The following is a 72,089-nucleotide window of genomic DNA, read 5'->3' on the forward strand; positions in this document are numbered from 1 at the left end:
ACATCACTGTTTTCTCCAGTACGACTGTACAGCCAAATCTAATTTTGTCGCAATATTATCCTGTTTGACACTGTGAAGCTGCTTTGACACAATCGTGATTGTAAAAGCGCTATATAAATAAAGTTGATTGATTGATTGATTGATATTTCCCTCAATGTGCACACTTTTTGAATAAAAGCTAAAATGGTCCCTGTATGGCGCTCTTCTGTGATCACAAAATAAACTTTTTTTATTGCCTTTTTTCTCTGTATCCACAGGCTCTTGATGCCTGTTACCACTGAATGGCATAATATTTGGTTAAATTGCAATTGTGCTGGCCTTTTTAGAATTTGATTAGATTGAAGTCGCATTGTGTTTAAGTGTCAAAATAACAATACAAATTATTTCAAGGGTGATATTTGTGTGCTATCTATCCAATCAACCTTTGGAATTGACTGTGTTTGCACTTGTCTTGACTGTGAATGAATTAGACCACTGAGTTGCCCATTTTCAACCCATGTACTCATTTCCCATTAGTGAACCATCTAGGTCCCACATGGGGAGCCCAGCTGGGTTTGTGGGAAGAACTACATTTATTAATATACAAAAAATCTCAAAGTGCTACAGACTTAAAACAATCAACAAACATTTTTAAAAAATAAAATGGAAAAGTTAAGAAATTATATATAAACTTATGAAATACTTAAAATGCAATAAATGTAATCAGAGGTTAGGGTTACACTTGTACTATGATTTACTCATTTACTCTTTTTTTGGTGAAACATTTTTACACAAAAAATGTTTGTAAAATTTTAAAGCAGTGAAATCAATTATAGACACCATATGAACTGAGTATATCTGAGTAACTGCATTTGTTACATTAACAAATTCAATTGAGTAGAAAAAATTGGGTAAAAAGCATTTAAAAAACAATATTTATGACTAATATGAACTGTTTTTATTTATGAGTATTACTAACTTGTATAGTATAACTTTAATTTCCTCTAAACCTTTCTAAAATACTCCACAGTCCACACAAACACACTTATACATGACATGGCCTTTATTGTCGATGAGTACAGCAATAACGTTACAGCATATATTACTGTTTTGACATGTAAAGAATAACAGTTATTTTTCAACATTTAAACTCATGTAACAAACATTTTAGAAGTAAAAATTAAACATTTAAAAGTAATTCAACTGTAATCAACTGGTCTGTTATCCCCTTTCCACCGTATCAGCGCTGTTTCTCGAGCCTGAGATGGATTAACGTTAGCGGTCTGCGGGTGGACTTTGAACTCGAGACCGCTGTCCTGCATTTCATTCGTAGCTGAAAGATGCTGCGAGGCGCCAGACTCCATAACCTGACAATAAACAAACAGTTTTAATAAGATTTTATCATCCAAATTCATTATATTCATTATCTTTAGGAAATAAAGTTGTGTGTTTTGAGCAACACAGCAGGCGTTTCAAAGACCAACGCCACACGTTAACTTAAAGGAGTACTTCAGCGCTGGGAAGATGAATCTGTATTTAAACTGGGTCATCAATGTAGTAGAAATGTGAAATTATTTTTTAATTTGGTGCCTTCTAGACTCAGAAAAGACAAAAAATGTATTTTTGTCTCATGGGGATGAAAGACTACAATTCCCAGCTTCGCTGCCCCATGAGGCCATTCCCAAAGCCACCAACTTGATTACAGTGACTGAGTTAGAGAAGACACTACAATTAAAAACTGAACGTGTCTGTTCAATATAATGAGTGAGTCACAGGGAGTGGAAAAGGAAGAATGGAGCCGAGATCATGACAGTGCCCCTCCCTCAACGAGCGCCTCCTGGCGCTCGGAAGCAGGAGCCTGACGGGAGCGATAGAACTCATCGATGAGCGAGCGGTCCAGAACGTCCCGGGCAGGAATCCAACTTCTTTCCTCAGGACCATAACTCTCCCAGTGCACGAGGAACTGACGACCTCGCCCTCGTGGATGAACATCCAATATCTTGCGAATGGTATAGATGGGGGAACCCTCCACTAGAACAGGAGGGGTGTGCAGGGCATAAAGGGGCGCGGATGACCGGTTTAATACACGAGACATGAAAGACCGGGTGCACCCGTCGTAACCTTGCGGGAAGTTTAAGCCTTACCGACACAGGACTTAGAACCTTAATTATGCGAAATGGCCCAATGTATTTGGGAGTCCATTTATGCGACGTTGTCTGCGGAAGATTATGGGTGAAAAGCCAGACCCGTTGGCCACAGATATAGTGAGGGCTCTTAATACGATGTCGATTGGCCGCACGGCAGGTATGAGTACGGGTCTTTAGGAGTGCTGTTCTTACATTCCTCCAAGTGCGTCAACAATGGCAAATGAAAGCCTGTACGGACATTGGAATCACATTCTTGCGTAGGAAAGAGGGGAGGCTGGTAACCTAGGCAACTCTGAAACGGCGTGAGCCCGGTAGCGGACGAGGGTGCGGAGTTATAAGCATATTCTGCCCTGGGAAGCTGGTCAGACCATGACGTGGGATTACGGTAGACCGAGCTGCAGAGAATGCGACCTATGCTCTGGTCGGCACGTTCCGCCTACACATTAGTCTGGGGTGGTAAACCAGAGGGGAGGCTCGCCGACGCACCATTAAGACGGCAAAACTCCTTCCGGAATTGGGATGTAAATGGGTGTACAGAAAGCGAAAAAGACCAAAAGTGTTGGTGCTACTTCCAAATGTGACACAAACTGCAGCATAATAAAATTATTCTCTCACACACACTCCATTTATTCTGTGAATTTAATTTTGCATCATATATTGTAATTGGGGAGATGACCACACAACATTGTCACCTGAATTTCTATTCTTGCTGGCGGACTCCAACAATGGATCCAAAAATGTATGAGGAGATCATTAATTATAAAACTCAAGGCATATATCCGTTTGGCATAAAAAAGAGCATAAATATGTTATCCAGAGAGGTTGCTACAATTTTCAAGTTGATGGTAAGCAAAATTCTAAATACTCAAAATAAATGATAATTCCTCCACACATAGCAGAAGTATAGTGATACACCAAGACTTGGTACAATCAAAAAGTAAATAGTTGTCAATGAACTAAACTTATAATGGACTTGCTGGCAACTAAAACGTTTAAAAATAACGTGTAATTTCAGTTTAATTGAGCCTCATTCTTCCATTGGGCCTTCAAAACCTCTTTGAAGGCATACCTGTTTAGATTTTACTAACAATAAAGCTATTTCATTAGATGGCCAACTTTTCCACATTTCCTCCAAAAATGTAAGACGAAAAGTGGTCGCTGGACAAAAAGAGGCCAACCAAATATTCTCCGAATTCCACGCCAGCCCCTACGGAGCACACTGTGGAATGGAGAAGACAAAGCTTGCCATTTCAGCAAGGTTTTACTGGCCTGGAAGGGGGGTGGACATTGATAAATGGGTAAATACTAAATTGTTCCCTTTTAACTTTGCTATTTGACATACAAATGGATTATGTTTTGGAATTAAGTTCTTGCTTATTTCTGAACATTTTCAGTGTGCCCAGTGCCAGTTCAGCAGACTGACCATCAAGCAGGAGCCCAAGTACATCCCAAAATGTGTATGAAAACTTGTCCACATGTATATGGAGTTTGAGACAGGTCTTTCTTGAGGTCACCGAATTTAAATGTATTTATTGGGCTATTTTAATTTTAAGGTGGATAAACCTCTGGAACTGTTGGGCATGGATTTGGTGGGAAAAGTCAACAGGACCAACCAGGGAAATTAATACATTTGTGTCCTTTTTGACTATTATACAAAATGGTCCGAGGCCTATGCCATCCCCAACAAATCGGCAGCAGTTGTGTCACGCTGCATCGTCAACTTTTTCTACAGGTTTGGGGCACCAAAGAGGATACTTACAGACCAAGGCACTGGCTGCGTTCGGAACCGCATACTTCCCTACTATATAGTATGGAAAAAGCAGTAGGCGAGCGAAAAGTATGTCCGAATCCTTAGTATTCATAAAAGAGTAGGCGAGAACTACCGGGGGGTTGGACTATCTCTCGCGAGATTCGGACGTACGTGTACTCAAGTTGCGTTCGAATATGCCTACTAACCTACAATATAGTAGGCGAAAACAGTACGTGAAAGGAGTAGTATGTTCGAAACCTCAGTAATCATAAAAGAGTAGGCGAGAAATCCCCGGATGGCCTACTGCGCTCCGCCCAGATTGTGAAGCGCTCATCGTCGGATACTTTTCTATCCCTGCCTTCCCATAAGGCCACAGGAAAGGAAACGTCATTAGCGAATATGACGGAGAAAGGCGACGCAGGTGTTTTCAAATGTGAGTATTACAAAACAAAATCACGGTTCCCTTGTGTTAAAATGCCATTTGTTGAGCTCCTGTAGAGTAAACTGTTTAATTATTGAAGGTGTATAGACGACAGACAGTAGAGTATAGTTGTAATTGTGCTGTAAAAACACGTTTTATTGTGTATAGCTAACGGGAGCGCCAGTAAGGTTAAAGGGTAACTAAACCCCTGTTCACAGCCTAACTCCGCCCTCTGGCAATATTTGAAAAATGCTGCAAAAGTGGGCAGAGCCCAGCGGAGACAGAGGGGACGAGACGAGGGCGGCGCTGAGCGGGGGCGTGCACCTGAGACCCGTAGTGACAACTTGTTTGACAGTTGTCAGACTCGCAAAGATTGATAGTGACTGGAGTGAGGACAGTAGTTTTGCAACAGAGCGGTCATCTAAAGTAGAGGACTTCTCTCCACCACCTTCACCTGAAGTGGAGGAGGGTGAAATGTCTGTAGACACAGAGTTTGTTGGCTCAAACTGCTTTAACTCCCGATGCATACGATGCTTTCATTCATTCATTCATTCATGCTAGCGAAGCAGCAGCGCAAGAGAGAATGAGATCACTAACTAATCTATGAACACTGAACAGCCATATCCTTATACTGAATGCCACTAAAAAAAATCACAGGACCAATAAGTTCAAACCTAATAGCCTATTACAACAGATTTCCTCATATTAAATATTCCTCATGCATTAAATAAAAGTTAGACTACATACGCCCGCAGTCTAGCACGTTACGGATTTGTTGTTCGTTACCACGGCAACCATTTGCGTGTCAGGGTTTGTCTGAAAGCGTCTGAGGTATGAAAATTATCTGTAGACATGACAGGTGGCAAAACTATCAGAAGAAAAGCTTAACATGTACTTACAACTGCATTATATATCTGTATTTTCTTAATTAGGATGTTGAAAGCAAGTGAAGAGAAAGTTTCATTCATAATGTTTCTACTTCATTTAACATGAGCGCTCATACTGGACTGAAGCCGTTCTCATCATGTGATCACGGAAAACATTTCTCAGGGCGTGGTGAGCTCGTGCCAGGGGCGTGGATAGTGAGCCGTTGGAAGTACAAACCTACGTAACGAAGTACCATAACGTCCAATAGGAAAATTCAACTGCAGTAGCCACCGTTCAACCTTAAGAGGGCAGCACTAAGACGTTTTTACACCATATATTATAGAATTTAAACACTTTAAACCCAACTGTCAAAACATTTACTCGACTCAATGAACAATAATAATAAAGCTCCATTCTTGCAGATCATTAACTAAAAAAAGTTGTTCTAGGGTTTAGTTACCCTTTAACACTATTCATGCATTCACACTAGAATGTTTATTCTAAAACATATACAGCTTAAATATTCTTATTAAATGTGTGACAGGAAAATCTTCAATGAGTAGGCCTATTGCAGATGAGCAATCACGACATTAAATAGACACCTGAGTCATGTCCTATATGTGTGCTGTTAATTCAGTGTTGTCAACACTGCTCACATAGCTAAATGTAAATAATGTAAATAAACAATTTTGCATAAAGTTACTTAGCATTAGTTATTATATTTTATTTGTCCATTAGTACTGTTGATAATTTGAGGAACATTTGCAGTGGATTTAAAGCCAGTTGATATACCAGCAACTACCTCAATGTGTAAATGTAGTATTGAGCACATAATCACAGAGGTAACGTGAATGTTGTCTGATGTTACAGGGACAGATGAGCACACACGTGTGCTTATCCAGTGGAGAGTGGCTCATGAAGCCCTCTTCACTGGGAAGCGGAATGCTGCCATCAAAGGCTTTGAGTGAGTATAATACAGAAATAGATTAAAAATGTATTTACATCTTATATATATATTATTGTAACTTCAAACATTCCAGTTATTACAGCTTTTCTGATTCTTTATGTCTGCATTTGCTACAGGGTTTTTGTGGTGGAGCAGGGCCTGCAAGGCAGCGTGACTGCAACATTTGTAAAAAAAAAAAAAGGGAAAACCTCAAACAAAAATATAAAGTAAGATTACATTTTTTCTTCTAAAACAGAAATCAAACGTCATTGTGCTGTTCAAATCACTACATTTGTATTATGTTTGTGCAATTTTTATAGGATCTGAAATGCCCGCAGAGTGGTGTCAGCACTGAGGATGGAGAGCCCACAGCAGCATCCTGGAAGTGGTATAGTGCCATGGATGAGGCAATTGGGGGCAGACCCTCGATCACTCCACCTGCCCTTGTTGCCTCATCTGGCCCGGATGTTGCTGTGGCCTCTTCATCCTCTTCATCCTCTTCATCCTCTGCAACGCCACAGCCAGCAAGAGGAAGAAAGCGGGCAACCGAAATTATGGAGTTAATTAGAGAGATGGAGGAGAGGGAAGCAGCGAGAGAGCAGGAAGTGAATGAGAGGGAGGAGAGACGATGGAGAGAAATGGAGGAGAAGGAAGAACGGCGAGAACGGGAGAGACAAGAGAGAGAGGAGAGACAAGAACGCGAACGAAGAGAGAGAGAAGACAGATGGCACCAGGAAGCAAGTGTGAGAGAACGGGAAGCAAGAGAGAGAGAAGAGAGGTGGCACCAGGAAGCAAGTGTAAGAGAGGAACGGAGAGAGAGGGAGACTAAAGAAAGAGATGAGCGATTTCTTCATCTTCTAGAAATAATTTCAAAAAAATAAGATCACATTAAAAAAAACAATTTTGACACTGAAGAATCTTTTGATCATTTACAAATTTGGAGTGTAATTTTTTTTTAAATAAATATGATTGAATTTATTATAAATACAAAGTTTATATATATAAATAAATAAATGTATGTATATACAGTATTATCTGAAAGTATCACCTAATTTACTGTGAATGGCTAGAAATTATTTTATATAGAATTAAAAAAAATGTTTATATATATTATTTTATTATTTTTCTTGGCATTCACAGTACCTTATGTATATCTGGTGATACTTTGAAATAGGAATATAAAAAAAATAGTGTAAATATTTATAAAGTGATGAATATATATATATATATATATATATATATATATATATATATATATATATATATATATATATATATATATATAATGTGTGTGTGTGTTAATGACCGTTGTAATGTAAACACCTACACACAAATTTTAAAATAGATTTTATTGCATGTGATCTGGCTTCTAAATGCACAGTGATATTCAGACAGGTCATGGAGGGCTTCAGTTCCAGCACAGCTGTTTGTCATTTGAGTAATCAGTTATTAATTGGTTTGATGGGATTGTTCAGGTGTGTTGAATTAGGAAGGAACCTCTGCTGGACATTGGCCCTCCATTAGTTAAGTTCAGAATGTTTACACAAACTACCTTCAGTTTTGCATTAAGATCAAAATAGATTAACAGTGAATAATAGGTTAGTTCACCCAAATAAACCAATTCATTATTTACTCACTTTTATGTTTTTTAACAAACATGACCAAAATCACCTTTTATGTTCAGGAAAAAAGGGGGATAGAACAACATGAAGCTGTGTAAATAACTGAATGTTATATGTTTGGGTTAATTAGCCCATTGAGTCCCTAAATATAAATTTTCTGAAATGTGAGCATTTAGATTATAGTAGTACCTTCAAGAATTAAGCAGCTTTATTGAGCATTTGTGGCTGAGGCACTTTCTAAAAAGGATTACTGACAACTAGTGATGGGCAGACCGAGGCTTCGTGAAGCACTGAAACAGTTGAAGCAAATGTGCCGAAGCTTCGAAACAACACCCGACACCCGTCACCATGACGCCATCTAGTGGACACTGGCGTGTATTGATCTGAAATAATCTTGACAGTGATCTACTACTAGCAAAACAAAACAAAAAACACGTTTTTAACATCTGTCTGACAACTACTTGGCTTTGTAACCTGTAGCCTCCTCATTGTAAATAACTTTAGTCTTTTGTTTTTGTTTTTTGTCTTGAAAAATTAAGATTATTAAAAAAATAGAATGTGTCATTTGTTACATGTATACATTTTTATTCAAAAATATGAATTGCTCTGCTGGTGAAGGATTTAGTCAACTTGTGTGTGTGTGTGTGTATATATATATATTTTCAGCCTTTGAAAAAATTCTCTCACAAGACGGGACACTTGTTGCTGGCATGCACAATTTTTTTTTTTTTTTGCAAGTACATACAAATGAGGGAAAATTACTGAAAATTAAGTTAATGGATCATGCATTCTGGGCTAATAAAATACACACTACACACATCTCACTTTATGTTGTGTTTCCAAATGGAAACGCTCCCACACCAGATGTAGTGTCTGTGACATCTCTTATGTGGAGCCTCCATATCTAGACTATCTATATATATATATCACTTAAGAATATCTTCTAAATCTATATATTCTATATTATATATCTATAAGTCTAACGTAGCCTATATGAATGTGTCACTAGCCTTTATCTATCCTAACTATCTGTCGCGGTCTATACCTATCAGTCAATATATCTCATTTAAATCTAGCTTAAATATAACTAACCAAAGTGCACAAATCTCACTTATATCACAAAATGTATTTTCTCAAAACCCATGAGGTGAAGATGGATTATCTTCACTTTTAAACTGTGGGGAATGAGGTTCATTCAGATGTGTGACTGTGTGGTTTGTTCCCGCCCCTTTTAATCAAAACAGTTTCGACAGGCGCACCTGATGAAACACTTCAGTGCTTCGTTTAGCGGTTGTCAAGTGACATGGGTGTGTCGAATCACAGCTCGGAGCAGCAATTCGAAACATCTGCGCTTCGGGATCTCGACACAGTGTCGAAACGTCAGGTTCGCGTCAGCCATCCCTACTGACAACATGAACTGTAAAATGTTTTATTATGTGTTTCACAGGTAATCGTGCTCATGGAGAGCTGGCACATTGATGTTTGGAGCGGACACAGCAGCAGCCAGATTGTCCCGCACATGTTCTCCCACTCTTGCTTCAAGGATGTGGGGTTCAGGGGGTCCGTCATCAAGGTCTTCCTCATCCTCTGCCTCAATGATGTCCCCATTGAGTAGAGCGAGATTGTGAAGAACAACGCAGCACGTGATCACTTCAGGCACAAAGGCAGGGCTCACCTCTAAGGCCTTGAAGAAAATGGAGCGCCAACGGGTCTTCATCATGCCAAAAGCTCGCTCTACTATGCTTCGTGCACGGGAGTGCTTGCTGTTGAAACGAGCCTGCACGGGGTTCTGCACAGGCTCTCTGTATGGGGTGATGAGACAGACGGGTGCACCCAGGCAAGGATAGCCACCATCACCAAGTATGCACTTGCCTGCAGGTGGATACAGGCTTCCAGTATACACAGGGCTGTTCCTCAGCACCCTGGCATCATGAACAGACCCAGGATACCCCACAAAGACATCAAGGAATTTCCCACAGTGATCAGTGATGGCCTGGAGTTGGATGGAATGAAATAACTTCCTGTTGAAGTAACAGTGGGAGTTATTTGCTAGAGGCTTTATTCGGACATGACAGCCATCTATGGCACCAACTGCTCTGCTGAAAGCTGGTGACCCAGCCAGCTGTGCAAATCCTGCTCCCACTGCCTCCAGGTCATCTCCGGTTGGAAAATAAATCACTCTCCTCAAAATTCCCATGATGGCCTTGCTCACTCTGTGCACAATGTCATGCACAGAGGTCTTGGGGATATCGAAGGTCTGTGACACCACCCTGTATGATGCTGCATGGGCCAGCCAGAAGAGGAACACAAGCACCTCGATGTCCCGCTCCCATCCATGGTCAGTTTCCAGTCTGACTGCAGCAATGAGGGACATGATGGATGGCAAAGACAGGCGAAGGTGTTGACGGTGGTCAGCTGCTTCATCAAAATAAAGCTGCAGAATTGGTACAGCTCGGTTGAGATGGCAGTAGGATGTGGTGTTCAGCACCTGCAAATGTGATAGTTTGTTAGAAAAATACATTTTAATAAAGTTGTTTCATGTTTTGAGTTTTGTTTATTTGTGATAGTTACTATTGTTCATTTAATTTATTAATGTCCTATTTTTGTCAGTACATAAAACTAGAATACAATAAAAACTATTAATTCATGCTTGACTGAAAATATGAATTCATATCAGCTGTTTTTGTCTAGTGTGTATCCATTCATAACTACAAAATTTTACAAAACAAATTACATTTTCTTTGTTGTACTGAAATAGACATTTGCAGTAAGAAAATGTCATACAATTAAGTACTGGTCATTTTACATTATTATAAATGTTGGGGCTGGTTAATTTACAACGCAATTCAACCTGGGGTAATTGAAATGAAGTAGTGATACTTACATTTTCCGAGGATAAAATCAACAATCTTCTCCGAAGGCGATATCTTCGAGCAGCTGCCCGACGTCTTTGTGCAGATATTTGTCTCGTTTGTGCTGACATTCCAACCATTGCAAAGGGATAAAAATCGCAGTAGGTAGGCTTATGGAGTTACTGATGCAATCAGGTGTTAGTGCACCTGACACTCATTTCTTTTATAGTTTCATAATTAAATGGTTTTATCTTTAACAATAATAATATTTAAAAAATACCATGGGTTTGCATACATTATTCACAGAGAAAAAAAAAGCACAATAACAAGGTTAAATATCTGAATAATTCATAATGCAATATATATTTGTTGAAGTGATGAGAAGTTAAATTTAACTAAAAAAGGAAAATATAAAGATTTAGCGATTTAGGCCACTTTTGCTTGTGGAGGAAATCTTTGGCATATAAAATAAAGAAATTAAAATGTTCAAGAGATCACAATTTTGGGTTTTCGCAAGGATAAAAAAGGACAAAACTGTCAGATTAGTAGGGTAAATATTTATTGCTTTTACTAAAATCACAAAATAAATGGGCAGAAATGTTTTATACAAAAAGAAAAAGTTTAAACCAATATAGATAGATGAATTATACTTGTCAAACCAATTGGTGCGCTTGTGTTATCGTCATGGGTCACATGATAACGTCAATATGGCGCATTAAGTGCGGATCGCATTCGTACTTAACGAGATTTGGATATATAGTACCTACTTTTTTTGCGCTCGTTAATTAAGTACTTATTGAAATTGAGTACCTACTCAATGAGTATGCGGTTCCGAACGCAGCCACTGAGTTTGTGAACCAGGTTTGTAGTTTGTTGAATGAACCAAATTAAGTATGCATGAGAAATGTCATGTTCATAAGATTTGTTGGATTATGATTTGCGCACATTTATGATTCTAATCAATTTAAATTAATTTTTAATATATGTTTTGCAAACAGATCAATGAAGAACTATGCACCTTCCTCAGTGTGGAGAGAAGCCTCTGTGCCCCATGCCATCCACAAACAAATGGGCTTGTGGTAAAATTAAATGGAACCATTCAGAGGTAAATCTTCATTAACAGGTTGCTTTGTGGGTGTGCGATATTCAAGGAAATATTGTTGTTTTTGTAACTGGTTACTCATAACTTTCAACTTATTTTGGTTCTGACTCTAGAGCCCTATGTAAACTAGTGGATACGAGGCCTGAAAAATGGGACGAGTACCTAGATGCGGTAATGTTTGGTCTTAGAACCAAGACACAGCTGACAACTAGGTACTCACCGTTTTTCTTAATGTCTGGCATGGAGGCAAGATATCCCTGTGAGGTTCCTGAGACATATGGGGTATATGCTATAATTGACATGTTCCATATTTATCATATAGTATAAATTAAAAGTTAATGAAATTATTTCAATGTTCAATATTGTTTCTGAAAAGATCAACAGCACAGTGGAATCTGTCATTGCAGAGGACACAATATCTAAGGCCATTTCTCTTAATGAGAAAATGGACAACATTGTAAAAAAAACGTTTAAAAAAAAACAGGACAGGACACAGAAGGTGGTAAATCAGGCACCATTCTCTGTAGGCCAGAAGGTCCTAAGAAAAAACATAAGGTCCCAGCAAAGGAAAGGGGCACGCTTGAGCGCAGCTGGTTGGGAATATAATGAAATAACTCATGTTGGGAAAGAAAGTGCCAAATTAAGGGATGAAAAAGGGAAGATATTCCCCAATATCAACACCGATCACCTCAAACCATTTAAAGAAGACACCCCCCGGAAACCCCACAGGGTAACACTTTACTTGAAGGGGTGTGCATAAGACTGACATGACACCTTCATAATCATGACATGACACGTGTCATGAATATGAAGGAGTTTTTATGCATGTTTATGACAACTGTCATTAAGTGTCATTCGCTTAATTATGTCATTTTTAATGCAATGATGACATTTTGGAGTTGTCTTTGTTATGACAACTTGACATAAACCAATACATTATAACCTGTCAGTGTCTTTGTCATGACAACTTGACATTACCAAGACAACATAACCTGTCATAAACATGACATAACAGATTATCAAATTTAAGAAACTTACTTAGCTTATAGGGTTAACCTTAAACTGTCATGTGGTTGGTTTTGATGTTGACTGAGGCCATTATAATGTCATAAAAAAAATTCAGTGGCACAAGTTTAATTTGTCATTAAAATGTAATTAGGTGTTAATACGCTGTCAAATAATTTTATAATATCAGCATCATTAATATTTTTCAGTTCATGTTTTATTTTATTTTTTAAGTTTCCTCCGCCAGCTTCAACAGAAGGTTAGATAATAGACAATTTCAAATGTCTTAAAAATATGAAAAGGAGTTCGAGAAATAAAATCAATCATTTAATTTTTAAGACCTGCTCTCTCACAGAACTGACTCTTAAAAACACAAGGCAAGAATTTATACACAGGTGACCAGCACCAATTAACGCAAAAAGGGGAAAACACGTACACAAATAATGGCCATTACACAAAATAAACATATATATATATATATATATATATATATATATATATATATATATATATATATATATATATATATATATATATATATATATATATATATATATATATATATATACACACACATCAACAAACACAGAAAAATAACACTTTGTCAAATGACTTCACTTTATAAATTATCTTCCGATGTATAAAAATAAGAGGAATAGTCTTTAGAGCCCCACCCCGGGGCTGAACAATGAATGGTTGCGACGAGAGCCTAGGCCGGAACATTATATATAGGGCCAACGTTTCCGACCGAACCCCTTTTGACGGTGCACACGGGACTCCGCCATAACCAGACAAACAAAGAAATGGTAAGAATAAACTCAAACTATTCGTTAAAGAGTGAGCGAAAGTTTAAATAAAGTATATTAAACCCAAAATAACGTTGTTGTGAATTGTTTTTACTTACCGCAGACTAAATTGACATTAAACACCTAAACAAACTAACCTGACTGAGGCTCTGCCAACAACTGTTACAGCGTACAAATAACCAGTGGTGCCACCATAGACATCATCATATAGGTGTATATGTCTATGCCACTCTATCATTTTGAGTTATATTAATAGTTTTTAATGACTCTGTACGATTTCCTCTATGATGCCATATTTCAGGTCAAGCTAAATATTCATGACACTGTTATAAAATAATTTGACAGAGTATTGACACTTAATGACATGTTAATGACAAATTCAACTTGTACCACTGTAGTTTAGGTCAAGAAATATATTCATGACAATGTTATGAAATAATTTGACACAGTATTGACACTTAATGACATGTTAATGACAAATTCAACTTGTACCACTGTAGTTTAGGTCAAGAAATATATTCATGACAATGTTATAAAATAATTTGACAGAGTATTGACACTTAATGACATGTAAATGACAAATTAAATTTATAAAAAAATCATGACATTATAATAGCCTAATGACAGGCAACGTCAAAACCAACCACATGACAGTTTAATAATAATAATAATAATAATAATAATAATAGATTTTATTTATAACGCACTTTTCATTCCGAAGAATCTCAAAGTGCAACAAAGGGAAAAAATAACAATACATGAATAACAAGTAAAAATTACATCTCAACATCATGCCGGACGCTGATGACGCTAGCCTGGTGTAAACTTCAGCCACCACGCAGTTCAAACCTGAGGGAGACCACCAGTGAGTAGCCGACACCCAGAAGAGAGAGCAGCCGCAGCGAGCAACATCAAATGTCCTTCAAACCAGAACCAACCGCAAATTCAAACAAAAACAGAAGAACAACGTCCTCTCAGTGGCTGCCAGCAATCAGCAACAGTCCCAATTGTAGCTCTGACTGTTAGACTAGTCACAAACATAAGAAAATAAAATAAAATTTAATTTAATAGTAAAGTTAACATGATTTGTGGGTGGAGAAGTGGCGAACAGACAACGCCAGCGTCCTCTCCCCCACGTTGCCTAGCAACTAATGTAATGTAAACCCAAAAATCTAAGTAGTTTCTTACATTTTATAATTAATCAGCTATGTCATTTCATGACTGTTTATGACAGGTTATGTTGTCTTGGTAATGTCAAGTTGTCATGACAAAGACACTGACAGGTTATGATGTATTGGTTTATGTCAAGTTGTCATAATAAAGACAACTCTGAAATGTCATCATTGCATTAAAAATGACATAATTAAGCGAATGACACTTAATGACAGTTGTTATAAACATGCATAAAAACTCCTTCATATTCATGACACGTGTCATGTCATGATTATGAAGGTGTCATGTCAGTCTTATGCACACCCCTTCAAGTAAAGTGTTACCCCCCACAGAATTACCCAAGAATCACAACATAAAAGATCACACAAAGAAACTGGACCATGCCATTCACTCCCACCTGTAGACCTCACCATCACTAAGTCACAAGAAAACCAGCCCCCACGATCACCTACATCCACACAATCTACCATTTCCTCTCCCCTGTCTCCACTGGACTGGTAAAAAAACTCAACACTGGAAATGCCACGTTCCTCACCTGTGTCCCACACCACTTCAGTTGTACCAGCTGACAACACAGACACTGTGCATAGCTGTAAGTGATGTAAAGTCAGATCTTAGAAAAGCTCCATATTAGTCTGAATTCTAATATATTTGTATGGTGGTAGGTGCAATGCTCTTTTTGGTTAACATCTGTAGATATCAAAAGTGCCTGGGCTGGAAACAACAGCTATGTACTGCTGTCCAGAGTGAGACCGTATAAATTATTTTATAAAGACTTGCAGCCATGACCGACATGTGGAAGAAAAAGTATCGACGGCTCAAGTTTTTCTGTAAATTTTATTTTATTTTGCATTTTATTATTGGTGTTAATATCCATCTTTGTTTGGAACTGTGTGAACATTCATTTGTGTTATTGGTACATAACTCAAGGCTTAGGGAGCAAGGTATATGCATCACATTTTCTTTCAGGTGGACCCAGCAAACTATGAGATAATAGTTGGCAGTGTGAACAAGGGCCACCACTGGTTCCTAGTTTTAAGTATTTGTGGTAGTGAATAGTTTTCCTGTTGATATTCTCCAATATTCCTGTTGTCGTCGTGTCCTGTATCTGGATATTTTTTGCATTTTATTTAGGCTGTATACCCATCTAAAAAAATCCATTTTGCTTGACTCAATGGGAGAGTCCAACATCAAGAAGAAAAGGTGTTTGGAGACAACAAGGTATTTTTGCACCACAGTCAGATGTAGTGTTATTGTGAAATGATGTATTCTTGAAAAAAGCTTGTATCTTGTTTGTAGAGCCCTGATGACAGAAAATGGCATTTCAGCTTCACAATGGGTGTGTGAAAGCCTGCCTCACCCACTTCAGAGTGATGTTATGTCATGTGGTGTATTCGCTTTAAAGCTGTTTTGTTTTTTGTTTTGTATTTTGTTTTTTTTAAATAGCAGAAAATAATGTTCATTAAAATGGTATGATACCTTGCAGTGGTTTTATTTTTGTGGTTACTTCCTTAACACATTCTGCAAAACACTGCAGTTGACTTCTCCAACAGGTCACAAGATGTAACCCAATACAGAATGGAGATTGTTTTATTTTTGCTCCCCCAATCTGGTATGGCTTTATAAGCTCTTGACTGTTATTGACCTATTCTTTTTGATGTGCATCACTTTCATTAGTGTTGTACTGTACCTCATAGATGACCTAAGTGATCTGTGACACTTGTGGGGAGGAAGAAATCTTTGAAGATGCAGAAGATGATGCAAAAGGGGGTGCAGATGATGATGCAAAAGATGCAGATGGAGATATCCAATGGGTAACTATAGCTGCATTTTTAGTTGGTGTTGCATACACTAAATAATAATAACAATAATATTTTTTCTTATGTTTTTACAGATTTCCCGTGACTACTGTGGGCTCTGGTTCCACATGGTGTGTGGGCAATCCATCTACAGAAGACAAATACAAATGTGCTTCTTGCAGTAAATAACTATTATGAAGCAATTGTTTTTGGAGTTTGTGTTTATTTTTCACTTTGGGTAAACCATTACACCTGAAAATCAGTGTCTGAAAACAAGCAGTATTAGCCTAGAAATCTAGATGCACCCAAGCGGCAGCAAATGTAATCTGCCCGCGAGTGTCGTCTAGCAACTCTCAATACCCTTCTGAGCTGTATTAAGACAAGATCCATAAGACAAGATCCCCCACAACCTTCACTCTTTGTGGGGATAATCGCCCTTTGCGGTGGCTAATAAGCAGTTCAATCTTCTTAGGTCTTATCAGCTCTTCAAGCTTGACTTCTGGGAAGAATCTCTGCAATTGCTTAGGTTTAATGATTTTGTGCACTTTCGCAATTTCATCCAAGCCATAACAGAGTAGCTCATGTGCCCTTTCTTTATCCTCATCAGTCTTAACTCTGACTCTAAGAAGGTATCGCTTGGTTTTCACCTTGATGGCCATTCCAGCAACTCCATGCACTATCAGAGTGACATCTTCGCTCCTTAACCTCAACCTTTCTGCAGCCCTGTGGGTTATATAGTTGGTATGTGATGCATGGTCTACTAAAGTATCAATCTTCTGCCCCGCATTTGCTGTAACTTCCATGAGCATCATGATAACCGGTAGTTCTGTCAGAAAGACTCGGGAGAATAAATACTGTGACAATAATCCATTTATTAACAACCCAGCAAGCAATAAAGTACTTTGTCATAGGCCCCGTCCGTAGCTCGCAATCAGAGGGTATGGACTCTGCATATCCTGCCTGAAGACGAAGGCAGAGGCTGACCTGAATGTGATTGGATAGATAGAAGTTGAAGTGACGTAACAATTAAGTCTTCCCGGCAGAACTTATGGTAAAGCTTTCATTTCTAGTACTCCGCTTTTCTTTAAAAGTCCGACCTGGGTTTTTCCAGTGCAAGACACTGTTGCGGCTTTGTTGGTGAAGGCACTCCTGCATCGCTCAGCCAGCTCTGGGGAAAGTTCTGCCAAAAACTCCTCTTGCTCTGCTGTTAGCACATTCACCTTCCTACAGTCATTTAGAGACCCTTATTCACTGCCATTCATAGATTCTCTTTTTGGACAGAGGAAATAATGATGATCAGAGGCATTTTCTTTCTTATAGTCTCTATTTTTACACAAGAATGTCTCTCTGCAGTCAGCATTACTCTAATGATGTCCAAGGCACTTCCTGCATGCTCCAGTCTTTCTCAGAGCAGCTTTCTTTTCAGCTAACTTTAACTCCTTAAACTTTTTACAGAAGAGGATCTTGTCTTTATGACTTTCAGCTCCACACAAAGAGCATCCACCATCAGAATTTTTCTTTGTGGTTCTTGTAGATGCATACCTTCTTTCAAACCTATTTTCCGATTTATCTTGCCTTTCTACCTTATCTGTGATTCTGAGCTGTTCGAGTTTCTCAAGGACTTCTTCCTGTTTCCTTAAAAACTTCAACAGGAAGTCAAAGTGATTCTCTGGAGTTACACCATTATCAGGGTCAATCATGTAGATAAGCCAGTCTCTTTTTACAAATTCAGGCAGCTTGCTCTCAATAGACTTGATTACAAGAGGGTTCTTGATTGCACCAGTGTTCCCAAGGTCTGTCAGGTCAGATAGAGCTTTTTCAACAGTCTGGATCAGGTCTATCACTTTTCTGGGTTGATTGCCCTTTACAGCAGGAATTCGTTCAAGTTCTTCAATAATTTCCATGGCGATTGTTACTTTGTTGCCAAATCGATTTTCCAGCACTCTAAACACATCCTCAGCACTGCTATAACTTGACAGCCTCAGGTCCTTAGTCATTCTATCATCCAAACTGTCCAGGAGCTGGATTTTCTTGACCTCTACTGATCCAGTTGGTTCTCCTTGTTTCTGCAAACTTTCCAAATCCTTCTTCCAACGGAAGAAATCTCTCTTGAAACCACTACATTTAGGCAAACTAGTTGGTTTTATTCTCACAACTGGCATTATTGGCATAGTTTGGAGAGCTGTGCTTGAGCCTATAGGACTTGCAAATTGAGACCTTCTTTCAGCATTACGTGCAATAATAAACTCACTGTTTCTTGAAATAAGTCTATTATGTTGTACTTTTAACTGCTTTACTCTGCTCTCAAAATCCTTTTTCTCTGATGTAGGAATCCATCGCTCCCAGCTGGATAGAGTTTTGACTGCTTTACTCACAAGCTTTTCCAAGTGAATTAGATGAACTTCATATGCTTCACAATTGACCCCAGCAACCGGTATTGAATCAGAATGGTCACAAGCTCTCTCAGCTTCATGGACTGCACCAGTTAATTCTTCTTGGCCATACCTCTGCCACAGAATAATTTGGACAATTTTTCGCACCGCTTCAAGCTTTGTTTCACAATCACTAACAGTCTTCTCAATATCTGCTACCTGGTGCATTTCAAGCTCCACTTTCTCATCACTCTTTGCTTTAGCTTCCAGCTCTACCAGGAATCCCATCTTTTAGTCATCATTTGCATTATAAAGTGCTCTTGCAAAAGAAGAGAATTTCTGGAATTCCTTTCTGAGTTCTGATTCAATCATTTGGCTTGAGTCTGGACTGAGGAAATTGGCTTGCTTTGTAAGACACATCTTTGCAGTGGTTCTCTCTCTCTTAAGTTGGTCCACTGTTTTCCCCAAAGTCTCTTCTGCCATCTTACTTTCAAGTCAAATGATAGCTCTTAAACAGGTCAGTTAATTTACTGATTACTTGTGTTGACAAAGTTGATTCTTGTCCTTTGCACCATCAGAAGCCTTTTATCTTCTTTGGTTATTAAGTGTCAAGTTATCAGGGATTTTCAGCCTCAATTTATGCCCAAACTTGAAAAAGGCTTCAATCAACTTCAGAGTGTGCATGGATTAACTCAAAACAACTGAATCTTCATCACTGAAGCAATTTATTGAAGATAAAACAGCAATATCTTGATCTAGTTTTGCTTGTTTTCAGTGCTTATTTCAGATGTTTAGCTTAATAACCAGTAGTTTCTCAAAGTTGATGAACACATTGTGGCTTTTCCCAGCAGTCCTTGAATAAACTCAACATGTAGTTTACTCCAAACTTCCTTACCAACTTGGGTAAGAGAGGCACATCCACCTTGCAAACAAAGATCCCTCTATATGCTGGTAATCACAGACACACCTGGTTCTATGTGACATCACCGTTTCAATGGCCAATCAGCTTCCTTGTTTCTTCCAGGTTGCACTGTGCTCACAACCAATAGCATCCATTCATTCGGATCTCACATTCAAACTCATTGTATCTGATAGGCTTACTTCATTTGACAATGATGATCATTTTGAAATTTCAAGTTTAACTTAACAGTCACGATAGTCAATGATAAAAATAATGAGCTCGGTCATTGTTCCGGCCGCGATAATTCCCATTTGCATGCTTGTTTGTTTTCCATGTCTCTCTCGCTGACGGAGCGCGCGCCTTGTCCGTTTGGGGAGATGTTTAATCTCGACACGCAGACTGGGTGCGGCGTAATGAGACGTCATGCTCGGCCAGATTCGTCTGGAACTCGTGCTTCTTATGTTGCGGAGCCGCACGCATATTTAAAAAATATTTGATGTACACACCGCCAAGCGACGGTCTTATGCACTTCGCGTTGACGTTATTTTTGCCACGCGCACCCTTGCGCTCGTGTGGACGCGTCAAGTTACAAGGCAAACCTACACTGAAGTTGGCAGTTTGATAAATGCAAGTTAATTCTTCAGTTCAATCTTTGTGTGGTAAGAAGGCACATGAGTTCCTCTAGCGATAGCAATAAACAATACTTTTTTTTCCAAATAAATGAAAAGAATGTCATCAATTTCTTCTCTCTTGCTGTATCAAAATCTCACCCAGTTTTCCTCAGAGATGGTCAAGTTCAGTTTGTGCATGAATACATGAAATACATTTTTTATTTATTTTTTATTCTATATCCTAAATTGTGGATAACTAAGCTATATATAATATACTAAAGTACATTTCTGGAGTGTTAATGATTAAAAGAAAAAAAACAAGAATCGTGCAGAACCAAACACTGTGACCCTAAAACAGTGATATTCACTGAACCGTGGGTTTTGTGAACTGTGCCGCCCCTAATATGCACCTAAAACACAATCATCTGTTGCAGTTTTCATCCATTTTATTTAATATTTTTGGTTTTTATTCAAGTGCATTTTTGTTAAAACACTGAGCTTTTGTGTTTTTGCTTTTATTGTTTTTGGTTGTTTTGTTCATTTATTGTGAATATTTAAAATGTTTCCGTGTTCAGTGTTAAATAGTCTTTAGAAATAAAAGTTTATTGATCTTTGAAAAGGTGTACCTGCACTAATAATGCCATAATCACTATTTTAGATGAAAATGGTCTCAGAATGACAATATTATATTGTTTATCGCAATAATTTCTTAGTCAATTTATCGTCCAGCAAAATTTGTTATTGTGACAGGCCTACTAATAACACAATATGAACAGCCATCAGCAGGGACACTAATAAGATAATTTGACTACTACATGCAAAAAAAAAAAAAAAAAAAAACCTGAGGAAGAAGAGTCGAGGTACTAGCCAGGTTGTGATTGATCCCCGGATTCCAGAATCAAATCGCGGAAGAATGGCTAGCAGAACACGTAAGGAGAAAGGTGGATGGGAAAAAGTTAGAGAAAAGAGGGCCAAGTACAGTGTAGTACATAGTACACCACAGTACAGTGTCTGTTGTGCACGGCTAGGGGCGAATGGCCGGATGATGGGCCTATTTGGGATAAAGTCCAGGGCTGTTTTTTAGCCCCAGTCCGTCGCATATAACTAAAAAATTGCCTCATGCAATTAACAAATGAGGCATATAATGTACCTTATGAAAGTGCAAAATTGTGTCCACTGCATCACTTGGACTTATTTTGGAAGGCTGTGGGTGGCAAGAGCTGGAAAAGCAACAGCATAGAAGCAAGGTCACTGTCCCAGTCTATCAGAAGGAAAAACAAGGCATTAATGTCTAATAGGAAAAGATAAAACTAGCTAACTAATTTGTCGCCATATATATAATCTGTGTGTGTTAAGTATAACAAGGTTGTTAAGTATAACAACAAAAAACAAAAATAGAGCGATACCAAAAAGAATATGCCCAATAAGGGTCCACATAGTTACGATGTTAGCCCAGGACATTTTACAACACAGTAGGCTACAGTTAGGGGATTATGACTAAATCCGTGATAAGGTTTTATCCATATACATATCCAAGTCCTTCATCACATACAGTATCAACATCAGTACGCTATACTTATTGTATTTCGGCCACACCACAAGGTGTCACTGTGGCCTCAACGCTTCACTTTCGCCTACTCTGAGCTCGATTGCTATCTCTGAGGTAAACCCCGCCCTCCTCATTACCCTACGCACAAATAAATGTAGGAAGAAATAAATGCTCTTCTATGTATATTTATTTATACATTTTTATTTATGTATTTATGTATTTTTAATATTGGCAGCTTTGACATTCCATCACTGTCACTTGAAGAAAGCGATACGGTATCCGTGAGGGAAGATGGTGTTGAATGATCTAAAGAAGAAAACTCTTTAAAAAGAGAGCATTTGATTGACTTAACTTGTAGCTTTGTCCATTTTAGTTTACACATTTTCAGTAACCTTTATGCGGAGTTCATAGTAGTTGGACATTTTGACCCATGCTTGTGATAATAGAATTGATCTAAGAATAAAAATGTATTTAATGAAGGAAAATGTCAAAAGTGTTTCAAATATTGTGTCTTATGGATCATCTTTTAAATATGTAAATGTATGCAACAATTTATTTTTCAGATGTTTATACTTGTCGAATTTATGGCAACAAAGACTGTCAACGTTATGGTTGTGGTCATGGTTTGTCTCTTGGTGGCCGAACTATAAAAGCGATGAACATGTAAACAAAGCAATCAAAAAATGTGAAGAGCCAGGAGCAGACTGGAGAAAGTATGACGTTCAAGTCCTCTCAAGATCTGGTAAAGATCTGCTTTCGAAAAAACTCGGGGGGGAAACACTCAGTTTCAGTCAATCTCATGTCAATCTTGAGTGCCTATCGAGTAATATTGCATCCTTAATATCTCCGAAAAGTCTTTAGTTTATTATATTTATAAAATAAATATAGGCTGTACCGAGTCTTTCCGGAAAAAAACGAGCGGCTGGAGACGTATCGTGTGGGCGGAGCTTAAGAATGACGAGCGCACAGAGCGGTGACGTCCTCAAGCTTGGAGAAGAAAACGCTACTCTAATAAACCATGGCTATCAATCAGATTCAACTAATACAGATATGATCCAGAATCAGATCCGGAGGCTGAAATAAATTGAACAGGAGAAACAGCAACAGCAGGACGTCCGTCTCTGTGGTATGTACTGTATTTAGTGGCCTGTCAACATTTGTGTGTTTACTCGCATTTTATGAGGACATGATTTGGTTTATGGACTATTGTATGCGACTAAACCTTAGCAGTAGCAAGCAAAACGGTTTTGCGCGTCAAACTAGTGTAACGTTATACAGAGAACAACAATGGAGTAACCGTTAGCGCATTTGAATGACGAAGCACGCTTTGTGAGAACGCTAGGTTTATGTTTGGGTGGTTTTACAATAAACAAACTGACACCTATAGTGGTCAGCTAAATAAATGTATTTAAACACACACCATAGATCGCATGCTCCATTGATAAATTAACTAACGATAAACACGATCGTGTTGTTTACTGATGTTTACTTACGCGACGATAGCCAACAACATAGACATTTGAAGCAGTTTTACTCACCTCCAAAGCAGGACCGAACCTTTATCGCTGGGACCACTCCGTCAAAAACACACTTCTTTGGTAACATTGTGATTTCCTGAAGTCCTGACAGCAGTGACAGTGGAGATCCACTTTTGCGACACGACTGAAGCGTGATGTTGTGGCTCTTTCCGTCATTTCTGCGTTCAAATCGGTCCTTGACGGTGCAGATCCACTTGTCCGTGCAACACTTATGTCGTGCCGAGCTCCCCTTTATTCCTATTCCTAACGTGCCCGCATAGCATTCCGGGATTTTTCGCTTGCATTAGAGAAAATGCTGCATGTCAAAAAAGCTTACCAAATCCCATCTTTATGCAAATGAATCTGTTGAACGAGACGCGACAATCCAATAGGAGTAGAGCACATGGAGCCTGGGGGACATCCTTCACACTTATATAGAGGTCCTACTACAAAAAAAACGTTAGTTCCGAGTAGCGCAAATGGAAGAGAAACTAATTGTTGCGGTTGCAGGATTTCCTAATCTTTATGACCCCTCTTTGTTGTCCTATAGGAACAACGAACAACAGTTCTGCCTGGAGGAAGGTGGCAGAGTTGGTTGGTGTACCTAGTGGGTTTTATGAGTTTGCACTGTGTAAAATACAATGTTAATTCAACAGTTGAGTTGTAATATAATGGTAATCTGCAGACCCCTGTTCTGATGAGGATACTAATAACAACTCAGGACAGATCTGACAATTGCACTGCAAAAAATGCTCTTCTTACTTTACTTTTTTTTCCTTCTTGTTTTCAGTGGGGGGGGGGGGGGGGATTCAAACTTCAAATTCAAAGTTTTTCATAAGTTTAAAGGGTCATGAAACCCCCCTGCTGCAGCTGTTTTTTCACACCTTCGATTTGAAAAGGTTTGTTAAAAGGGGAGTGGTCGACTGTGAAAAGGTGGGATGGTATTGTGTGGAAAGAGGGAATGGTTTGCCTAAATAAGGGAGTGTCAGTGGGTGCATTAAGATTAGTGATACCAACAGCAGCAGTTACAGCGGTTCTGAGACATGTTCTTGGTTCACGTTGGCATAGTTTAGGCTACCACAGTGCGATTAAATGAGGGATGAGTACAGCCAATGAGAGAGCTATGAGTGGCGTGCAGCAGAGATCGCAAATCATTCAGCTCTTCAAACCAGCATAATTCAGTGAGAAATGAAAATAAATGTTATTCTGCATGACAAAATATTTTGCAAACGTGATAAAACTATATTTGTCCAAATATGCACGCTGTTTGGCAAGATGAACAAAGCGCCGACGTGATAAGAGAACGTGAACCACCCACGACAGAGATGTGTAATTATAGATCCGGGGTAAAAGCGAAGGGGTTTGAGGCTAGTCTCGACCGCGCATCTGAAGCACAGAGCGACGCGCGCTGGGGTGCCGTGACGATCCGTGCTGCACTCGGGAGCTAAATCTATATTTGTCCAAATATGCACACTGTTTCACTAAGAGCCCGAACCCATGCGGTTTAGTGCATGGCTGTGACCACAAATAAAACGGAGAGGACGTGGCTTTTGTTCATTAGCCTACAGATCGGTTATTTTGCACTCCTGACATAAATTAGATAGTCAACGCTTGCAGGTTCGGCGTGCGATTCCTCAAGTTAATTTTACTTTACCGAGCCTTTGTAGCAAAGGGTTCCACAGACGGAGCCGGCAGCTCGCTCGGCGCCCTTTACGTTACTTCATATCAGCACAACGCCTAGCTTTCCTCCGTGACTTTTCCGCACGCTGCTTCCAAAACTTCCCCACCATATCTCTACAATAATGATGGAAGACGAGCCTGACAGAAGTGAATGGCTCATGCATATTAACTAAATTATCTTACTACAGCGCAGGGATTGGACTGAATGAGCTTTATGTCATGAATATTTATCGAGAATCGCTTGGAGCGGTCGACGTCAGCATGTGCCCAGCAGCCCATACTTGGGCCGAAAAGCCCGCGCCGACGTCAGCATTTGTGACGTTGCTCCGACTAAGCTTTTCAAACCGGAAGACAGAAATCGCTCTGAAAAATGCAAAAATAACTATTTTCACATATGAATACCATTAATGAGTACCCTTAGTGTTTTCAATGATGTGCAGCCTATACATATCTGTTTACATCTCAAAAAAAGTGTTTTGGGGTTTCATGACCGTTTAAGATAAATAATCTGAAACAAGATAATCGTTTTTCTTACCCCATTGGCAGATAATTTTGCTTGTTTTGAATTTTACTTTCAAGAAAACAAGAAAAAATATCATGTAATTTTACTTATCTAGTAAATGCATTTTGATTGAATAATTTTTAGCTATTTAGACTAGAAACAAGACAAAAATTCTAAGTAAGAAGAGCATCTTTGCTCTTGTGCATATCAATATGTAGCTTAAAGCAAGATGAAACGAGTGATCTCTGTAGTTTTAGAGACTTGTCCTCCAACTGGAAAAAATGCTGGTTAGAGATCTTGGGGTTAATGTTGGATTCCTCCTTAAAGTTTGATGAACAGAAACTCTGCTGAAATAAGATTATTTATTTAAAAAAAATTGTGTTAGATGCTGATCCATGCTTTTGGGTTCTCAATACTTGACTACTGACACTCACTCTAGATTGGCGTCTCCCAAACATCTTTGAGTCGGCTGCAAGTAGTACAAAATGGTGGAAGACCTTGAAGGACCAGTACACCATGGAAAAGAGGAAAGAGAGGAAGAGGAGTGGACTGGGGCATCATCAGCTCGGCCATGGAAATATATGGCCGTGATGGGGTTCCTGGCCCCATTTCTGGAGGGCAGGCCAACCACCTCCAACCTGCCCTGCCAAGCTACCTCTGCCACACTCCCCCCATTTACACCCATCCTATTTATTCACTCTCCCCCCCAGGTACATCTACCCCCCCCCACCCCCCACCTACACTCACCCCATCAGCTGCACCCACCCCCACAGCTGCACCTAACCCCCACTCACCCCATCAGCTACAACGGCTTTTTTTTAAGCCTATTGCCCGCATTACGGCGTATGACCCTAGCCAAGAGGGCTGAGGTGAAATTTAGGATTTATAGTTTGGTATTTGAGGGAAGGGAGTACATTTCTCTAAAATATTATTTATTGTAATGTTTGTGTTGCATTATAAGTATTTATGTTCCTGTTTGAGATGATTTGTTTATTTTGTTCATTAAGTGCAATAAATAATTTAGTTTTTTTAATGGTGTATGTGGTGTGGCAAGCAGCGGGGCGAGGGACCGCGAGAGCGGGCCGGTGACTAGTGGTAATGAGTACCAGCTGCGTGACACACCGGTCTCGTCTCGTGGCCATGTGACGGGAGCATAAAAGGAGGAGCGACGGCAACGGAAGACGAGAGAGGACCAGGCCTGGATTTTATGTTGAGTTTTGTTTAAGTTTTATTATGTTTGTGTGGGCAGTCGTCCCTGAGGGGCTGCCCATGTTATATTTTGTGGGTATTTGCGGTTTTACTTTCGGTTTCGTTTATTTATTTTGAGTTTTTTGAAACGTTCGCCGGTTCCCGCCTCCTTCCTTCCCATCTAAGAACTGTATTACACTGGTGCCGAAACCCGGGAGGAAGGAGGGACATGCTGTCGAAGGGCCCTCGCTACTGAGGGGGATCGTGGTGCTGAGGAGGTCGAGCAGCGCGGATGAATGAGGACCGCGAGGGCTGCCTGAGGTGATGGTGCTGGAGCGAGGAAGGTGGGACAGAGACCTCGCTACCGTGCCCCTCAAGAGTCTCTGTGGAACATGAGTGGGCATTTCTAAATTTGTGGGTGTTTTCAAACTGATGTGTGTTTATAAATCACGCAATGAAAACAGTGTGGTGTTGTGTGTGGGGTTTAGGGGTGGCATTGGGTAAAAGGCCACCCCTAAACCCCACACACTGTGACGTAGGCAAATCAGATAACACCATTGAAAACATCCCTCTGTTTATGGCCACACCCTAGTGTGGTGGCAAACTAGTGTTTGCAATCCTTATGTCTGGGGTAGAGCATGCTACTGCAGCAATATATGAACCTCGTGACAATCTGATGTCTTGAGTGCCTTTGGGTCTTTGTTCCATCAATTTGTGTGTTGATCAGTTACTTGTTTCTCTATCTGTTGAGTAGCACTAAATTTATGGGACTCACTAGCTGTGTCCAGATGGCGTTCATGATGAAGCTCCGCTGTGTGAATCGTCCGGTTTGGTAGTTCCGCAAAAAACTTTGTTTCAAGAACTGCAATCCGTTGTGAAAGTCTGTGGCAGTTTGTGCAGCAAGTAGATTCTTGAACTAGAAGAGGCATTTTCTTATCCTTTTGAAAGTAGGCAGCTGTGTTTTCCCTTCCGGAATGTAAGCTGATGGCAGTGAGAGGCTGGTCAGATGAAATGTTCGCTTTTTTGCAGTTTTGTCCCTAGAGAGACAGATGTCCACCCAACATAGCTTTACAAAATCCAGTGGGGAAAAACGAATAATTGTATTTTCTTTACTCCAGACTAGTACTACAACATTCCTTTTAAGTCAGTAAAGTGGTTAAAGCCAAATTATTGGACAAACTAGATTTGGGCTAAACCCAGAATATTTACAATTTCTGGCTCCGCCCCTGACAGATACATTAGTTTAAAGGAAAATCATTTTCAAATTTTTTTTTTTTTTTTTTTTGACAAATAACCGTAATGACTGATGATTAGCAACTAAGGCCACTATATGATGATGACAACTGTATCATCAACAGCAAACCGACATCATCTGTCATCATCAATTTTCTCTTACTGTTCTCCCCAAAACAAATAGTTACAGCAGCAAGATAAAAGGTCAAGGGTCAAGAGTCCAACCAAAGCAAACACTGATCAACATAATGGTGACTTCAAATTAAACCATTATTTTCAATAAAATATCAACATCTAAACCTCTGTTAATTCTCAAAAAGACATTCTGTAGACATCTGACAGAAATAAAGTGCATCTGGTTAGTAACGTGTGAAGCTGGTAATGCTGTTTGTGTAGTTGTTTAATCCTCTGCTGAGATCTTCAGAGATTTAATGTCTTTTATCTTCAGTTGATTTCATCTAAGGCTGTGGCTAAAGTCAGTTGTAGTTCTTGTGTTTCTCTTTCCTTTAGTGATTCTGATCGTTATCATCAGGTGTTCATCACTAATGGTAAATCATCACTTAAATGATGTTTTTATCAAACAAGGTTCGGGAGGAGCATGATCAGATAATTGACACAGGTGGAGACCAACAAATGAGGTGTATATTTATGCAGCCTTCTTACCTCCATTTTGTTGACAGTTAACAGCATCCCTCCACCACCCCTTCTCCACATTTTGCTCTTTTTTTCTTCTTTTTTTTTAGTTCTAAATATTACACTTACATACTCTGGGTTGGGCCAAATTCCGAGCTTGAATCCCTCCCCCCGGACAGCACGGCAAATACGTAATTAAATTTACTTCTAATTATATGTATGTGTGAACTCATGAATTAATCTCTTAATTATCTCATTAACTTTAACACTGCTTCAGTGTTATTTTAACTCTCAGTGGAGTGGGACCAAATACACTCTGAGCAGTGTTGATTTAACACTGTGGATTTTGCTGTGTATGTGTAACGAGGGGGTAACAAGCACCACTTTAATTTACAGCTGCAGATGATGTAGTTAACCTGTAGTGCTTATCAACAAGGCACACACATTTTTTTAATAGTGATTAATAATGATGTGCTCCATTTATTGGGCCTTTGGTATGAGGAGCTATCCTAACAAAGATTTGTGGTAATACCAGACTCTACATTGACTAATAATAATTATTTCAGAACAACACAGAATAAATCAAGGTTAACATTTATATTTGCCAGGCAGAATACCAAATAAAAAGATTTAGAAAGAATACATGGTACACAACTGACCGGCATAAAATATAAATACATTTAACATTTAATAATTTAGCAGAATCATTACTTTATAATTTTATTGGAGTCTTACACACTGCTGTACAGTTAATCTGAGTCGTGCATTAATTTGAGTGGTGACATATGGGAGTTGATGTGGTGCAGGAGATGCAGTAATTTGACCCTTAAGAAACTTTAATGCTATCACGTCTGCTTCAAAGATAAAAGTAAATCAATTGCTAATTACAACATTAAATGAATGACAAATAGAATATCTGGCATCTGTCAAATTATCTCAGATGTATTAAGCGAAGTATGATGAACAGACTTTATTCTATTCAGTCTGATCATTTTTGAGTCTCTCACTGTACTTTGCACATCTTCTGTTTTGCTAGTGTGCGTGTAGCTTTCATGGCAAGTCCTACTGCCTTTCCACGAAAAAATTCCTCTCCTCTCAGCTTCCTTTATTGTTCTCTCTTTCTCTTCAAGAGTCACCTCCTTCTTCAGGCTTTGGCGTATATCTGATACATTTACATTATGATTCATTAGAAGGTCTTCTATAAATGTGTCGGAACAAGATTTTTTAGCTTCTTGTCGCGAAGACTCTACTAAATTCCAGAATATTTTCTGCCATTCGGACTGAGTGACCTGTTTGTGCTCTTGTTTGATCTGCTTTACTTTATCACCCAGTTTTTCCTTCTGAATCTCCTGAATGTGTTTTTCTGTTTCATCAAACATGTCATTTTTAAAATGTCCTCCATTTTCTTCCACCATCTGCTCTATTTTACTGAGCAGATGTTTGAATTGTTGGAAACTGGGACTGTCATTGTCTAAACAGAAGAATCGGTTTCTACAACTGTCTACAAGTTCTTTAAGATCTGGATCGCTTTCCTGAAGCAACTCTTCTTCAATGGTTTCCTTTCCTTTCTTTAACTGGTTTTTGTGAGTGAAGAGGATCATGGAATATTTTTGCATCTGTTCTCCAAACACTTCTTTAAGTTTCTTTATTGTATTTTTCTCCTCCTCAGTGAATCGAGCAGCTTTAATCACAATAATAAAAGCATGTGGTCCAGGAGAAGTGAATGTTATGCATTTGACTAATTCAGCTTTAATCTCATCTTCGCTGAGTTTAGTATCATAAAGTCCAGGTGTGTCGATCACTGAGATCTCTTTACCAACTCTCAAGCTAGTTGCTGACTGACACTGTTTTGTCTGAGACTTTGAACTGGCTGAAGATTCAAACACGTTTCTGCCGATAATGGTGTTTCCAGTGGCACTTTTCCCAGCTCCAGTTTTTCCCAGCAGAACCAGCCTGATCTGAGCTTTCCTCTCAGGAATCACAACAATCTCATCTGGAACTAGGACACAAAGATCAAAATCACTGATCAAGTCAATGTGCTGTTTCACATAAAGGCCCAATATGAAATTTTCACCGCTAGAGGTCTTTTATTCCACATAAAGGTGTAGCTTGATAACAGTGATTTTATTAGTTGTTGTCTCTACAGATGTTGTAAAAGAATCCAACGGGACTCGGGCAGAAATCATGTTCATGGATGTGCTGATGTATGAAAGAGTTATTGACATAACTGTAGTATGAAAAAGGGTGGGCCAGAGAGCCTTGGGATGGAGAGAGGGGCTGTGGAGCTTTTGTTCTGCTGCAGACAAGCGTTTTCGCCTTTTCCGCTCATGCTTATGTGGGGTAACGCAGCACTATTTTATCATATTACACACATTCGAGTGTGTTTAATGTTCTGTTATAATGCTACCCTGCGTGTTCAGTTGGCGGCTACTATAAGACACTTGTTGCACCCTGCAGTAAGCTAGATCAATACTAGATATGGTAAAAACATATTGCTCACAGTAAATAAAGACTTAAACAATATGACAAATCGTTTTTCCGTCGAAGCATAATATATTAAAGTTTCTTTGTTCTATACATGGCTTCAAAATAAAATCGAATGTAAAAGGTTGACACAATTGAAAGGTGACACAATGACAAGGGATTGGCATTAGTTAAAATTGCTTATTTCTCTGGATTTAAATATTCTTGGAAACAGTTGAGATTAAGTACACAAGTCAGCAACATATAAAACACTGTTCTTGTGGTTTTTAGATATTTTAATCCAAAAATATTACATATTATGCCTTTAATCTTTATATATTCTCAATCTCTAAAAATCTCACTCTCTCTCTTTTAAAGACTACTTAAAGGGTTAGTTCACCCAAAAATGAAATTTATGTAATTAATGACTAAACCGGGTCGCCAATGTCATGTTTTTTCAGCAATTCGGATCGCGTCAAACTGCCAAACTGCAGAAATCACGTGACATTGGCGACACAAATCATTGATCGATTCACTGATTCATTAACCGTTTGAATCTTTTTGGAGGAACGCAGAAGAGAAGACAATGCTGAACAAAGTCATAGTATATTATATTTTTGGACAAAAATGTATTTCCGATGCTTCAAGAGATTCTAATTAACCAACTGATGTCACATATGGACTACTTTGATGATGTTTTTATTCCATTTCTGGACATGGACAGTAAAGTGGGCATTGACTGCATTATGCTCTGGGACTAAAATATAAAATATCTTAAACTGTGTTCCGATGATGAACAGAGGTCTTACAGGTGTGGAGCGACATTAGGGTGAGTCATTAATGACATAAATTTCATTTTTGGGTGAACTAACCATTTAAATGTAAAGTATTTAAATATGCTTTAAATTATTACCATAAAAACTCACTTACTGACAATAGTCTCCTCCTTTTCATTTCTTTTAATTTGCTCCTTGATAATTGTCCCTTCGTTTTCCATCACCATACCTTCAATCTTCTGCAGTAGTTCTGGGACCTGATCACCCACTTTACTCTTGTTATTAAAACAGTGAAACTTTCCCCCACATTCTGTCACCAGTTTCTGGAGATCCTCATGATCTTGATTTTTTAGATGTTCCTCAATGGTCTCATCCAGATCCTCCAGTTCATCTCTATGTGTGAACAGAATCATGAAGTACTTCTGAACTTCAGGACCAAGTAAACACATCATAAAATCCAGGATCTCTTCTTCATTTTCCACAGGTTTCTCTAGAGGAACGGTGAGCAGAACTGCACTGAGACCCGCTGAACATTGAGAGACTAGCTGCTCTTTCAGCTCCTCCAGCTGCTCTTTACTCAGATCTGGATCCATTATATCTGGGCAATCAATTACAGTAACCTGCTTCTCTCCTAGCTGTGTTTTACCCTCAAACACTTCGGATGCATGCTTCTTAACTTTAAATGTTCTTTTTCCCAGTATAGTGTTTCCAGATGAGCTTTTCCCAGAGCCCTTCCTGCCCATGAGAAGAATCCGGATCATTGGATCATGTGGACTGGAGCTGATCACTGACATCTCTGAAAAAGAAAGATAATGTTGAATAAGATATAGGTCAAGGTGATTCTTCCCATGATAGGTGGCCAAGAAATGAATAACAAAATATAGATTGTTTCACAAACAAACATAAGCAGGCAAGTTTATTTCTTAGTAGCCACCATGACACAAATCTCTGTCTCCTAATTAGTACCTTAAATAGATACAGTTTATTGCCAAACGTTTTAGGATGCCTGTCTTTACATGCACATTAACTTTAATGACATCCCGTTCTTAATCCGTAGGGTTTATATCACCGCAATTCACAAGTGAGATTGCCTGTGATTACTTCCATAGGGCACTCTACCCTGGACTGTCACTCCATCAAGGACTACATTTCTCATAGCTCTCTGCCCAGACTCATCATCCCTGATTACATCCACCTTTCTTTACCCTCTTTACCTCAGCCCATATAAACCATGTCCAAGTCATGTCCACTTTGTCATTCACTGCAAAGACTTAAGTGTAATACTGCATTTCTGTTGACTAGGTAAACCCAGCCTGATCTGCCAGCGATTTGATTTTGCCCTGCAAATAGTCTGGAAACCTGTACATTCATTTCTACTGCTTCTATTACACTTTTGCTGGAACCAATCACAGACTGGCTTATTCACTTGGTGCGCTATTTGCAGTTTTAACACAATGACAGATAAGCTGTGTCCCAAAGTGAAGGCTGCGCACTTCGAAGGCCAGGCCACACCTATAAAGTGCATGAAGTGCACAAAGGGCGAACCAAGGGACAGGGTTGCCAGGTCTGAACAACAAAACCCCTCCAATTGCACATGCGGTAGAAATATTGCTTAAGTAAAGACAACTTAACCTGTGAAATATGGGCTACAAACACCCCAAAGCAACAGTAGCCTAAATGCAGCCCCATTCCAGACTTGGCAACACTGAACCAAGCATTAAATGGGCTAAAGGCCAAGCAGGTGTGTGACAACTGACAGCGGACGTTTGTGAGGAGATTTTAAAAAGAGAAATGGAGCAGTTTTGTTTTTTTTGGGTCGGAGAAAAGAAATAAGAAGTACATAACATTTCTTATGTTAAATGTAACTATTATAATATATATTAAAAAATTATAATTTACTTCCAAGTCTTTATTATAGGCCTACTTATTTTTATTCAACTCATCATCTCAGATGCATTGTCTACTTTTTATGACATTTTTGTGCGCACAATAACTATTTTCGTTGCATTGTAAAATCATCGTACACCCACTGTAGTGAAAAAAGTAGTGTAGTCCGCAAAGCTGCGGACAGTGGAAATATGCCCTCATCATCCCAGAAGATGAACTACTTGCACCGCCGTGGTCCCTTGAACTACTTGCGCCGTCGTGGTCCCTTGAACTACTTGCGCCGCGGTCTCTTGAACTACTTGCGCGGCTGTGGTCTCTTGAACTACTTGCGCGGCTGTGGTCTCTTGAACTACTTGCGCCGCCATGGTCCCTTGAACTACTTGCGCGGCTGTGGTCTCTTGAACTACTTGCGCCGCCGTGGTCCCTTGAACTACTTGCGCCGTCGTGGTCCCTTGAACTACTTGCGCGGCTGTGGTCTCTTGAACTACTTGCGCCGTCGTGGTCCCTTGAACTACTTGCGCGGCTGTGGTCTCTTGAACTACTTGCGCCGCCGTGGTCCCTTGAACTACTTGCGCGGCTGTGGTCTCTTGAACTACTTGCGCCGTCGTGGTCCCTTGAACTACTTGCGCGGCTGTGGTCTCTTGAACTACTTGCGCCGCCGTGGTCCCTTGAACTACTTGCACGGCTGTGGTCTCTTGAACTACTTGCGCGGCTGTGGTCTCTTGAACTACTTGCGCCGCCGTGGTCCCTTGAACTACTTGCACCGCCGTGGTCTCTTGAACTACTTGCGCCGCCGTGGTCTCCTGAACTACATGCACCGCCGTGGTCCCCTGAACTACCTGCATCACCGCGGTCCAGTCCACAGTACAAGGGGAGATCGTCAGAATAATGATTTGATTCGATATTTCATTGAAAATGGACATGATTGATTACTCTAACGTAAAACGCTCATGTAAACAACTGAGGAGTTTTTGTTTTTTTTCCCTTATTTTTTCATTGTTTTGGATTAAAAAGTGAGATGCATTTTGAAGAGTGGACTCTTAACCCCATGCCTTTCAAAGATCGCAGACGGCCTCAGATTACTATTGTTCAACATTCATTGCTCGCTAAACATCACACTCTTACTTTATCTGGACAAACTCAGTATCATCAGAAAGATGAAAGACTCCAGCTTCGATATTTGAACACTGTTTATGATAAAACTGGGTTTCAGTGACATTCATTTCTTAATTTATGTCAAAGTGCATTATTATTGAGCCGTTATGAAAGATATTTTGAATAGATTATCAGACGCTTGTTAATTGTCTCTCGTCTGCACTGGCTCATTTGTGTTCACACAGATCGCAAAGAACAGCTTTCAGTTTAGCTCTTACTCTTAGTTCAAAAGTGCTCATATTGGGAGAAATACTGACATATCACATGTTTGCAAAATATTTCGTCATACAGAATACCATTTCTATAGCCTAGAAATCTAGACGCACCCTAGCGGCAGCAAATCTAATCTGCCACGAGTGTCGTCTAGCAACTCTCAATTCACTTCTGAGTTGTAAACGCAAACTCAGGTCGGGCCAATCACATCGTGTATAGAGTCATTGGGCGGGGCTTAACATAATGACTGCAGAGTTGCGTTTGCGTGCTTCTAGTAAACACAGAAACTGGCGAACGGCGGCGGTCTTTGGAATCAGCTTTGACCGTGACTCTGGAAGACTTGGAGTTAAGCTTTTCTCTGAGAAAAGAACAAAGAGCGGCACTGAAGTCATTCTTAAAAAGGGAAGATGTGTTCTGAGTTTTTCCGACCGAATACGGCGAACGTTTAATCTGTCAACTAGCTCTGCTTCACCTTCGTTGCTCTGGTTGGTTGTAGCGCTATCCAATTGCATGCACGCCGGGCAGAGGGAGTATGAATAACAACCATTTATCCCGCCCCTCGGATTGAGCCCTGTCAATGGTGAGTTTCCAGACCAAACATCTTGATGTGGGTCTGGCTTGTCAGGCTACAATTTCAATTCATTTTTCACTGAATTATTCAATATAAAAGAGCTAAAGCATGCACAGAGCTCTCGCTGGGTCTCATCTTAATGATATGCATCAAATATCAGTCATCAGGTGTTAATTTGCTCACTGAGCTGCCAATAATCTGACATGCTCAACACTGCCCATGACGCGCTCCTCCTGTGTGTACACTTCCTCATTCTGGCTCTGTGAAAAACGACCCTATTCTACATTTCTACACATGAACTAGGAAGCTAATAAACACACGATAACTATGGGATAAGGTTTTTGTGTGATTGTTCATGTGATTTTGGCTATTTTATATCAATAATGGATGTTTACATTATGACTGCTAACAGGTGTAGCGATTAGCTCCATATAAAATGAAAAAAAAATAACATGTTTTAACACACCATTTGAATGAAATCCCCATTATATCGTGACAGGAAACTAATAGAAACACTCAATGGTGGTCTAAAGGGACATAAAGAATGGATGTGTAATTTTAACGTTTTAAATTGTGTTATGTAGCTTCATGTTTACTGAAGCGCTAATGCACCTGTTGGAGCAGGAAATTTTGTCTATTTTGTTACAATATTTCACATAATGTGCTTTTAGTTTAGTTTTTAGTTTTTTTTAGAAAGACATTAGATAACTGTGGCTTACTAAATTAAATACTGCTGTCAATGGGGCCATTTAGGCAGGCATACATGTTATTATGGTTTTTAATAATAGCTGTTAAAAAAATAAAAGATTCATAACAAAAGAATAATGAGGATTACGTCTCATACATTCAAAAGTGTGAAACGATCGTCAAGTGAGCACATTGTAGCATTAATTGAGCTGTTCTCCTCGCCAGACATTATTAGACAAAAGACTGCAAACGTGTCTTCAGGCTAACAAAATTATTTGATAAAAATATTTTTTTTTAATCCAGACATGGTCTTAAAAATGTTTTCATAAGATTCATAGTTTTGGACACAACAGCCTCAGATTTTAAATAAAGCATGACCACACTTGTGCCTTCAATTTAGTTGTAGTTATAAGTTGTTATACTACACACACATAATATTTTTATACATGAAGAAAAATATTTAAAATATTTACTTTTTTTACTTTTATGTTTTAGCCTATATATCTCTATATTAAAAACCTCTTAACGTTCACGAGGACGGTGACATACTGAAGCTCTCTTTGCTTAAAATAGCTCAAAATTACTATCAGATGTAAGTAATTACCTTGACAAACTATACATCATTAAAAAGATCTAAGACTAAAGTTTAATTTTTTTACCTCTGTTTTATTCTCAAAGTCTTATAGTGACCGTAATGTGTTAATATGTGCCAGGAGTTATGAATATAATATGAATATGACGTCGCTACCTTTTGATTGAATATGCGCGTCATTTGCTCCCATTCATAAAAAAACTCCTCTGTGGTCGCCATGAAGACTCTCAACTAGGATTGCCACCCGTGCCGTGAAATACGGAATCGTCCCGTATTTTCAGGAAAAATGACTTGTCCCGTATTTTACATAGGTCCACCCGCATTGTGTGAAGACACGTCCTATTCTGCCCCTAATTGGGTCGCTGCCGTCGTTGGTTTGTTTGATTGGTTTGTTTCAGGTTCATGTTCGTGTGAATCACGGCCAATCAGAGTCAGAAGAGGAGGAGACCCCGCCTCGCCGGTTCTTTTCTATATCGGCAGGTCCAAATACCCTATATCAAAATAATTTTTTGATTGATAACGTTAGATTTCATATGCTGCCTATTAAGAAATAATGTTAATAATGTAGGCTACATTAATGATGTTATGGTATGATTTGTTTATTAAGGTTAAGTTGTACAGTCAGACACAAGCATTACTTTAATAAGAGATAAGATATATATATATTTAATAAATATTTAATCAAAATAGGACCTTTTAGGAATAAAATAAACAACTATTTGTTATGGTTAACAAAGTTAAATAATTGCATCATCCAATAGGCTACTATAGAATTAACAATAGACTATATAAAAACGGAATAATACATAAATATATTTACTTAACTTACCAAAAATAAAAATGTTGTTAAGTGTTTTATTAAAATATGATATAGATATTATATCATTTACAGTTATTTAGGTGTGGTTTCACTGTTTGGATGGTGTTACTGCAAACAATGACAAATATTTTAGTCAAAATCTTTTTTCACAACACTATAAAATTACTCGAGTTAATTTGCAATTTCTTATCCTACTCCCCTCTAGGTTACAGCAGCTGAGTTTGTTTAAATAGTTATTTGGACGAAATGCATTTGATAGTCTCTGTGAGGGGAAAGTGAGAGGTTTGATTTAGAAATGAGGATTGAATAGAACAGTTTGAATAGAGAGTCGTTAGTAATTATAATGCAGACAAAAGAACAATAATCATATTATTGGCCATAACCAGTCCGCAGAAGTGTGAATGTGTGCTGGGGAGACAAACTGAATGGGGCAGTTTGCAGCTCTAAACAATAGAGGCAATATACTGAATGAGAGTTCAGAAGACATGGCTCTAAACATCAGTTGATATTTTAGAGATATCTCAAAATAAAATCACATGAAACAATCTTGTAAAACATTTAATAAAATTCAGAGTTTTAGACTCATCATCTTCAGATCTTAAATATAATATGGTCAGACTTGTGGCTTTAGCTGTAGTGCATTTCTAGATTGCTACAAGGCCAACTTCAATTTTATTTTTACAAAGATATTTCATACAAATACATTTCTAATAACTTTACAAAACTTTGAAGCTTATTATAGCTTTTTTTGATTATAAAAAATATTATCATTTTGACTTTACAGTAAACTGCCAGGTGTCTGCTTTTAAATGAGAACATAATTATGCTTTTAGTGCAAAGGATTCACAAACTGTATTTGTTTTAGTCTGAGTATGCATTTCTTAGGATTTTTTCAAAAGTTGTGATTCAGCTTAACAGGTTAAAAGGTTAGTTCACCCAAAAATGAAAATGATTTAATTAATTTCTCACCCTCATGTCGTTGGACACCCGTAAGAACTTTGTTCATCTTCGGAACACAAATGAAGATATTTTTGTTGAAAGCTGATGGCTGAGAAAGGCTTCAGAAAGGCCTCCATTGGCATTCAGTATATTTCCACTCACAGGACCCATAAAAGATACTAAAAACATCGATACAAAGTCCTTCTCACTACAGTGGGTGAACGATGATTTTACAATGCAACGAAAATAGTTATTGTGCGCTCAAAAATTAAAATAACGACTTTATCCACTAAGTCTGTCACAACCGCAGGCACAGCCCCCTCGTTCACAATCACCCGCATTCTGAACACCTGTGCGCCATCACCAGTCCCCTTCATAAACACTCCTCATCCCTTCACTCCTCGTTTGGTCTTGCACCGATCAACACCGCTACTTCCTGATCCTTACCCGAAGCTTACCTGCCCATCTTCATCTTCATCACCTTCATCCTCATCTTTGTCCTCCTTGTGATCACCGTTCTTCGTCTACTGTCATCACAAAGGAAAGTCCATCATCTGTGTCTCTTTCTACGTGTTCACAATTCACCTTAAGTATTCCCTGTGTCCGTTACCTCTGTTTAATAAACAATATACTTGCACTAACCATCTGGACACAGGCAGGGACCGCACCACCGACCACTTCACCACTCTGGTTCACGCTGTACGGTCCGCACTGAGTCAAGACACTTCCACCATCACCCCAGCAGCTAATCCAGCTAGCTCACCGTCACCTGCATCTACGTCACCCGTCACTTCTTCAGCTGCCTGTCCAAGTCCCATGGCCCGACCAGCGACATATAGCGGTGAGGCACGGCGGAGAATTGCAGCGAGTTCATGCTGAAATGCTTTCTATGGAATTCCCACCTCTTCCATCACGAGAGAGACCAGGTGGCATTCATAATCTCTCTGCTCTCAGGCCGAGCACTTCAGTGGGCGCAATCGTTGTGGGAAGCCAAGGCCCCCGTAACCGGCTCAGGCTAAGCCCTCTGTACCCATCTTAAAGAGGTCTTTGGTCAACAAACCACCAAATTATCTGTACATGATCAACTCTTCTCAATTCGACAAGGTAAAAGAGAAACCACAAGCTCGTATGCATTGCGTTTTTCGCACGCTGGCCTGCATGAGTAGATGGAACGAATCAGCTCTCATCACCACCTTATGCCACGGCCTCCTCAATGAGATCAATCAGTTAATTGAAGTCTACGAGGACGCCATGGGCTTGGAAGCCCTCATCCAGAAAACCATCTGGGTTTCTCAACAGTTATCTGCCTGTGGTATTCCTGCACCCGCTACCAATCCTCTGCCCATCCAACCACCTGTTGCACCTCCAGCACCTGAACCCGTGCAAATCGACACGCACCATCTCTCAACCAACGAACGTCAACGTAGGATTGCCCAACGTCTCTGTTTGTATTGTGGAGGAGATGGACCTGGCATCACGACCTGCTCTGTGCGACCGGCTCGGCCAGCGGTGAGAACCATCCAGTTACCTCCTCTCACTGCAAATCTTACTAAGACTCCAGTATTCATGTGTAACTCTCACTCCTCTGTTTCAGCACAAGCCCTCATCCACTGCGGGTCGGCTGGGAACTTCATCAGTCAACAAACTCTTGAAAAATGTAACTCTCAATTTCGCAATTTCTCCCCCACTCTCACGCTACGCGTTGCGAATCTATATGAACAGACCATCACGTTCATGGTGCTGGAGGAGTTGACCACGGACATCATCCTGGGACGCCCCTGGTTAATCCAACACCAGCCGCATATCCACTGGTCCACTGAAGATATCCTGCAATAAGGTGAGAACTGCTTTGATCGCTGTATTCATCGTCCTCTCCGCAAAGATCCACCTTCTCCGTCAGTGCATCCCTCACTTACTCTACAATCCACATCGGTAGAGAGTCCCGATACCCAGTTCAGTGTGACCATCCCCCCAGCTAACAGGGCGTTCCAGGATGTCTTCAGTAAGCGGTTGGCCACCAAACTTCGACCTCCTGCCTGGGGAAACTCTACCAAAGGGCCGCATCTATCCTCTGTCCACCCCGGAACAGAAGGCCATAGAGGAGTACGTGCACGAAGCTCTCCAACAAGGGTTCATTCGACCATCCACATCCCCTGCCGCTTCGAGCTTCTTCTTCGTGGCCAAGAAGGACGGAGGCTTGCGGCCGTGCATCGATCATCAACTCCCAAACCGTCAAGTTTAGCTATCCCCTTCCTCTGGTCCCAGCAGATTTGGGACAGCTGCGTGGGGCTGTTATCTTCTCCAAGCTAGATTTACAAAGTGCCTACAACCTCATTGGAAGAGGAGATGAGTGGAAGACAGCCTTCATCACTCCCTCAGGTCATTACGAATACCGGTTGATGCCATATGGGCTGTCCAACTCACCCTCGATCTTCCAGAACTATATGAATGAGGTATTTCGAGAATTCCTAAATAAATGTGTCATCGTCTATATTGATGATATCCTCATCTATTCGAGTGAGCATGAAGGGCATGTCAGTCAAGTTCTTCAAAAGCTCAGAGACCATCAGCTCTACCTCAAGTTGGAGAAGTGTGAGTTCCATATATCTACAGTCCAGTTTCTTGGGTACATCATCGACAACCACGGAGTCAAGATGGACTAGAGAAAGGTGGACACCATCACTAACTGGCCGTTGCCTAGCACTATCAAGGAGCTGCAACGCTTTCTGGGATTCGCCAACTTCTACAGACGTTTCATCAAAAACTAGTCTGTTTTATGAATTTATAAAATTATGACATCGGTAACCGGGAACTCCTTGCTATCAAGCTCGCCTTGGAGGAGTGGAGACATTGGCTGGAGGGAGCAGAACATCCATTCAAGGTAATCCCCAATCATCGTAACCTAGAATACCTTCGAGATGCCAAGCGTTTGAATCATTGTCAGGCCCGATAGGCGCTCTTCTTCACTCAATTCAACTTCAAGATGACGTATCGTTCAGGGGACCAAAATTACCGAGCGGATGCCCTCTCACGCCTGTACCAAGCAGACCCTGAACCTGAACACCTTGAACCCATCCTCCCTCCAGCCATGGTAGCCAGCCCGATCCAGTGGGCCCTCCATGAACAGATTCAACAGGAGAACGCCCAGCAACATGCTCCGCTGGGAGGTCCAGAGGGGCGTCTTTACGTCCCGCCGCACCATCGCTTGCCCCTCTTGGACTTAGCTCACTCATCACCAGGCTCTGGACACCCAGGCAGGAGAAGGGCCCTCTTGCTCCTCCGTCAACGCTTTGTATTAATATAAGTAGAATGTAGAAATTTTTATTAATATAAATACATTAAATTAAATTCATTAATGAAAAAACATTTCTAGATGCTGGGAATAAAATGATCATTCACGATTTTATTCATTTTATATTTCCTTTTACTGGAACACTAAAGAGTCAAGATGAATATTGCCTGTACTATTGTCTGTATCTCTCACTGTGAGAAAGCTCATGTAGTATCAACATGTTTTGGAGAAAGGTTTTGTTTATAATTAGTTAAGATGTTCTCAACCTTGGGTTTTTGTGTGTTGTTTGTACCAGATCTGTGCAGGCCTAATTTTGGAGATGGACATTTCTGCAAACGACACCAGACTTGAATGTGCTTTTCGGTGGCCTCTGAGGTCACTCTGATGTAATTCTAGTCATGGGGCGACGGCTGGTCTACCTAGTTTGGCGATGTGTGCTCCTATCTGTCTATGTATGGAAATTTGCTTACATTGCATGTTTTTGAACCAATCAGAATCATCCACCATGCAGTAATGACGTGGATAGACCTTGAAAACAGTATAACTGTTGGGATAATTGTATGAACAATTGGGCGGGGCAACGAGACTGTGACAGAGGGAGCATGGCCTCGAGTCATACACCGCTCTACAGTAATTTGAAAGTGATTGAAGTACCACTTTTGGCCACAATCGTACATACACTTTTCTTTAATTAATTACACTCCTGACTCTTGGTCTTCATTTTTCACTACTGGTCTTGGGTCATAAGCTGTTAACCCCTAACACTATTACATGAAATTACATAAATTATATAAATATATATATACCTATTTTAACCTGTTAAGCTGATTTCTAAATTTTGAAAAAATCCTAAGAAATGTATACTCAGACTAAAACAAATACAGTTTGTGAATCCTTTGCACTAAAAGCATAATTATGGTCTCATTTGAAAGCAGACACCTGGCAGTTTACTGTAAAGTCAAAATGATAATATTTTTTATAATAAAAAAAGCTATAATAAGCTTCAAAGTTTTGTAAAGTTATTAGAAATTTATTTGTATGATATATCTTTATGAAAATAAAATTGAAGTGGGCCTTGGAGAAATCTAGAAATGCACTACAGCTAAAGCCACAAGTCTGACCATGTTATATTTCAGATCTGAAGATGATCAGTCTAAAACTCTGCATTTTATTAAACGTTTTACAAGATCGTTTCATGTGATTTTATTTTGAGATATCGCTGAAATATCAACTGATGTTTATTGCCACATCTTCTCAGCTTTCATTCTCTATTTTGCCTCTATTGTTTAGAGGTGCAAACTGCCCCATTCAGTTTGTCTCCCCGGCATTCACACTTCTGCGGACTGGTTATGGCTCCAATTATTATTCTTTTGTCTGCATTATAATTACTAACGATTCTCTATTCAAACTGTTCTATTCAAACCTCATTTCTAAATCAAACCTCTCACTTTACCCTCACTGAGACTCTATTGAATGCATTTCGTCCAAATAAGCATTTCAGTAGTTTTACATTTAGAAAATGTTCATAAAAATAAAGTATTTACTCAGTGGCAGGTGCATCTAGGGCAAGCTAGCATGTTAGCTTAGCACACCAGCAAAACAACAATTTATACGATTAAAATCATGTTTTATTCAAAACTTGCTTCATATCACTTTATATTTTATATGTAGAGTGTTTTATATAACAATATGTGATCTCATATAGCTTCGGGTCAAAAAATCTGACAGAAAATATACAATGCTAAAAGCTATGTGGAATAGCATTGCATTATAAATATCATCTATTATGAAACCACCCAACATGGCATAAAGAACACAGACCAACCATATATTGCCGCGATTGTGTGTTTATTGTCTTAAAACGTGTTTATCTGTATAAAATAGCGATCTGACGATCCCAGGGAGCTGTGTGGATATGTCCATATGTCAGATACTTCCTGAATGTCACATGGTGTGTCTGTTCTTCATGTGTTCCCCATGGGGTGAATTTTCAGTAGTACAGCTTTCCAGCGCCCTCCGGCTGCCAGAATGAATTGAAAACACAGCATATCACAGCCTACTGCTCAAATATAATCATACATCCGCGGATTTTGGATAAAGATTGAATAAATAATACTTCTCTGTATAGAAATTTGACTCAAACGTGTGAGAATCTATCAATATTTCTCCACATCTGCACACTTTTGAAGTAAAAGCCCTGAGGGAAGTTGTTTTGTCGAGTGTCTTCATGACGACCAAGGAGGATTTTTTTATGAATGGGAGCAAATGACGCGCATATTACAATCAAAAGGTAGCGACGCCCAAGATCATATTCATAACTCCTGGAACATATTAACACATTACGGTCACTATAAGACTTTGAGAATAAAACAGAGGTAAAAAAATTAAACTTTAGTCTTAGATCTTTTTAATGATGTATAGTTTGTCAAGGTAATTACTTACATCTGATAGTAATTTTGAGCTAATTTAAACAAAGAGACCTTCAGTGCGTCCTCGTCCTCGTGACGGTTATCAGGTTAAATAAAAAATAGTGAAATTAGACAAAGGTTCAGTTTTATTTTTGATTTACTAAACTCTCAGCCATTCCAGCGGTACAGCGGATGTGGCAGAGGGACGTTACGTCTCTGTTCCCTCCTCAGGAAACGAGACCTTCCCTTTCGTTCAGTCACTCTGAGTTACGTCAGCGACTGACAAATGGGGGTCCCAATTTAATCACGCCACTCAGCTGTCTTCCAGTGGCCTGCGTAGGCGTGAGTGCCTTGTTGTAAAACTAGTATGGATGAAGGACTCCCGCCTATCAGAGGATTACCAAGGTAAACTGGGAAGCATATTCCAGGTGGAGATATGTGACAGACACCTACCTGAGTGGAGGACTTAGAATACACATATGACCCACTGAGGGCTGCATATGGAAGAATTCTGGGGAACCAGCCAAAGGTGGATTTTTAACCCCGGTGCGCGGCAGCTAGCCAAGGGAAACACCCGCTCAGGGAGGTTTACGGGTGAAATACACATGTGGGGCTTGCATGGAGAGAAACGGAGCACACGGAGGCATCTGGCCTGACAACGAGGTTTTGGGCTAAATAGGGCAGACTTACTGGTGTCAACGTCGACAGTGCTGGAGGAGTTCAGGGCTTCCGGAAAGCTCACCTGAGGAACATTTTGCACGTATCCAGTCCGAGGAGTGGAATGGCAAGCCAGCGAAAACACCTGAGCCTGGTCCATTACCGGCCACTAATGGAGGCGAGTACATAGTCGGACACAGGCTCCTCTCAGAGATTGTAGAATCTTGCCAATGTGTTAGGTATCGTCCAGCCTGCAGCTCTCCAGATGTCTGTCTGCGAAGCACCATGCGCTAAAGCCCAAGAGGAGGCCACACTCCAGGTGGAGTGAGCCCTAACCCCAAGGGGGCATGGTCTGGTAAGCCAAAACAATGGCGTCCACTATCCAGTGAGACAGCATTTGCTTTGATAGAGCCTTCCCTTTCAGCTTCCCACCATAGCAGACAAAGAGCTGGTCTGAGTTCCTGAAACACCACATTCTGTCTAAATAAGCGCAGAGAGTGTGTACTAGACAGAGCAGTGCAAAGGCTGGGTCTGCCTCCTCCAAAGGCAGCACTTGCAGGTTCACCACCTGGTCTCTGAATGGTGTGGTGGGAACCTTGAGCACACATCCAGGCCCACTTCGTCAACTGAAAATGCCTGCAGGTCCCCTACCCTTTTGATAGAAGCCAGAGCAGTCTTCATAGACAAGAATTTTAGATCTACTGACCACAAAGCCCTCTGCAGAGCATCTAAAACTACTAAGAGGTACCAAGAGGGCATGAGGGGAGCGTGAGGAGGATGTAGTCTCCCCGCTCCCCTCAGGAACCTGATGATCAGGTCGTGCTGACTTTGCAAACACAGCACATGACCTTCTTTAAAGCCCATGTTATAGAAAACACACACACCCTGCTCTGAAAAAAATAATTAGTACTGTCTGAATTAATAAATGAAATCACAGATGTCAGGTGATAAAAATTATAGCTTAAATTTTAAGAAAACTAAAACTAGAAAAACTAAAACTTTCTAAAAAAGAAAACTAGTCCTGTCTGAATAGCAGAGGTGGGACAAAGTCATTGTTATGCAAGTCACAAGTAAGTCTCAAGTCTTTGCCCTCGAGTCCCGACAAGTCAAGTCAAAGATGAGGCAAGTCTCGAGTCGAGTCAGAAGTCAAAGCCAACAAATCTCAAGTCGAGTCCAAAGTCCTACCATTTTAGTTTCGAGTCATCTTACCTCTTACTTTATCTTTCTTACATCTTAGAAACAAAAATTATACAAATCATGTCTGTAAGATTTGTATTTATTTAAACCTCTTTTTATACAATGACATTAAGCAAATACAGTTAAAAAAAACAGATAATGTAAATTTTCACAGAAAATGCTAGTATTTCAACAGCATATTGCAATAGAACAATGCACAGCAGCTTCAGTCCTGTATTGTATTGACCTCATATTGCAAAACAGTTCTACTTTCAAACTTTCAACAGTTCAACTTTCAACCTCTGTAATCAATACAAGGACGTAGGGAGCCGTCTTTCTTCTGAACGAAGAAAAACCCTGCACCGGCAGGAGAGGAGGAATGGCAGATGAGCACAGCCTGAAGGGACTCCCCAATATATTTGTCCATAGCCTCTCTTTCAGGACCAGAAAGGGAATAAAGACGACCCTTAGGCGGAGACGTGCCCGGTAGGAGCTCAATGGCACAGTCATAGGGACGATGCAGAGGAAGTGAGGTGGCCCGAGACCTACTGAAAACCGCCCGAAGATCACGGTACTCCGCAGGAACGTCGGTAAGCTCAGGAGGGTCCACCTGCGAAACACAAGGCACAGAGACAGGAGAAAACGCAGCAACTAAACAAGACACGTGACAAGACTGACTCCAGGCTAAAATGGAATTATTGACCCAGTCAACCCGCGGGTTGTGTTTACGCAACCAAGGATGCCCTAATACCAACACCGCATTAGGAGAGTCTAAAACAAACAGTTCAATCTCCTTACAATGGTTACCAGAAAGTGAAAGGCGTACACAAGGTGTGACGTGTGTGATGGTAGTGAGAAAAAGGTCTACCTGCCAGAGACCATGCTACAATGGGTTCAGCCAAGAGATTGGTGGGAATATTCCATTCACGAGCAGAGGCAGAGTCCAGGAAATTATCCTCAGCGCCTGAGTCTATAAGCGCTTGGCCCGAGTGGACGTCCCCCCAGAAGGCGAGCAGAAACGGCATCTGAGTGCGTGTGGCTGGAGAGTTAGAACAGGAGAAAGCGCCCACCAGGACTTCCCGATTCACTGGTGGGCCTTGGCTTTTAACGGACACTGAAGAACAAAATGGCACAGCTTGCCACAATACAAGCATAATCCTTGGGTTAAATGCTCCTGTTTCTGCCGTGGCGTTAATCGAAGCTGACCCAGCTGCATCGGCTCAGCTTCGGCGGACAATGAACTCGTGGCCTCCTGCGAGGAATCCAGGTGGCCCCAAGGAGCAGTAGACAGACGGCGCTGGGGACGACGACTGAGAAACCCCTCAACACGGAGCGCGAGATTAATGATGTCATCCAACCCCCGGGGCAGGTCCAAAGCAGCCAGTTCGTCAGCAATAGCATGATCCAGTCCATCAAGGAAACGAGCACGTAACGCCCGCCGCCTCATCTCCCTGAGCTGAACGGTCGAATAACTTCGTCATCTCTTGATGAAAATACTCGAAAGAGTCACAGCAGAGCGCACGCAAATTCCACACGTCCACGCCCCATTCGCGGGCGCGCCCGGAGAGAAGGGTGATGTCATATGCTGCTGTAACGCGAACACCAGAGCGCACTGAGAGAGAAATGCTTGACAAGACCTCGGATCGCCGTCATAGATCGGAGGATTGTTGGCGTGTGGTTCGGGTTCAGGAGGAATAGCTGCGCGAGGAGCGGGCGCCCGATTAGCCGGCTCCTGCTTCATCGACCCGTAAAAGCAGCTCCACTACTCGGGCATTCAGCGCGTCCACTTCCTGAGCAGTAGTGTTGATCTGGTTGGAGTGCTGGCCCAGCAAAACCCCTTCCTGAACGAGAGCAGAACGGAGTGTGTCGGATCCCACTGAATCCATCGTTGGTCAGACTGTTCTGTCAGGATAATATGCGGGATTCAGATGCGGGTGCAAACAGAAGGTTTATTGAACAGAAAACAACTGAGGAATCAGAGAAACCAGTTCGTGGGTCAGAAAATGCTGTGACCGCGGCAATCTGCACCACCAGGAAAGGCTGCTCTCCAATCCAGACCACCGCCACCAAACTTGAAGGATGTACGAGTCCACAAAGAGCACCGGAGAATGGCAAGGGAACTTGCAGCAATGAGCACTGGAGCCTGAATGATATGGGAAGAGATGGGACAAGACAGGAGTACAGATACGGACACTGGCAGTCAGAAAAGCGGTATCAACCATAACAGTCTGACAAAGGACAGAAACACACGCGGGGCTATAAAGGGAACTAATAACAAGAAGAACAAGGACCAGGTGTGAGAGAGAGCTAAAGATCAGGCACAGGTAGGGGCGGAGACACAAGCACGTGGCGAGCTGTCAAAACAAAGCCACGCACCAACACAAACACAAGCACAAGGACAGGTGATCAGACCCGACACGTTCGGAGTTGTTAAAGAAGAAGACTAGCCTAGAAATCTAGACTAACCCTAGCGGCAGCAAATTTAATCTGCCCGCAAGTGTCGTCTAGGAACTCTCAATACCCTTCTGAGCTGTATTCCTCACAATCTGGACGGGCCAATCACGTTGTGTATAGAGTGGGCGGGCGGGGCCATAATGACGATGGCCGAGTTGCGTGCTTCTAGTAAACACAGAAACTGGCGAACGGCGGCGGTCTTTCGAATCAGCTTTGACCGCGACTCTGGAAGACTTGGAGTTGCGCTTTTCTCTGAGAAAAGAACAAAGAACTGCACTGAAGTCATTCTTAAAAAGGGAAGATGTGTTCGGAGCCGACCGGATACGGTGAATGTTTAATCTATCAACAAGCTCTGTTTCACCTTCGTTGCTCTGGTTGGTATAGCGCTATCCTATCACGTGCAGAGGGAGTTTGAAAGACAACCGTTTATCCCGGCCCTCGGATTGAGCCCTGTCTATGGTGAGTTTCCAGACCAAACATCTTGATGTGGGTCTGGCTTGTCAGGCTAGAAGAAGACAAGAAAAGTTAAAAACATTCTTTTACTTTTATTACAATTTATTCATCCCAGTCTAATCTGATAAAATCAATTTTAAAAAAATATTGGCATTTGTTGACTTCTAAACCAGAATTGAGGACTATTTTTTAGCACCCGCCGTTGATTGTGTACAAACAGGCTAGGAATCTTAAAATTAATCTAGTACATGCTCGTTTTCAGAATGAGACCCGATCCCGTCTCAGAGATTACTCAGCCCTATACAAAAGGGAAATTATTGGTGTGGTAATTGTGCTCAGTGCAACAATACAATGAAAACGTCTTTTTTTTTTGTCATCCAAGGACTGGTAAAAAAATATAAAATTATTTCTGTGATTACGTGTGCTTCTACACGTTGTATATTTGATCCGGTGTCCGTGTGGACATTAGTGAACATAAGAGTTTGATTAGAAGATAATATGTTAATTATCCGGTTGCAGCGCATTTTACATATATGTGTCTTTGTTACGTCCAAGGACGTATTTGTTTTGCAAATGCACCCCCCCTCCCCCAATAAAGAAAATCCTATTCTGCAAATTACACACTGCAGGTAGCGTTTGTAAAATGTGCAGCTGAAAACGATAATCGAGCTGCAGAAAGAAAGTTTGGAGTGAGTGAGAAACTTGTGAGGGACTGGCAAAAAGAAGAGGTTACTTTAACTGTAATAAAGAAAACAAAGAAAGCTAATCGCGGACTGAAAGCAAGATCGCCCGAGCTGGAGGAACGAATCCACAGATGGGTGCTTGAAAAACGCTCTGCTGGGAGAGGCTCGGCTGCGAGACAAATGCTGCCAGTATGAATGAACAGCGCGTGGCTCCCGCTCTCCATACACACCGCTTCTGCCCTGCCGAAGCTCATGTGTTCGCTGTGAAGCCAACGTTATAGTCCAGTATAATGCGACTTACTTTATATATGTTTTGTTCCTCTTCATGACGCACTTTTTGGCATATGCGACTTACTCCGGAGCAACTTATATGTATGTAACCCTTGATCCCTGAAGGAGGGAACAGAGACGTACGTCGGAACTGACAAAATGAAAGGGAACCACTATTTTAATTGTAATACTATTTTACAATATTTGTTTTTTTCTGTATTTTTATCAAATAAATGCAGGCTTGATGAGCATGAGACTTCTTTCAAAAGCATTTATAATAGTGTCCAATCTTTTGACAGGTACTGTATATCATTTAAATGTAATAGGCCTATACACCCATTAGTCAAAAGTCTTGTGAACATATTTAATGTGTTTTGTGACCTTAATTCAGTGACATTTTTATTTTTATTTTCAAAAACCACGCATAAACAATATTCTGTCAAAAATACATGAAGTACTTTGATACATGTTGCTTAAATATGATAGCCCAGTTTGTGCTGAATACAGTGTAATGACACTTTTGTCATTAATGCGTTTATAAGCATGTTATGATCATGTCAAAACTTCCAAAGGGCCCAAAAATTGCCTCAGACACGTAGGGGTAATATTAAAATATTACAAAAACATCCGAGTAAACAATTTAGCAACACAATTTTTCAGATTGTAAATGTAACTCCAACTTTAGACAGCTCACAAAAAAATATAATGCTTTTCAGACAACAAACCCAACATAAACCATTAAATCACACACATAATATGAAACATTTCAAGAATTTTGCAGGAAAAAGATAAGAGCAGCTTTTCTGGCACTCTAGTTGATCAAAACTGACTGCAGTTAGTTACCTGTTAGCACCCTGCACCATCATAAGAGTGTTTGTTCAGTCAACTTCATTTATTGCGTCAATAACCATCTCCCACTGATATACAGATATAATTCACATTAACAGATAAATAAAGGCTACGTGAAAGCAACTTGGAAAACAAATCCAGTTCGGATTGAAACTTATTTTAGAAGCCGTTTCATTCTCACACTGCAAAAAAAATGCTCTTCTTATTTAGTAATGTTGTCTTGTTCCTTGTCTAAATATCTAAAGATTCTTAAAGCAAGATGCATTTACTAGATATTGTAAGTACTAAGATATTTTTTCTTGTTTTTTTTAAAATAAAATCTAATTGAGGTGAATGTTTGTTTAAAACAAGCAAAATGATCTGCCAGTGGGGTAAGAAAAATAATTGTTTTTGTTTTCTCTGTCCCAAATAGAAATAAGTTTATTTTTTTCAGGGCACATGGACCAAAATACAATCACCCTGATATTAGATCCATTCACATCCATTATTAAAGATTTTCACATATATACTAAACATACTACATACCTTAAGCAAATCCTTGACCAAAATAAAAAAATGAGAGCAGAAGGATTTTCGACTCAAAAGCTGCTGGTTTTAGACTGAAAGTGTGTTGTCAGCTTTACTGAGAGAAACACACACAGGGAGGAGCGTTACTGAAATATGAACTAAACTGAGCTGAGGGAGGAGTGCCTGGTCACGCATGTATAGGAGACAAGGTTCTTTACTTCTTTCCTTTTACATTTGTTGACACAGTATTTCATTTCCAGCTGAGTCCAAGACAGAGAATTAAATAATTTACAAACTACAAGCCATACCATCGGTAGAAAGTAGCAATATTACAGTTAAATATTCACACTGCAAATTATTTCTGAAACAGACAAAATAAGCGCAGTGAATTAAGTGCATGACATTTTCTTTACTTTAAGATGTTTAATTGAAAACAAACTTTATTTGAAGTAAACATTGAGAGAAATATTTCAGAATGTTTTTAAGTAACTATAAAGATCTCAAGTTGCTGAAAAACATAAACAAATAGTATCAATCTGACAGACTGAAAGTGATGATGTCTTTCTGTCACATGTGTGGTCTGTTTCTGTTGTGTTTGCACTTGTCACATGTTCCTTTGTTCTGTTTCCCGCCACTCCCCGGTTGTCATGGTAACCCATGTTAGTTTAGTCCTTTTTCAGCTGTGTTTACTTTATCATCATCTGTGTCACCTGTCCCCCTCATCATGTCAGTTATCAGTGTGTGTATTTAAGTTGCTCATTTTCAGTCACTCCTTGTCTGGTCTGAAGTTCAGTTCATGGGATTCTAGTGGTGTTTAGTGTTCTGTTCTGAATTTGATTCAAATAAAGCCTGTTTGTTTGGAAGTCCTGGATCTCCTTCATCCTCGCTACATCTACACGTGACGGAACACCGGACTTAAATTGCCACGACTTCCATTATAAAAAGGGCATCTTTCTGACCACAGTCTCTCCCGTGTCCCCAGCAAACATCTCTTCAGTGGAGGATCGTCTGTGTTGGCTTGGGCAGAACGGTGGCCCACTGGAGAGGTATGTGGAGGAGTTTGTTGAGCTTGCCTATCCAGTGGACTGGCCAGATGCTTCTTTAAACGCGTATTTCTGAGGGGTCTGGACGAGAACACTATTTGTTTCCTTGAGCCTGCCTGTTCCTATTCCCTAGTTGATACCATCAATTTGATTTTGAGTCTGAATGGTTCGGAGTTTGAGATCGAAGAGGTTCACAAGAATAAGTGTGTTCCTCGTCCAGCCCCTTCAGAAAAACTCGTGGCCTGGTCAGTCCAACCGTAGCCAGCTTCCTCCTCCTATCCCTCCAGTGGGCCTGCCTGTGCCAACCTGCCGGCCTCCAAGCCCAGACGGCTGAGGAAGAGGGTGAAGACTAAGTCCTCAATGTCGGCCAAGGGGGCCGCTTCTCCGCCAGAACCATGCTGGCTGATAGACTTTGGGGACTCCACTCCTTCCCTCCTCGACTCCACTCCGTCCCTCCTCGAATCCGCTCCGAGCCTGCTGGACTCCGCTCCGTACCTGCTGGACTCCGCTCTGTGCCTGCGGGACTCCGTGCCTCCTGGACTCCGCTCTGTGCCTGCGGGACTCCGTGCCTCCTGGACTCCGCTCCGTGCCTGCTGGACTCCGCTCCGAGCCAGCTGTACTCTGCTCCGGTCATCAACGAGCCGCCCTCTCCAGGCTCCCACGAGCCTTCCGCTCCGGCCTTTGATGCCCCAAAGAAAAAAAAAAAAGTCTCCCTACCCGCCATGGCCGCCCACGGCTCCACCCTGGAGGCCTCCCAGCCAGCCAGCCAGGCCCCATTGCTCCTGCCCCTAGGACTCCAGGGTATCCGCTAGGGATGTCCCGATCAGGTTTTTTTGCCCTCGAGTCCGAGTCATTTGATTTTGAGTATCTGCCGATACCAAGTCCCGATCCGATACTTCTATAATACATAAAAAAAGAATAAAGAAGAGCGAAAAAACGAACCAGGATGTCCCTTATTTTTTATTTTATTCACCTTATTTTAACATTCAACAACTCTAACAAACAGAGCACTTCTGTGAGGTAGCCTGAACAATCAAGTAATAAATAACATAAATTCTTCACTTTTGGATTTTAGTGCAACAGTAAATATAAAAAAGTCTGGGACCAGAGTTGCAGATGCAGAACAATGAATTATGTTGGTGTGAAATAAACAGTTATGGAAATTAAATTAAATTAAATAATCTGCTCCCAAAAATCCCGAAAAAAGTCTGTTAGTGCCTCAGTGACAACTTCACTCAGAGAAGACGTCGATCTCAGCTGTCAATCAAGACATCACACAGCCGTTTTTATAGCATCAAATAACTAACTAAAACTAAACTTATTTAAAAAACAAACACTTGAAATGAAATCATCGTGATGATTGCCTACTATGACATAAATCAACTTTGGGGAAAAAATATTTGAAGTGTAATTTGACTGAAGTGTAATTAACAATGCTTTTTAGGTTTTTAGAGGTCTAACATTACTTTTTAGGTAGAGAAATTGAATAAAGTAGGCTAATCAAATCTAAAATAGCTGCATATTTAACTGTTTAAATTAAAGACTAATCCTTACAAAAGCTTTTCAATCAAGAGCAGTGGGTGATTCCTTATCTTTTGTTTGATATTAAACAGACAGCAGTAAAGGCTACTACCCCTTTAAGACCTAATGGAAGGCTCTGCGTCGTCTTTCTCGACTGTATAAAGTCCTCTTAAGGCGTATTCAGACTATGTCTGTTTGGATACTTATCAAGATGGACATGTAGACATACTTCTTGTGTGAGTTGGTCCGTTTAAGAGCAAGACTTGAAAGAGAACTCAATATTTGCGCGCTGTGAGACGAGTGCGCGCTTTCGGATGATGCACAGAGACAGATCAGCGCGCGCGCATTATCATTCGCGTCTTCTGGCGAATATACTGGCGAGTGATGACTGTGAAAATGACTGCTCATATACGAAGATATGGCAGCACTTGCATGAATTGAACAAAGTTTACACAGATAGACCGTTTTGCCCACGGTTTTCTTTTATTAGCGCTGTTGTAATGTATCACTGAGGAGCCAGCACGTGTATCCATCTACAGAAACATAGCCGCATAGCCTACATAAAGCATTATTTTCAAGTTACAACCTATATTATTGATGCGTCATCAGATGTGAGATGAACCGGGGTGCAAGTGCTCACTTTGTCTCTCACCCCAGAATATACATATATATCCGAGTCCTGATCGGGATATAACGTCCGATTCCGATCGAGTCTGAAATCACGTGATCGGGCCCGATTTCCGATCACGTGATCGGATCGGGACATCCCTAGTATCCGCCCCCTCTCCCTGTTGGACTTCTTACGGCGCGAGGACGCGCCTACAGGGAGGGGGGAGTAATGTCACGTGTGGTCTGTTTCTGTTGTGTTTGCACATGTCACATGTTCCTTTGTTCTGTTTCCCGCCACTTCTCGGTTGCCATGGTAACTCTTGTTAGTTTAGTCCTTTTTCAGCTGTGTTTACTTTATCATCATCTGTGTCACCTGTCCCCCTCTTTATGTCAGTTATCAGTGTGTGTATTTAAGTTGCTCATTTTCAGTCACTCCTTGTCCGGTCTGAAGTTCAGTTCATGGGATTCTAGTGATGTTTAGTGTTCTGTTCTGAATTTGATTCAAATAAAGCCTGTTTGTTTGGAAGTCCTGGATCTCCTTCATCCTCGCATTGATTCAAGGTGAAGAATCATTGATAAATGGGTGAGTCTGTTGAAATAACTCAAGACTAAATAATCAGTCATCAAACTTGTTCTTCATGTTTGCACACGCTGCACACCTTTTCATGTTTATTTATATACCTGTATAAGTTAAACAAAGCCTTTCCGTTTTCTCTTCCATGTTTCCTTTCACTCATCCATTAACCCTAAATGCGGGTGCAAAATAAAACAGCAGTTTCCTAGAGTCCGTGTGCTACAACAGGGGTTTTCAAACTTTATGATGCCAAGGACCCCCAAATATGATGAACCTTTATGGGGGACCCCCTTCCTCTATCCATCTATATCATTTGTATGTATGAAAACACATTGAAACTGTTAGATAAATAGTAAGTGTGACATTATAAATACAATAAATATAACCTTGGAATCGTTTCTTCTGAACGGTTCACCTGATAATTGTCATCTGATGTGGATTAGCAAATCAAAACACGTCTATATATGACAGTTTGGACTACCTACAGGCTGAGGCACTGACAATATGGCTGAAAAAAAGAGGGAAAAAAAGATACCTTTCAAAAAGATGAAATCAATAGCCTTCTAGAGGAGGTGTAGCGGGAAAATATATTATTCAAAGGGCATTGTACAAACAAAGAGAAACAAAACATCTGGGAGGACATTGCTACCAAATTAAAAATTAAAAGTTAAATTATTAGTTAAAAGATCGGGTAAAGAGGTCTGCAAGAAATGGCAGGATTTTGCAAGCCTGACAAAAAGGAAAATGGCACTGCAGAGGAATGTCCAAAACATGGTTGGTTTTCGTGCATGTCATCGTGCAAGTCATTGACATATTTTGTTGAGTTTATCTGTTTTTCCTAGTCTTTGAAGTATATTTTATACATTACTTATTTTATTATTTTATCTTTTTTTGCTGTCATTTAATTGATTTATAAATGCATTTAATCAAAATACATTCAGATGTGTATTTGTAATTTTTTTGTTTGTTACCGGCCCTCACAAAAACACACACACACACACACACACACACACACACACACACACACAAAAACATAGTATTATCACAATGCACTTAAAGGTCCCGTTCTTTGCGATTCCATCTTTCAAACTTTAGTTAGTGTGAAATGTTGCTGTTAGAGCATAAATAATACCTGTAAAATTATAAAGCTCAAAGTTCAATGCCAAGCGAGATATTTTATTTAACAGAAGTTCCCTTTCAAACAATGGCGCCACCAGGGGGTGGCCAGGGGTGGCGGCCGTGGCCACCCCTGGCCAACCCCTGGCCACCCCACTGGCCACCCCACTGGCCAGTATACATTTTTGTAGCATCAGTTATGCATTTCATCCCTAATGCACAGCCAGGCAGGCAAGCCGCTCTAGACCTTCGATCAAGCCCGCCCCTCCCCCGATGCCGCTGTTGCGCGCTCAGACAGCAATAGGTCAGCGCATGCCCGACCCGTCAGTCAACAAATTCAAAAGAGTTAGAAGACGAAGACTACTGGTAAGTAAATAAATAAAAAAATATTTTTTAGTAAAAGAAAACGGGGAATTATGTGTCCAGACATGCTTTTTAAGTGCCAAATGGTTATATTATACTGTCACTGCAGCTTTTTGATGTGTCTTTGACACGTTTTTACAAGATTAAACGTTACCTAGCTAACGTCGTTAGCTGGTGCATGTTATGTCAATTTTCAGACAATGAAGAGAAAGTCAACAGACATCTCTTATTTTAAGAAGAAAAGTACAGAAGGAGGAGTGAAAGAGATGGCAGGGGAGCAAGAGAGGCTTAGTGATAGTGAGGATGAGGAGGAGGATGGAGGAGAGGCACAGACAGAGCAGCATGACATGGTTACACAGCCAGCATTAGTCGCAGCAGCAGTCCAGGGACAGTCACAGTCAGCTCCATTGGTCACAGAAGCGTGGCAGGACACGGCAAAAGCAGGTGTTCCTGGACCAACAGGTGAAGTAACGATCACGTGGCCCTAATAATGTAATTGATGGCTAGCCTAGATAGTAACATCATCTGGAGAAATGTATGTTTTGTTTAGTGTGTTTCCATTAAAATACAAATCATGACATAATGACTTAAAGGGTTTTGATTCATGTTTCTTAGTAGTTGAGTTTTATTAGTCTGAATAGAAATGCCTATAGGTCATTATTACAGCTATGACTGATAATTACGAGAGGGGCTTAATATTATTATTTTTGTTATTATCATTATTATAATTATAATTTTAATATCAGAATAACTGATTGCCTCTTGTTTTATAATAGATATCTCCCAGTCAAGAGCAGAGCAGCCCAAGCAGCCACATCTGAAAATCTTCCCTCGTACCTATCAAGGAAACAGAAGACGATGCTTCTCTAAAGACTGGTACAACACACATAAAGGGCTTGAATACTCTGAGAGTAAAGACTCTGCCTACTGTTATGCCTGCCGGCACTTCAGTCTCCCCTCCTCAGGTGATTCAGTATTTACATCTGAAGAGGGGTTCAAACATTGGAAAAAGGCAACCTTCAAAGATGGGGGACTTTTAGGTCATGCCAAATCTGAAGCACATACTAATGCAATGTTAGCATGGGCAGAGTATGAAAAATCCACTGCAAGCACATCCTCTCTCTCAGCCTCCTTAAATGCGGAATACAATAAATTAGTGAAAGAAAATAGGGAGTACATTAAAGTTGTTGGAGAAACCCTGCTTCTCACAGCTACACAGAACATAGCACTGAGAGCACATAAAGAATCAGAAGGTGAGAATAAAGGAAACTTTCTTGCTATTATGGAACTGCTAGCCAAAAACAATCCCACAGTTAAAAGAAAAATGACAAGTCAAAGAAATGCAACATATCTTGGGCATGCCACACAAAATGAAATAATTGATTGTCTAGCTGAAATGGTCCGCAATTCAGTAACTAGTGAAGTTTCCCAAAGTGAGGCTTTCAGCATTTTGGTTGATGAGACTAAAGACCTAAGTAAAAAAGAACAGATGTCCTTTGTAATAAGATACTATTACAATGGGTCAGTATGTGAGAGCTTCCTTGCCTTTGAGGCAGCACAGCGCCTTGATGCTGCAGCACTTTCACAGAAAATAATTCAAATTTTGCAGAAGCATGGTCTTCACTACAAAAACCACCTTGTAGGGCAAGCATATGACGAAGCCTAAGTCATGAGCGGAAAACACACAGGTGTGCAAGCACGCATGAAATCAGAGGCCCCATTAGCTTTTTATGTGCACTGCAATGCACATTGTTTAAATTTAGTATTAGCTGACAGTGTGAAATGCATCCCTGAAGCTAATTGCTTATTTTCTCTTTTGCAGAAACTGTATGTTTTTGTGTCGGGGTCATATGTTCACCAAAGATGGCTTGAGGTACAGAGGGAGATGTTTCAGGGGGCCCCAAGAGAGTTACAAAGACTGATAGAGACACGGTGGGCATGTAGGTATAATGCTTGTAAGACAGTGAGAGACAGACTGCAAGCCATCATACGTCTACTAAAAGAAATATCAGAAGAGCAAAATGGTGACAGAGCTGTAGAGGCAAGAGGTTTATTAGCCCAAATAGATCTCAAGTTTGTTAGCCTCCTTGTAACGTTCACCAGTGTTCTTGGTGAGATAAAATATCTGTCAGATATTTTACAGTCCCCACAACTTGATTTGGGCACAGCTGTCACACTTGTTGACTCTTTTGTTGACACATTGGAGAGTTACAGAGAGGGCTCTCTCTTTAATGACATCTGGGACAATACTTTAACTCTTACTGAGCAATGCAACATCAGTGCCACACCTTCAGGTCGTCAGGTCAGACCAAGCTCTTTGCTTGAAGGGCATTACTTGTTAACTCCAATAGTTCAAAGACAAGAGAGAACAGAGAAAGAGTCCTTTCGAACAGGTTCATTCATTCCAATTATTGATTTGCTTCTCTCTGAGGTGAAGAGAAGATTTTCTAAAGACAATTGTGTCATAATGAAAGGGATACAGGCCTTGAATCCGTGCAGTGCCATATTTTGTGAGAAAGATGTAGTGTTTCCATTTGCCTCACAATACAACTGCAGTACTGAGGATCTACAATATTAGATCCCTCAGCTTAAGCGCATTCTTGAGAGGAAGCAAAGTAGTGGTCAGGAAACACCAAAGACATTAATAGAGCTCACTGTCTTTCTGGAGCCATTTAAGGAGGTCTTCCACCAAATGTTTAAACTGTGCAAAATTGCACTTGCACTACCCGTGAGCACTGCATCTTGTGAGCGCAGTTTTTCTAAGCTAAAGTTAATCAAAACTGCCTTGAGAAGTACCATGACTGATGAGCGTTTAAGCAATTTGGGTGTACTGAGTGTAGAATCAAGAAGGGCTAGGGCCATAAATCTTGATGACTTTGTGGATGTGTTTGCCAAAAAACATAGCAACAGGCGAATAAAGCTATTCTGAAGCCTGGTAATCAGAATCAGAGACTATTGATCCCTGTTGGGAAGTTCTTTTTGTAACAGTAATAATTATTTTTGTTTTACATTAAGCAAAGATATAAATGTTTCTTACACATACTGTATAGCCTGGTAATCAGAATCAGGCTATTGATCCCTGTTAGGAAAGTCCTGTTACATAAAGCAAAGATGTGATTGTTTCTGTCCTTGCTTTTATTTGTATCTGCCAGTATCTGCTTTTCCCCAGTAACTGTTTTGTTTGCAATAAATGTACACCTTATGCCAAATATAATTGCAAAAAAAAAAACAGAATTGTTGTGCAACTCAAAATGTTAACTGTACTGCTATTAGTCTATGCACATTATATAATTAGTAACATTAAATATAACACAATAAACCAAAGTATATCAGTAGGAGTTTCCTTAAGTCTTTTCTACAGGCCGGTTTACTACACCAGTAGAATAAAATTCTGAAATTATGGTTTCTAGTTTTGGTGTGCCACCCCAAGATTTTAAGTGGCCCCATCTGGCCACCCCTATGAAAAAATTCTGGAGGCGCCACTGCTTTCAAAGCCTACAGCGAACGGCCGGTTTGGACTACACCGCTGCACTTCCTGCTGTAATGACGTCACTAGAACCGTTTGTTGACTAACCCTCCGCCCTCAAGAACACGCAAAATAGGGGCCGTGGTCTTGTTGCTCTCCCACGTGGAGAAGAGTGCACACGGGAAGCGCTGGTCCAATCAGAACTCGTTACGTGTTTCTGAAGGAGGGACTTCATAGAACAAGGAAATCATCAGGCCGTTTTTAGGACAGAGGAAACAGCGGTGTACAGATAAGGCAATTGTGTGAAAAATACACGCGAAACATGAACTCATGTTATATTGCACACTGTAAACATAATCAAAGCTTCGAAAACATGCAACGAACGGGACCTTTAAATAAAATTAAAGGTGTAATCTGCCGGTTGTCCTGTAGGTGACCTTAACTCTCTTCTTACGATACACTTAGAGCTTTAAGATTACTCCAGAGCACTTGTAGATACGATCATTTTCAAGTGCTACTTAAGTTACGATGCATTTGGGAAACAGACCTTAATATTAAGATCACTCGAACGATTGTTTTTACGATCAACTTAGGCTTACGATGCTCTTGGGAAACGCAGCCCTGTTTATCTGAATATTTTTTATTTTCTCCAACGTGGAGATTCATATGCAAATTTTTTTATGTCTGTCTATTTCTAAGTAAAGCTGTAGATTAAAACCTTTATTGCACTTTTTTTTAAACTGCATATTCAATTATACCAACAGTGCTGGATCTTAGGATGTAGAATCACAGGGTTACATTTATGAACCATACAAAATTATTAACACATTACCTCTATCAGGCTTGTGCACAATTCAGAATTGAATTGAGAATGACTCCCAAATTCCAATTAAAATCTTGAATTTGAATTGATGTCAAAAACAGGATGTAGAATTACAATTCGAATTTGAATTAAAGGAAGCAGAATTTAAATTCAAGAAAATTCAAGGAAATTCATATACATGTCCTTCTTGCCATAGCAGCTTCCTCTGCACATGTCGAGAGAATCTTTAGTGTTTGCAGAAAAGATCTTCAGACCAGAACGCTGCAGACTCAATGATAAAACATTTGAGGAGCGATTGAGAACTCGATCATTAGTGTTGCTCGGTGAGTTTTGCATTGGAATTATTGATAACTGCATTTACAACAACTTTGTGTTCTTTTATTACTTTGAAATGAAAATAACATTGGAACAAAACTAATTAAACAACACTGAGGGGGTAATTTATTTAAATTGATCATTATCTGTATTTTAGGTCAAAATGTATGCGGAGTTGAGGAGTCACACTGTAAAAAAAAAAAATGAATCATGGGTCTTGTAATTTTCACAACAAAAGTTAAAGTGACAGTTAAACATATTGTGTATATTTTTATATATTATCTATAAGAAAATTGTGGTTCAGTGTTGTATAGAAATAAAACCAAGAGATACACGTTTCTAATTTTATAAAGGAAATGTAAACAATTTTGAGGCTTGAATTTAGGAACTGATTAAGCTGATAAAATTAAGGACTTGTTTATTTTAAGAGAATTAGCTAAATATTTAGAGACATTATTGCTTTGCATATGGCTGGAAATGGAGATTAATATTGAAATTAAGTGTTGTTTAATGTGTTTTTGAGTGAAGGGAAACATCTGTTAATTAATAATGTTCATTTGTTTGACATTTGAAAGAATATCTAGTTATGTTGAAGTTTTGACCGTTACCGTTGTGCAGAAGAGTAGAGCTTATGGTTAGCGTGTGATGTGAATGACTGCAATTAATAATTATGACTTATGAATGAGCAATAACTTTGCTAATGCTAGTGCAATAACACATTTGTTTCTACTTGTGCCAGCAAACAGACTATTAAGTGAACAACATAACTGAAAGTCAAATATAAACAGGTAATTTCCATTTAGTCTCATTTATGTCACATGCCTGTCCTGTCTTGTGTGCACATGTGGGTTTTGTCAGTATGGCCTTTGTGCTTCTGTCATTGTCTGATCCCTCCCCCCTTGTTATCTAATTAGTGTTTGATTTCTCCCACCTGTGTTTCCTCGTTCCCTGCCTCATTTGTTCCCTGTTATAAGCTCCTGGTGTTTGTCAGTCTTTGTGGTATCGTTGTAATGTCTGCGTCTCCCGTCCTCCCCGTGATTCTGTTCTGGTATGTTTTTGAGTTTATGTTTTGATTACGTATTTTTGCCCCCTTGTGGGTTTTGTTTTGTATTTATGTTTCATTTTATAATAAATTACCACTTCTTTGCACATGAGTCCTCGCACCATTTTCCTTTGTGTTTGTGAAGTGACAATTTATATATATTTTTTCAAAGTCAAATTAAATTAAAAAAGCACATTCCACCATTAATATTTAATTCATCATAAAAACTACCTAAATATTATGTGTAATATTGTTACCATAATATTTTTTAAGTAGATACTGTGTAATATTTTTAGGTAACACTTTACAATAACGTTCATTTGTAAGTCATTTATAAGTGATTTACAAAACATTCATAAATGATTATCAAGTGATGATTATTCCGTTACAAGTCATTTACAAGTGATTAGTAAATGATTAACTAATGATTTATGAAACATGACTACATGTTCATTAATGATTAATGAGTGATTTGTTAATTATTTTACTTATATTTAGTAGATTCAGTTTTAAGTAATTTACAATTGATTAGTTAATGATGAACTAATGATTTACAAAACATGACAATGCATTTCATAAATGTTACTTTTTTGTATGTTTTGTAGATTCAGTTATAAATTATTTTCAAGTTATTAGATAATGATAAACTAATCATTTACAAATCATGATTATACATTCATAAATGATTAATATGCTAACGGTTTACAAATCTGTCATAAGTTAGGCCTTTTAAAAAAATAGCATTTCATAAAATAATCAAACAGATCCTTAGTAAATGATTAAGTTACTAGAAAATATATTAATAATCACCGAAATGTCAGTGTACCATTATCTCAATAAATTGTTAATCATGAACAAATGATGATCAAACCATTAGTAAATGATGAGTAGCCTATATAATGTATTGATGCATATCCCAATGCATCAGATCAATGCGCATTTAATTCTTTGCATTTGTAAAAGTAGACATGATTTTATAAATATGGGGATTTACTTCACACAAACCAATCGTTTGGCCTCGGGACACTTGGAAAATTTGTATAAATTCTTTTTGAATAAATTGTTCCTGCCGTCGTTTTTTTTTTAAAATATAAAACACAAACGGGTAGGTTTAGGGAAGGGATTGGATTTGTGACAAATAGGAGTTAAATGCTTTCAGTATTTAGATGAATTACCTATTTACACATTCATATTGCAAATAGTGAGGAATAGCAGAAATTCATTTTCACATTTAACGTTACATTTGTTGTAGCAATCAATGGACGCATTTGCAACAGGTGAGAAATATCTACAAATGATGTGTAAAACATTTACAAGTGATGAATAATCTACACTTTAGATTAGGGGACGCAGAAAGCGTTGCAAATGCCTCGTCAGGGCGATCTCACGAAAAAATGCGTATAAATAGTACGAGTGTGCAATGTCGTGGAATGTATACGCCAAAACTCATTGTGGCGTGCATATGATACGCTGTTTTTTGCATGTATATGACACGCATTTTATGGCGTATTATACATACAAATCCCCCACCCCACTGCCCTAAACGTGCACCTGATGCTTCACTGGAGGGTAACACCAGTTCACATTATCACTAGATCCCTCACAGAACACAAGTCTGACCCATTGAGTGAAAGGATTTAACTTAACACCGCAATCCCCTGACTTTAAGTCATTCTAAAATGTTTATTAATTTGACAACTAGTAATTTATCATTCTTTAAAAGAAAATAGCTTTAGAATAAATGCATTTTGTGGTTTTTAACGGACCAGCTTAAACATCTAATGATGCATCAATAAATTATATATTCCTTATCTACTAATGGTTTGATCATCATTTGTTCACGATTAACAATTGTTTATTGAGATAATGGTACACTGACATTTCACTGATTAATAATATATTAACTAATAGCTGAATAACCATTTACTAAGGATGTTTGGTTATTTTATAATGTTATTTTTTAAAGTTAACTTACAAATTTGCAAATTGTTAGCATATTATACTTAATAATCATGATTAGTAAATGATTAGTTTATCATTATCTAATAACTTGTAAAAATTTTATAACTGAATCTACTAAATATATGTAAAATAATTAACAAATCACTCATTAATCATTAATGAACACGTAGTCATGTTTCATAAATCATTAGTTAATCATTTACTAATGACTTGTAACGGAATTTACAAAACATTCATAAAATGTTAGCATATCACTTGATAATCATTTATGAATGTTTTTTTAATAATTAGTTCATCATTAACTAACCTCTTATAAATGACTTATAAATTAACGTTATTATAAAGTGTTACCAATCCAAACCACATTTATAATGGGTAACTTATAACAGTAAGCAATTACATTTCCAAAGTAACCTTCCTAACACTGAATGTATGTGAGATTCAACACATTTTTTCTGTTGTGTGACTGTGGAATTTCTTTGAATTGTCATTAATTTAATTCTACTTCCTGTCATTTCAATTCAAATTCAACTTCCTGTGGAGCGGAGTCAATTCAATTTAAATTCCAATTCCCAAATTGAATGGAGGCCAATTCTGAAATTCTGAATTTTGCACAAGCCTGATCCTCAGTCACTGAGTGGGGAGAACCTGGTTGATGTTCGAATGGGAACGGAAGAGTGTTTTTTTGATTCCTGACTATGCCGTCTCACAGTCACCCAATTGCCCTACTGCAAGGGCTCAGCCGGAACCAAACAATGTACAGAGTTCACTAAGCTAGTGGCATCCAAAGCAGTGTCTACAGAGCTACAAAGCAGAGGCAGGCAGCAGGCAGACAGGAGCAATCGAACCCATAAGCGCTTATGTAGACAAACAATATTACAGGAATAACTGTGTACAACCCCAAATCAGAAAAAGTTGGGACAGTATGGAATGTGCAAATAAAATAAAAAAAGAAGTGATTTCTAAAATTACTTTGACTTGTATTTCATTGCAGACAATATGAACACAAAATATTTCATGTTTTGTCTGGTCAAGTTCATGTCATTTGTAAATATGCATCCTTTCCTGTCATTCAGACCTGCAACACATTTCAAAAAAGTTGGGACAGTAAAGCATTTACCACTTTTTAATGTTGCCATTCCTTTTCACAACACTTAAAAGACGTTTAGGGACTGAAGACACCAAGTGATGAAGTGTTCCAGGTGTAATTTTGTCCCATTCTTCCTGCAAACAAGTCTTAAGGTGGGCAACAGTACGGGGTCTTCGTTGTCGCATTTTGCGCTTCAAAATGCAACACACATTCTCTATTGGAGACAGGTCGGGACTGCAGGCAGGCCAGTCAAGTACCCGTACCCTCTTCCTCCGCAGCCAGGACTTTGTAATGTGTGCAGAATGTGGTTTTGCATTGTCTTGTTGAAATATGCACGGACGTCCCTGGAAAAGATATCTTCTTGAAGGCAGCATATTATGCTCCAAAATCTCTATGTACTTTTCAGCATTAATGGTGCCTTCACAGAAGTTCAAGTTACCTTTGCCAAGGGCACTGACACAACCCCATACCATGACAGACCCTGGCTTTTGGACTTATGCTGGTAACAGTCTGATTGATCCTTTTCTTCTTTGGTCCGAAGCACACGGCGTCCATTCCTCCCAAAAAATACTTGAAATACTGATTCATCTGACCACAGTACACATTTCCACTGTGTGATGGTCCATCCCAGATGCCTCCGAGCCCAGAGAAGTCGACGGCGCTTCTGGACACTGTTAACATAAGGCTTCCTTTTGGCACAGTACAGTTTTAACTGGCATTTGTGGATGTAACTACGTATTGTGGTACTTGACAAAGGTTTGCCAAAGTAGTCCTGAGCCCATGTGGTGTTATTGCTTATAGATGAATGACGATTCTTGATGCAGTGCCGTCTGAGGGATCGGAGATCACGGTTGTTCAGCTTAGGCTTGCGGCCTTGTCCTTTACGCACTGAAATTCCTCCAGATTCCTTGAATCTTGTAATTATGTTATGCACTGTTGAATGTGAAATAACCAAATCTCTTCCTATCTTTCTTTGTGAAACATTGTTTTTAAAAATTTCAATAATTTTCTCACGTATTTGTTGGCAAACTGGCGATCCTCGGCCCATCTTTGCTCCTAAAGGATTAGATCTTTCTTGGATGCTGCTTTTGTACCAAATCATAATTTCAATCACCTGTTGACATCACCTGTTTCAAATCACATCATTATTTAACCCTTTTACCTCATTACTAGCCCTAAATTGCTCCTGTCCCAACTTTTTTTTAAATGTGTTGCAGGTCTGAATGACAGGAAAGGATGCATATTTACAAATGACATGAAGTTGACCAGACAAAACATGAAATATTTTGTGTTCATATTGTCTGCAATGAAATACAAGTCAAAGTAAATTTAGAAATCACTACTTTCTTTTTTTATTTGCGTTTTCCAAACTGTCCCAACTTTTTCTGATTTGGGGTTGTAGTTGTTTAATCCTTTGCTGAGATCTTTAGAGATTTTATGTCTTCTTTTATCTTCAGTTGATTTCATTGAAGGCTATGGCTGAAGTCAGTTGTAGATCCTGTGTTTCTCTTTTCTTCTGTGATTCTGCTCGTTATCATCAGGTGTTCATCACTAATGGTTCAATCATCACTTAATTAATCTCTTAATTATCTCATTAACTTTAACAACACTTCAGTGTTATTTTAACTCTCAGTGGAGTGAGACCAAATAAACTCTGAGCAGTGTTGACACAGTGGATTTTGCTGTGTATCATTTTAAAAAGCACATTTTTCTGTCTGGCACACAGAATTAATTTATTAAATAAGTAAATATATAAATAAATAAATAAATAAATAAAAGTTCAGACCAAACAAGTTCACACTTAAAAATGATCAGATAGAGTAAAAGAGTAAAATAAGCCTATTTGGCATGCTGTCCGAGGGGATTGAGGGCTCCGAGCTCGGGATTTAGCCCAAAACCATAGGAGCTACTGCCCCCGAATCTCCAGCTAGCCTGAGAGTGAGGAGTCGGGGTGCCGGATCAGGGATGCAGAAAACTGCAGAGGTAACTAGGGGTGAGTCGGCTGTGTATACTAATTACTCAAGCTGATTGGAAAGTGTTCCTCCCAAAAAAAAATCATAAGACACCATTTGTTGCTTGAATTTAGAATTTTATGCAAGAGCTTGACAATCAGCTGAACATATACGTGTTTAATTAGTGACAAGTGTAGTGTACAGCACATTCCAGGGCCCAGTTTATGGCCGGGCCCCTCTTTGCCCGTAACAGTGGACAAAGGTTTGCTACATTTTGATTGGATCTTGTTGGACTAGCACAAACAAGATGTCCAACGCCATCAGATAAAGATGCTTGGACAACATCCAGACACCTCTTTGAGGGCAAGAAGAAGACCTCTAGTACCAAGCCCAGGAAGGACAGGACTTCTCATTGGTCCACATGCAGTTTCTGCCCTTCACCCATCTAGAGACGGATCACTAATGTCCTGATTTGTGACGGCCATAAACATTCTTCAGGACCTCAGCAGTAGTGGGTGAAACAAAGAAAGACCAAAACTGATCCATCCAAATCCATTCACAACTATGTTTGGAATCCTTAAGACTGATGTAAACTACACATATCCATCTCATACTTATTCAGAGAAATAAGTATTCTCATTGACAGCCATTTGTAATGCAACATCTTCCACAAATTCAGCTGTTAATGAACAAATGAATGAACACATGACAGTTCAGTCTTTTTCCATCATGTTTGGTGTCTATTTGTTTAGTATATTGCCAAGGGTATTCTGATGGTGGTTTGGAAAGTGAGAAATGCATTGATGAACTTTAAAGACCCTTTAAAGTCTTCTAACTGTGTACAGTTTGCAAATGAATTTTAGAGTTTTAGTCGAGCGAGACGACTACAGCACGTCCAGAGTCTCCATGCTAAAGAGACCAGAGCAGATTGACCAACTTCCGAGTGTCTGGTCCAAAGAGCAGAAGACACACAGAGACATTTGCAACAAGGTTAAGCTCAGGAGAGCAAACCTTCACTTCAAGGTTCCTTCGTCTGCGTGTTCCAGGTTAAGGACCTTCTGCACCTACTTCAGGGCCTCATCTGCGTGTTCCAGATTTTAGGACCCTTTGGTGACCCAGGAGATTAGCATCCCACAGATCTTCGTATTCAAGGCTGCTGAAACAGATTCCAGCTCCTTTCTTCACTGCATTGTCTCCCAGCAAAACCAGTGGAAGAAGTCATCACCATTAGACTGCTTACTTGTAACGGATTCACAGAGGCAGGATTCAATAGCAAGTAACTCAGTTTATTAACAGAATGTGTCACAGAAGACAAAACTCAGAGCACTGATGAAGTCCGGATAAGACGGAGCAGTGAGAGAGGTTCTGTTGGCGACACGGGCAGGCTGTGAGCAGCTGTGACTCGGGAGATCGGTACAGGCAATCCGGGAAGGGATCTAGCGTTTCATGGAAGGGGGAAACGACAACCAACACGGAGACACAAGGGGAAACATCCAACAACGCTCTGACAAAGACAAGAGAGAAACAGAGAGACTAAATAGGGTGAAGGTGATGAGTTGCAGCTGGTGAAGGTGATAAGCCACAGGTGCGTGATGAGCCAATCCCAGGCTCCGCCCTCACCTACATTCAACACGCACCCAAGAGTGAGACAGGGAATCCATGAACCATGACAGTACCCCTCCCGCTAGGAGCGTCCCCTGACGCTCCCAGCTGACCTTACCTGTTGATTGTAATCATCAATAAGGGAGTGATCCAGAATGTCCCTAGCAGGAACCCAACTTCTCTCCTCCGGACCGTAACCTTCCCAGTCCACCAAGTACTGGAAACCGCGTCCCCTCCGTCTAGAATCCAGAATGCGATTAACCGAATACGTTGGTTCCCCATCTACGAGTCGCGGTGGTGGGGGAACCGGGACTGGCGGATTAAGGTGGGAGTGAAAAACAGGCTTGATTTTGGATACATGGAAGGTGGGATGAATCCTCCTGTACGCCGGAGGGAGTTTGAGGCGGACTGTCACCGGACTAATGATCTTGGTGACAGTGAACGGGCTGATAAATTTGGGAGCAAGTTTATTAGATACGGAGCGGAGAGGAATGTTCTTGGTAGAAAGCCACACTTTTTGACCCACGACGTAAACGGGAGGCTTAGACCGGTGGCGATCGGCTTTAGCCTGGGTGCGCGCTCCCACCTGGAGCAGAGTCTCACGGGCTCTGGTCCATATGCGATGACACCTCTGGATAAAGGCGTGAACAGAGGGGACCGCGACCTCGGAATCCAGACTAGGAAAAATAGGTGGCTGGTAACCTACACTACACTCAAATGGCGAAAGGCCCGTAGATGATTGGTAACGAGTTATGAGCGTACTCAACCATAGAGAGTTGTTGGCTCCAGGATGAAGGATTCTTGGATACCAAACATCGCAACACTCTTTCCAGATCCTGATTGGCTCTCTCGGTCTGACCGTTGCTTTGGGGGTGATAACCCGAAGACAGACTAACCGTGGCTCCTAGTAATTTACAAAACTCCTGCCAAAATTTGGACACAAATTGGGAACCTCTGTCGGAGACCACGTCCATCGGGAGGCCATGTAACCGAAAGACGTGGTCTACTACAGATACCGCTGTCTCCTTGGCTGAGGGTAATTTGGGCAAGGGAATGAAATGTGCTGCCTTCGAGAATCGGTCCACGACGGTCAAAACGACCGTCTTGCCCTGGGAGGGCGGGAGGGCGGTAACAAAATCTAGAGCGATGTGGGACCAGGGTCTCGAAGGAACAGACAACGGCTGAAGTAACCCATGAGGAGGTTGGTTAGATGTCTTACCAACCGCACAGACCAAGCAAGCCAAAACAAAACTGCAAATGTCGCGAGCCATAAGTGGCCACCAAAATCGTTGCTTTATTAAACTGCTAGTGCGTGTAACCACTTGGTAAGGAAGGCTCTGCAATAATTGCTCTCACCGGCATAACTCTCGGGGGTAGGCAGACGTGGTTCTGGTTGCCGCGATGCGGATGGTGTGTGGGGGATCGGCGGTGGGTCGGGCACAGTGGGACCGACGAGTTGTTGCATCTGTTGGGTCAGCTCGGCCACCCGTGCCACCAAGGTGTGTACTGCCTGTCCTGTGGCAGTTAAGTTCGCCTCCTGCTGGTCCAGTCTCTCGTTGCTGCTGGTCAGTAGGGCGTTGATACTCGCTGAATCCATGGTTGGTCAGAGCGTTCTGTAACGGATTCACAGAGGCAGGATTCAATAGCAAGTAACTCAGTTTATTGACAGAATGTGTCACAGAAGACAAAACTCAGAGCACGGATGAAGTCCGGATAAGACGGAGCAGTGAGAGAGGTTCTGTTGGCGACACGGGCAGGCTGTGAGCAGCTGTGACTCGGGAGATCGGTACAGGCAATCCGGGAAGGGATCCAGCGTTTCATGGAAGGGGGAAACAACAACCAACACGAAGACACAAGGGGAAACATCCAACAACGCTCTGACAAAGACAAGAGAGAAACAGAGAGACTAAATAGGGTGAAGGTGATGAGTTGCAGCTGGTGCAGGTGATCAGCCACAGGTGCGTGATAAGCCAATCCCAGGCTCCGCCCTCTCTTACATTCAACACGCACCCAAGAGTGAGACAGGGAATCCATGAACCATGACATTACTCAACCACGTGGAACGTAAATATCACTTAACCAAACCTCTTTCTAGAGACCTTGGCATTGTTGCATATTACCAGTATATGATTTTGTAATTTACATTAGAGGTAATATAACTGATGCTAGTTAATAACAAATAATCTTTCGTTTATTTGTTTAATGCATAATAAGGTTCTTCAACTTCATTTCAGAGAAACAACAGTTCCCTTTCGTTCAGTCACTCCGACGTAACATCAGTGACTGACGAATGGGGGTTTCGCTTAGAAGCCTGTCATCTCCGAGACTAGAAAGCGCCCAATGGCAGTGCCAATGCCATGGGCATGCGAGATTTGCATGCGTAACTCCGCCTACCCACGTGGGTATATAAGGAAGTAGCTGGCATCATCGCATTATGTTTTAATGCTTCGGAGCCAAGGGTTACATACCTTTCACTCCTATAAGCCTTCTGAGTTAAGTCAGTTCTTCGAGACGATCAGGATCTTCCAGTCGGTGTTGGTGTTCGGCGCGTTCCAGCGGTCACATACTTCCTGCCTGCTGGTCAGACGATTGGTTTCCAGTTGGTGTGTGGTCCCCAGGGCGCTTCGGCATCGACTGCGAGGTTCATCCTCTCATAAAAGAGCTCACACGTGGCACGTCCTTTTCAGGATGTCTCGCCCGTGTGCTTCTGGGTGTGGCCGGTCTCTACACTCTTCTGATGGGCACTCGCACTGTCTGGCATGCTTGGGCTTCCAGCATGCTCAGGCGGCGCTTGTGGATGAGTCATGTTCTCACTGCGGGAACATGGCCATCTCCGTGTTGCGGTCGAGACTCAATGATCTCCGTGCGGCCGCCGGAGTGAGAGTCCCCTCCGTCACCCCCTGATCTGACGTGTCAGCGGCCTCGGTCTCATCCGGACCCGGAGCTGACAGCCATGCTTGCCCGGGCGGCCGCGGCGCTCGGTCTGGAGTGGAACCCTCCACCCCCGCCGGAGCGTTCGCGGCTCGATGATTGGTTTTTGGGTGCGCCACGTCAGGACAGCCGTCCTGCCGTGCCCCCAATTCCTTTCTTCCTGGAGGTGCATG

The 72,089-nt window shown here is 40.3% G+C and overlaps 1 protein-coding gene and 1 pseudogene across 1 annotated transcript; both read right to left on the reverse strand.

The window, feature by feature from the left end:
* Positions 1-9,173: 9,173 nt before the first annotated feature.
* Positions 9,174-10,933, reverse strand: LOC137049239 (uncharacterized). Its single transcript, XM_067427730.1, has one exon. It carries the CDS (start codon positions 10,251-10,253, stop codon positions 9,174-9,176), a length of 1,080 nt encoding a protein of 359 aa, XP_067283831.1. The 5' UTR covers positions 10,254-10,933.
* An 18,609-nt stretch (positions 10,934-29,542) lies between these two features.
* LOC137055581 (uncharacterized) lies at positions 29,543-51,617 on the reverse strand (annotated as a pseudogene).
* Positions 51,618-72,089: the final 20,472 nt, after the last annotated feature.

The sequence above is a fragment of the Pseudorasbora parva genome, chromosome 2 (assembly GCF_024679245.1).
Source record: "Pseudorasbora parva isolate DD20220531a chromosome 2, ASM2467924v1, whole genome shotgun sequence".
NCBI classification, from domain to species: domain Eukaryota; kingdom Metazoa; phylum Chordata; class Actinopteri; order Cypriniformes; family Gobionidae; genus Pseudorasbora; species Pseudorasbora parva.

Excerpts from the sequence above, each read along its gene's own strand:
- LOC137049239 (XM_067427730.1), bottom strand. The coding sequence starts at position 10,253 with ATGTATTTTTCTAACAAACTATCACATTTGCAGGTGCTGAACACCACA.